The sequence below is a fragment of the Pinus tabuliformis genome, chromosome 6, assembly GCF_031772625.1.
Source record: "Pinus tabuliformis cultivar Carrire ecotype Pingquan chromosome 6, CPIR1, whole genome shotgun sequence".
NCBI lineage: Eukaryota > Viridiplantae > Streptophyta > Pinopsida > Pinales > Pinaceae > Pinus > Pinus tabuliformis.
The window spans coordinates 19,021,568-19,093,656 of record NC_142292.1 but is presented as its reverse complement, the minus strand read 5'-3'; the positions used below and the strand labels follow the sequence as shown (position 1 = coordinate 19,093,656).

At 37.8% G+C, this 72,089-nt stretch overlaps 1 protein-coding gene across 1 annotated transcript; it reads left to right on the top strand.

Annotated features, from left to right (window-relative positions):
- Positions 1-41,203: 41,203 nt before the first annotated feature.
- Positions 41,204-43,644, top strand: LOC149257009 (GDSL esterase/lipase 6-like). Its single transcript, XM_089368874.1, has 5 exons — positions 41,204-41,838; positions 42,018-42,136; positions 42,260-42,490; positions 42,580-42,841; positions 43,091-43,644. Exons 1-5 carry the CDS (start codon positions 41,580-41,582, stop codon positions 43,363-43,365), a joined length of 1,146 nt encoding a protein of 381 aa, XP_089225000.1. The 5' UTR covers positions 41,204-41,579; the 3' UTR covers positions 43,366-43,644.
- Positions 43,645-72,089: the final 28,445 nt, after the last annotated feature.

Below are 72,089 nucleotides of genomic sequence, written 5' to 3'. Positions count from 1 at the left end.
GGTGAAGACAAATAGAATCGCCAATTAAAGAATTCAATGCACACCAAAGATGATATATCATCACATGATTGGATGGGTTGTCTCCAATTTTTCCTTCAAATTTGGGTATGTTGTTAAACATAGACAAGATAGGAAAGGTAAATCATTAATTTCATTTACTATTAGAATATATGTACATTTATAATACATTATTGTGACTGTTGGATTCATCTTCCAACGTCTCTTGGACTCCCTTTGACTGTCCAACATATGTCACTCAGTAACTTGGTAGGAATCACCGACCAATAAGGATAATAATAAATGGGATCGTTCGTTAACCGGGATAAATAAGGTAAATCTAAGGTTGCAATAAACGATACTTGTCAGTTAGGTTATTGCCATAAAGTTTGATGACCTTGTGGGTTAAGACCAACCCCTGGAGGAGGATACCCAGGATATCCTCGAATAGTTGTGCAATTGTAATTGGAATTCCACCGGGGTAACCAAGGTGAACCATACCAGGTTGAGGTTGAACAGGGACTTGATAAGTATGACTGAGGTACGGTTGACTCTGGAAAGGTTGAGCTTGACCCATTTGACCTAAGTAATATTTCCCCTGTACAGGTTGCGCTTGCAAAGGTTGACTTTGAAAAAATTGAATTTGAACATGTTGACTTTGAATAAATGGACCTTGAAAAGGTGGGTTTTGGAAAGTTTGACCTTGGAAAAGTTGACCTTTTAAAACTTTCCCTTTAAAAGGTGGAACCTGATAACCTTGACCTTAAAAAGGCAGGATTTGGAAAGCTTGACCTTGAAAAGGTGTTTGCATTGTTCCTATGATGGGTTTCCGTATAGGAATCTGTGGTATAGATTGGCTCGTAGGGCCGGTTTGATAAGAAGAAAGCCGAGGGATTTCCTGAGTAATTTGAGGAACAAATATTTGAGGGGTAACTAGAATAGTCATTTGTGATACTCATGGGATAGGTGTATGAGGAGAACTTGGAAATAGCTGTGAAACAGGTGTCTATGGTGAACTCTGAACATGTCATTGAATCGGTTGTTGAATATGTGTTTGTGGAATTCCTTGGACAAATTGTTGAACAAATGTTTTAGGAATCCCTTGCACATGTTCCTAGATAGGTACGACAATACTTTGAATAGGTATTTGAGGAATGGGTGTTCCAGTAGGCTGAACATGTTGATAAAGTGGCACTTGTGGAGCAACTGGACCATACTATTGAGTAAAATCAGGGTTCCAAATAGTGTTCATCACAGGCTAAGGAGTACCAAACAAAGTTTCATTTACAACACGTTAACCTAGACTAGGCTGAGGTATCTGACCATAAGTTCCAGTAACAGGTTGACCCCAAATGATAGGTTGTCCTCCGGGTAGAGGATAAGGTGGTTGCTCCCCAGGCTGGTAATAAGCACCAGTTGGGGTTACTTGAGGGTTAATAGCGTTACTGGATATCATATGATTTTTTTGGTCTAATGATGTAAGCGCTTCGGGAATGAAAGTCATGCTCTAAATAGTAGACATAGATAAACTAGATGACCAAGTAGAAGGTTGAAGAGAAGAAGAAGCTCCTAAAAATGTCTCAATAAGTGACTGGTATACAAAAGGAACTGATGGACCACCATACAATAGTGATTTGGGGAGCTAGTAGTCATAGAGGAATCAATGGGTTGTCTCCCAATAGGAATTTCTGACATAGATCTTTCTGGTGAAAAAAAAGGAATGCATGGCGGTGACAAATTCTGATCTAAAAAATTAAAAGTGGTAGAATACCAAGGGTTAGGTCAGAAAGGAGAGAAAGGAACTCTTGGGTCAAAAGATTCACTATCGGTAAATGGAGAATGAGGTGTTTCTGCCTCTTCATTTCCAGTAATATCTTCAATGCTAATTAACCTAGGAGGTAATCCAGTCGTAATTATCATCTTCCTTCGAGGTGAAGGTGGCTTAGGAGTAGGAGCTAAAGCAACTAAAGGTGATTCAGGTTGAGAAACTTTGGACTCAGTTTCTTCTATGTCTAGTTCAGTTAGTTCAATATCTTAAACTTCACTAGTGTCAGATTCAGTTTGAACTACTTTGGTAATCTCTGGGCCAGAGTGAACTAAGCATGATTCTATTTCTTGTGTTGGATTCACTTCAATTTCTACTGTCTTAGATTGTAAAATTGTTGATGTTTCATGTTCTTCTAAGGTTTTAGATCCTATTGACTTTGACCTTTCAGTTTTTATCTTTTCCAATCAGCTAGGTGTGTATTCAGGTCGTTTACCTTGCATTCTATGTGATTGCCTTGGTGATTCATCCAAGATGAAAATTTATCAAAAAATAAAATAATATTCACAATCCAATCCTAAGGTCTCTAAAAATTAAAAACAAATAATTTAACACACGCTAAAAAATATATGGGTTCAAACCATGCAAACAAAATTTTCACGACGAGTTCACTAGTTGGTGATGAAATCCAACATCACAGAGATAAAAGTGAAAAGTGGCTATAGATAGAGTGGGTGGAACCAGTTACGCTGACAACCTACTTAATGTACATGATCTAGTGCAAGTAAACTTCATTTATGCCATCTCGAATGAAGAATACCCTCCATAATTTCAAATATAAAATTACATTTATGAAGACCTAGCCTAGTTACATTTCCTTCAACAACAGGGTCCATATAATAGCTTGTGAAAATAGGGAAAACAAAGGACCTGTAATTCACTTAGACTCTTGGCCATAAGAAACGTATGAAACTTAACTAAACTTATATTGAGTTTAGTGGCTAGAATAGTTGGATATTTTTTTATAAAATGAAATAACCATGCAGTAGTTTTTTATCTTTCCATGTGTCATTCTTTGAGCTTGTCACATGGCATTGTGTAAGCTTCTTGGGGCCTTTTGTTAGTGTCCTTGATATCCTTCCACTTAAAAGTGTCTTTCCTGTGGATTTAAAAGGGTCTTATAATTGTTGTAACTCAAAGGTTAGGTCTGTCATGAGAGGCTTTGCATTTCCAAAAGCACAAGGAGTCTAATTTGTCTAAGTTGGCTTGTCCTACTTACCCAAAATTATATTAAATTGTATCTAATAATTTATTGGCTTCAAATGAGAGGATTTGTAAATCAAGAAACAATCCATATTTGAGAGACTAGAGTCAAAATGCTTATCAAATAATATTTCAATGGTTGAGTCCTTGAATAGAATTATGCAAGGAAAAAACCATGGAGTTTATAATCTCCTTGAGGTAATGTACTTGAACTATTTAATGCACTTTAATATATTTCAAGTCCAACATTGATACTTAGTGTAAGGACCCATCACGGGGTCCTCAAACCATAAATAAATTTCCACATTATTTTACAACATTTTTTTGTAAAAATTAGAAACCAACATATCCAACAACATACCATATTTGACAACAACATATTAAAAATTTGTAATGCAAATTCATTTATGGGAAATTTTATATAAGTTAGCCAAATAATAAGAAGAATACCTAGCTATGGTGGCTCAATTGTGGTGCTCCTTCTAGGACCACCTGACTAAATATGCCACCTTGCGAACTAGGAAAGTCTAACCGACTTCCTAGTCAAGGGAACCTCCACAAGTTTTCTAGCCCTTTGAGCCAAAGTCCAAACTTCAATCATAGTGTGTCTACAATCCTCGTGCTAACACCTCTTTGGTGTCCAACTCCAAAATCAATCCCTCACTCTTTGTCCCACTCCAGAATCTCTCCTCCAAGTTCTTGATCCCAATCTCCCATAAGAGTCCCTCAAGATAAAGTCCTCCTCCTCTCCCCAAGTTATTCATGAAATTATAACCTTTTTCCCAAACTCTTTCCTGCATTTATACTTTCCCCTGAGTCCATTCCACCCACCCCATAATGCCCCTGCCATCCCCCACCTATCCCCTTATCCAAAATTAAATTTGAGGGGCAGGGAAGTCAAGTTAGGCCATAGGGATGCTAACCAATAGAATAATAATAAAAATTAAATATAATATCCCTTTTGTCATTTAATCCTATGGATTCTAATATCCCTTTTGTCATTTAACCCTATGGATTCGTAAGAATCCTATCAATCTAATTATTAAATAATCATGTTAAAATATAATTTATTAATTATAAGTTAGGATTAAGGTTTAATTAAGAACTAATCAAGATTAACTATTAGGCAAGCTTAAGGCTAACCATAAGCTTGATCATTAATCATGCTAAAGGTTAATCATATCTTTTTCATTAATCTAGCTAAATCGTTAATTAATCATTTAGCATAATAAGCGACATAATACTAGTGCATTATTGCAAGGTGTGGATATGTAGCTAATATATGCATACCTCATACATATACTAATAATACTTATCAGAATCGAGCATATAAAACAATCACTCATTTGATAGGTTAATAAAAAAATGTAATATAATAGAATTATGTAGGGGGAATTGCATTAAACAAATTTTGAAACGGCTACATTCAAGTACCAAGTGTGTTAGTACCATGCGGCACACAAAAAGACCTCAATGTGTTTAGATGTCTCTCATCCTTTGCTAAAATAATCATGGATACATGATAGCATATGAATATACTTGATCTCTTATTATTGTCAATGGTGATGTCTCATTAAATGACATGATGCATGAGAAATGTCTATTATAACATCATATTATCAATTCAAGCATCTACTATAACTTGTGGATGCCTTTGCTCAACATTTTAAATATATCCCCAACCTAGACCTAAATTTTTATACAATATAATTTAGTCGTAAGACACATACACAAATTTGTGTGACTGAAGGATACAAAGTACCTAGAATCCACATGGATGGGGGTTTTATAAAACCCAAATAAATTTATTTTGATTCATTTAAAAGTTTTTAGATAAATGAATTAGTCACATAGAATTTTTTAAACCTGCGATGTGTCACTATTTAGCCTCATCATATGGAAACATTTTTAACTTGGAATGGTCTTATGCTAGTATCCTTGTTACCATTGCCACATGAATATTTTTCATTTCCAAGGTGTTTAAAGGATATTATAATTTGTTTTATTCAAAAGCCAAGTCCTTAGGAAAGTCTTCACTTCTTAAAGTAAAAGAATGTAATTCATCTACATCCATAATTCGAGATGACTTTAAAATCAAATGAGTTTTAAGGTCAAATTTGGAAAAGAAATGGTGCAAGTGATGAAATTTAAAGTCCCTAATTATATTGAATTAATGAAACCAAAGTCATATTAAAATTCAATTGATTATAGTTTCCTTTCAAAAATGATTCCTATGCTAATGAGAAAACATAAAGATTAAAATACACATAAGTCCATGAACACTATTTTTTTTATTAAGTTTAGGTTTTGATGCCTATGCTAATGAGAAAACATAAAGATTAAAATGCACATAGCTCCATGAACCTGAGAAGGTTTATTAAGTTTAGTTTAAAGATGTATTGATACTATGCATTAAGGTGCGCTTCCTATAATGCATTAGACATGAAATGCATTCGTGCCTTTGCAATTTCATGGGGACAATGCAATTCTAAGCATATTCTAATGGGACTCAATATATCTGATTTTTATATGATAAAATTTGGTTTTCGTTAAAGAAATATTATTAGAATTATCATATTAACATTCATCTATTGGACCTCAGATGGGATGATTACCAAGACAGGGGTGGGGGGCCAGGATGCCACTTCTCCACTTGAAACCGAATCGGGATACATGTCATCTTTCCCCCGGTAGAGTTAAATGCAACCATCAACCTACAATTAATCTGTTATGGTGAAAAAGAAACAACAAATAGTGGGTATTGAGCTCAATTTTGTCAATTGTGTGATGGCATAAATGTTTAATTTCCTACTCAATCTATTAAACCCATGGCTGAGAAAGGCAGAACCCCTGGTTATAGGAAGTGTGAAGCAGAAGGTGGAGGGGAAGGTTGTTTCATTGACGACGCAGGAAAAGCAACTAGACAGAGGCAAGAATCATGTAATACTAGTTAAGGAAAGACATTTTGTTATGAATATAATTTAAGTAAAAATAATATAAATATAAATAAATAAATAAATAATAAGAATAATAATAGATTAGTTAATGAAGAGGCATGTCCCTAAGTGTTAGAAATTAATTTACAGAGCAATGAAATACAAAATATTGCGGAAACAAAAATATGAAAACACATAAAACATGAGAGACACAAATATACGTGGTTCATCCAATTTGGGCTATGTCCAGAAAGAAATAGTTAGTCCTTCCTTTTATATTATCCAACAAAATGAAGAGATACAACCTAAAACAGATCCGTTGTAAATTTTTCTTCGCTCTCAAACAGTTTCCTCTCTCTTTCTCACTTAGAATAATAATACACATCTACAATACAATTCCCTCATATAAACTGAGGGGTTTTCTTCTAGGGAAAAAAACCCTAAATTAAACATAGCTTCTACTGTCAGATCATCTGTGTAATGAACGATCTAGATTGACTATGAAATTATAATATTTTACAAGGCAATTTTTCATATATTTATAGCTTTAGGGGCGCTGCCCCCAAATCCTTGCCAGGGAGGGGCTTCAAACATGTAGCCCCCCCTTGACCCCCCAGGCAGAAATAGTGGGGGCGAAATCCCCCCCATACCCCCCTGTTGGGGACTGGAATCCAAATGTGGCTGAAACAATATCTCTAAATTAGGAATACAATGAGGCTCCACATCCAACAATCTCCCACTAGGAGATCGATTATATCAACTCAATCGATGCTTCACTTGTTGGACAATGCTTCCACTTTGGACCAGGTTGTTTCTCATCTTCATCATCATTCTTGAAGGCCAATTGAAACTAGGAAGCAACTCAATTTCTCCTTGGTTACAACCTTTGTCAACATATTTGTAGGATTCTGGTTAGTGTGTATCTATTGCAGCTTTAACTGTCCATCTTCCAACATTGATCGTATGAAATGGTACTTGAATTGTATATGTTTAGTCTTGAAATGAAATGTTGATTTCTTTGCAAGATGAATGGCACTATGGTTGTCACTATATAACCTTCCCATCTCCTTCTTCTTGCCCAATTCATCCATAAAACTTTGTAACCAAATCATTTCTTTACTAGCCTATATAGCAGCAATATACTTTGTTTCCGTTGTTGTAAGTGCAACAATGTTTTGCAATTTTGAAACCCAACTGATGATGTTCCACTTATAGTAAACACATACCCTGTGGTGCTCCTCCTATTATCTCTATCACCTACCATATCTACATCAACATATCCATGTAGAGCAATCTTTGAACCATAAAAGCATAATGCTTGATTTGTGGTACCTCTAAAATACCTGAGAAACCACTTTACTGCCATCCAATGCTCCTTTCCTGGATTGTTCATATACCTTCTTACAACTCCCACTACATGTGCAATATCAAGCCTTGTGTAGACCATTGAATAGATTAAGCTTCCAACTGTTGATGCATATGAAACTTTACACATATAATCCATCTCTTCTTGAGTCTTGGGACACATCTCATTACTTAGTTTGAAATGGCTAGCCAAATTTTTACTAATTGGTTTTGCATTCTGCACCTTAAATCTTTCCAACACCTTTTCTATGTACTCACTGTGAGACAATGATAATTTGCAATTTTTCTTGTCTCTAGTTATTATCATACCAAGGATTTGTTTTGCAACATCCAAATCCTTCATTGCAAATGAATTTGTCAATTTTCCTTTGAGCACATTTATTTCTTGCATGTTAGACCCTGCAACAAGCATGTCATCTAAATACAATAACAATATAATACAACTTCCATCATTTTTCTTTTTAAGATAAAAATAATGGTCAGAGTGACATCTAACATAACCTTGTTCAGACATAGACCTGTCAAATTTTAGATACCACTGCCTTGGATCCTATTTTAAGCCATACAAGCTCTCCTTCAATTTAAAGATTAATTTCTCCTTCCCTTTCACCTCATACCCTTGTGGCTACTGCATATATATTTATTCCTCGAAATTCCCATGGAGAATTATATTTACATATAACTGCTAAAGATGCAAATCTTCTGTTGCCACTAGACTTAAAATAGTTCAGATTGAAGTCATTTTAACAATAGGAGAAAAAATTCCATCAAAGTCTATACCTTTAATTTGTGTAAATCCCTTCACCACAAGTCTAGCCTTATACTTCTGTTTACCTCCATCTTCTTCCTTAAACCTGTAAACCCATTTATTCTGCAATGTTTTTTTACCAGTAAGCAACTTAACTAAGTCCCAAGTTTGGTTCTGCATCAAGGAGTCCATCTCTTCTTCCATGGCTTGCTCCCACTTCTTCTTGGTTTCTACCTGCATTACTTCTTAATATCTTTCCGATTCACCAAAATTAGTCAACAATACATAATATAATGAAGGAGAGTATCGTTCAGGGGGTCTACTTATCCTGGTAGATCTTCTGCAACCAATTTTAGGTGTTGTTGTTGTTGTGGCTGTTGATCATTCTGATTTTCAAGCACCTTTACTTTTTCTGTGAACTCATCATGCACTATGTATTCTTTTTTTTCCTTTTCTTGTTGTTGAAATGTGGCAACAAGAATATTCCAATTTTAATTTGTCCTTGAATTAAAATTGAGAATTAAAATTCAAATTTAGTCTCACCAACTGTTTGAAAAATAATTAATTAATTCATATTGAGTTAATTAGTTGGAGAAATTCAAACATGAAGTCTTTGTGAAGTCATGCAACAGTTATCCCTTTGATTGAGGAAGTTATCCCTTAATTAAGGAGATAAGGATGAGATGTATTTGAGTTGTAATTAGTTAGCTCAGTTAACTAAGTTAAGTCCAGTTAAATTAGTTCCAAACAGTTGGAGGAACTAATTGTGAGTTCAGTCAGTTAATGCATGCATGCATGAAACTAGTGTACTCCAGATAATTGAATATTCTCTCATAAATAACTCATGCATGTCAGTTCAGACAAAGGCCCAGTTGAGATTAAAGGCAGGGACAGTGTACTATCAGTTGCAATAATTTTCCTATAAGAAAATCTCTTGCATGCAGAAGGAATTCATTCCTTGAGATTTGCACAGTTTTATAGTGTGTTGGAGCAGTGTGTGAGATCAGTGTCACACAAGGTTACAACTGGAGCACCCAGGGAAAACTGCATAAGGAAATAGGAGGCTTGGAGGACAAAGGAGAAGGCATATGAGTTGTCTATTATGTCTATGAGTAGCAGTGAGGGATTGTACTAAGAGTTGGATAGCTGTGAGAGCTAAAGCTTTGTGTAATCCTGAGATATTCCCACTTGTATGATAATACAGATAGCGAGGTTTTTAGCTGAGGCTTACCCCAGAGTATTCTTCTGTGTTTCATGTGTATTGATTCTTCTTCTTTGTTATATGTGTTATGTTTGATCTTGCTCAAAATTGATTAAGCTTCCGCAAGTTTGATTGTAGAAGTAGATTAAGTATTTTGCTTTAGTACATTGCATAATCAGGTTAATCTACAGTGAGAATTTCTACATGGTATCAGAGCAAAGGTGATCAGAGCTGTGAACAACATACTGAGAAGGGAAAAGTTCGAAGTTTGAAGTTCTTGATTGCAGGTACAAAATCGATTTCTTATCACATCTCAAAGTTCATCAATGGCGTTCAATGGCTTGAGACTCGAGTATGCCCTAGATGGAAACTCGAATTACATAGCATGGAAGGATCGCATGGAAGCGGTATTAGAAGACAATGGTTTGAAGGATTTCATTGATCAAGAAATCCCCAAGCCAACTGCAGCTAATGCACAAGAATTCGCTGAATGGAAGAAGTGTGTGGCGAAAGCGAGAAGGATTCTTCTGGAGGGAGTTCGAGACCATATTTTCTTGAGTCTCCATGGGAAGGAGACTCTGTTTTCAATGTGGAAGACATTGAAGGACCTATATCAGAACAGTAGCGACCAGAGGAAACTAGCACTCAAGGATAAGCTTCATAAAATCAAGTGTGAAAAGGGCGACACTATTTCTACATATCTGAACAAGCTCACCATCGGCAGAGATGCGCTTGGTAGTGTAGGAATAACGACATCCGATGACGACATGGTGAGCCTTGCTCTCCTCGGTCTTCCAAAGAGCTGGAATAGCTACCATGACTCAGTGAATGGAAGAGAGAAACTGTCAGATTGGGAATGACTGTGGTCGGATCTGATGCAGGAGGAGATCAGGAGAAGCACTAGAGATGGTTCTTCATCTAAGCATGATGATGAAGAAAATATAGCCTTAGCAAGTAAGGCAAGGAAAGGGAAAGGGAAGGCTTCCCATTCCAAATCGAGTTCTTCCCATGGAGGGAAGAAGATTGACAAATCTAAAGTGAGATGCTTTAATTGTCATGAGGTGGGCCATTATGCAACTAATTGTCCATTGAAGAAATCCAAGAAGGGATCCTCGAAAGGATCAGAAGGTGAGGCACTGGCCTCTCAGTTCGAATTGGATTTTACCCTCATCGCATGCATGGTTTCATCGATGGTGGGTTGTGTTTGGTATCTGGACAGTGGAGCCTCATTCCACATGACCGGCGATAAGAGTTAATTCAGTACCTTGGAGGAGAAGACCTCAAGATGCGCATAGAGATGGGTGATGATGGAAATTACCATGTTTCAGGGGAAGGCGTGGTTGTTTTTCAGAGGGAGCATGGAGCTCCTCTCACCCTGACTGATGTAAAGTATGTGCCTGGACTGAAGAAGAACTTGGTATTGGTCGCGATGTTGGAAGACAAAGGCTATGATGTAGTCTTCAGTAAAGGAAAGGTGTTCCTGAGACACATAGCCACGGGTCAGACCAAGAGGATTGGGATTCGAGTGAAGAATCTCTACAAGATGGAGGTAGATGACTGTGCTGCATTGAGTTCAAAAGCAAAATTGGTGCAAATCCAAGACATTGGTGAGTTATGGTATAGGTAGTTGGGCCACTTGCATCATGGGGCCTTGAAGATAATGCAGTACATTTATACCGGACTTCCCAAAGGTAAACTTGAGCAAGTAGACACATGCAAAGGTTGTACCTTGGGAAAGTACGCCAAGTCTTCCTTTCATGATCAAGACAATCAAGCTGAAGCAATCTTGGAGAGAGTTCATACAAATGTGTGTGGACCATTCTCGATAGCCTCCATTGCGAAACAAAGGTATTATGTGATTTTCATTGATGATTTTTTTCGTAAATGCTGGATCTATTTCATGCAGAAAAAGGATCAAACCTTCTCAAAGTTTTGTGAGTTCAAAGCTTTGATTGAGAAAGAATCAGGAAAGAAGATTAAAGCCTTAAGAAGTGACAATGGTGGAGAGTATGTCTCTCAAATAAATATATACTAATATATTTATTTTGACAAATTAAATAAATTTTATTTTAATAAATTAAATGAATTTCAAATTTAAATTACAACCCATAATATATTTATTAATCATTAATTAAACCTATAATATTATTATTAATATTATTTATTAATATTGAAATTTGTTAAAAATTTAAATCTATCATATCTATAAGTCCGCGTTGATAAAAATTTCAATGAATTACAAGCCATATAAATTTCAATGAATGGCTTCTTAAATCTATAAATGAACATAAAAGGTGAAGAACATAAAGTTCAAAATCTTTCCAAACGCATAAAGTTTGTCCAATAATTATGAACACGTAAATCATTAGGAAAAAGGTAAAATACAACGGTACCAAAAAAATCCACTAAAATTACAAGTGCTCATACAATTCCACATTCAAATTTATATCATCCTACTTAACGCTAAGTTAACATCGGTTGGGAATTGGACAATTCAACGCTTTCTTTTAATGGCAGTGTAGAAGGATGTCTCTGTTTACTAATACCTGTAGATTTTGGTGTAACGACAATGTGTCTCCAACAAATGGTATCAGAACCAAAGATCTTGAATTCGAAACACACCTGGCTTGCGTTGAAGAGAAATTATTAAGAATTGGATAATCCAACACTCTCAGTAAATGACAATTACTCTCACTAAAAAACAGTGACACCTACCACCAAGTCTGGAATTTGATGTACCACGGCTTTTTCTTTTGTTTTCTGGAAGTACTTGACGGTTATAAATGTGGAATATTATTTTTTATTAAAAATCGGGAATGTAAATTTTAATGTGTAGATATATACACAGATCGGGAAATATCTTTATATATACATGATGTTTTAAATAATTTATATATAATTTTATTTTATAGTTAAAAATATTTTTATTGTTTTTGGTAGATTATATTATTTTTTTTATTGAAAAATATTTCATTTTCAATTAATTTATTTTTATTAAAATTTAAAAAAAAATTAAATATTTTGAAAATTAAGCATAATTTATTATTATTATTATTATGGATAGATATAAACAAAATGACTAATTTATGTCGCTATAAATAGAATTTTTCTAATATAATTTATTTTAAAAATAAAAAATAATTATGAAAATTTTACACTAAATATCATAATAATACACATCAAACCAGTCATTTATTTAAATCCTTACCAATTCTATTAATACTAGTCATAAACAATAGTCATACTGAATACACAAGACACTTCACAATATAAAAAGTAATATGAATCATAATAATAGAAATACAAAAGATTTTTATTTTTATTTATTTTTCAATTCTGATCAAACCAGCAGTGCCGACAACCATCTCTAGCTGCTATCCAACAATGCAGGCGGACTCACCACCTCTATTCAAGGAAAAGCACACCATCTAGAATAACCTCTCTATTTGCTATCCACAAATGCATGTAGACTCATCACCTCTATTCAAGAAAGATCACACCATCTAGAATAACCTGTTGGTGGCCTGTAAGGGGGCAGACTTTCACCTTTCACTCCTACTAGATGACTCTGGGTCTTGGGCCAGGCTTTTACCTTTCACTCCTGCCAGATAACTCTGTGTCTTGGCCCGTTAACTCTTTTCCTTACCTCAAAAAATATAGACTCTTAGCCAAACAAATTTAAAACATAGTCCAAACTCAAAAAATACACAAGATACTTCACCATATAAAAAACTTAAGCCATCATATTTTATATATAATATAGCTTGATTTAATTCATTTTTAATGAAACAATTGATCGCGAATGTTGATGATGATGATGATGGTTAACGTCCGCTGAGACCAAATAATGGTCTATCCGACCCAAAGAAACAAATTATCTATTTTGATTTAAGATTTTATTCCTATGCTCAAAAAGCTTGGAGAGAAGCCTCTCAAGCTCACTATAATTTTGACATTGTAAAAGGCTAAGAAGGTCAGTATTGTAACAAAGATTGTGAAACTGAGATCTAATGTGGTTATACGCGCGGCACTCTAAGAGGAAGTGGTTTTCATCCTCGATGTTCCTATTCTCACATATATGGCAGATCCTTTCCGTCCATGGCGTTTTAGGAACTGCCCAACGACCTGTTTCACTATGGAGCTCATGAGAATTCGTTCTAATCTTTGCTATATTAATTTTCTTCTTTGAGCTAGTTAAAATAGAGAGATACTTTTGATCTTCTAGGGTGGGGTTGATGACCTTCTTATAATAACTTAATTTTCTTTTAGCCGCTAAATCTTTCTCACACCACAGTTTTTCTTTGAACTTAGAAGTAACAATATCTTTAATGTTATTTATGTTTTGCAATGCATCATTTTCGTTGATCTCCCAATAGTTTAACGAGGCCCTTGTGTCTTTATGCCACCCTCGATTGAGCCTTAGGTGGTTTTGGCTAGTATTTAAAGCTAGCTTAGGAAGTCTATGATCGTCTATGTTACTGATTTTGTGCTTGTACAACAGAAACCTAAACATAGCTAGGCTACTTTAATGTCATCAATATATTATTTTAAATAAATGATACGCATTATTTATATTTAATATTATATTAATTGTAATACAATATTTATATAGATAATACATGTATGCGGGTCTTTTGTTTGAAAAAAAAACCAAACTCTTCGATGATGCCAATTTGTAAATTTATATAATCGGGAATGCAATATTTATATTTAAATTTTTTTAGTTGTAATTAAAAAATACAATATTTATATACGTAATATAGGTTTACCATTTTATTTGTTTATGATGATAATGATGATGATGGTGGTTAACGTCCACTAAGACCAAACTTTGGTCTATCGGACCCAAAGAAATAAATTATTTAGTTTGATTTAAGATTTTATTCCTATGCTCGAAAAGCTTGGAGAGAAGCCTCCCAAGCTCACTATAATTTTGACATCGTAAAAGGCTAGGAAGGTCAGTGTTGGGACAGAGATTATAACACTGAGATCTAATGTGGTTGTACACGGGGCACTCTAAGAGGAAGTGGTTTAATTTTGACATCGTAAAAGGCTAGGAAGGTCAGTGTTGGGATAGAGATTATGAAACTGAGATCTAATGTGGTTGTACATGGGGCACTCTAAGAGGAAGTGGTTTTCATCCTCGATGTTCCTATTCTCACAGAAGTGGCAAATCCTTTCCGTCCATGGTGTTTTATCATATCAAAAATGATGTATACTCTTAACAAATTTATGTATTATATTTCATAAATGCAACTCACATTCTATGATGAGACATAATTATCGATGTAAAATTTTAACAGATTTATATTATATAAAGAAATTATTTTAAATCTAATTAGTAATATTTAATGTATTGAAATTGGAATTTAACACTTGATTAGAATATGTGGTGTAAGAGAGATGTTCGGTAAATTACATTTCAATAAAGATTTTGTATAAAAGGGACGATGTGTGTATTTATTTTTATACTATTTATTGGCGTAGTTTAATGGTTTTGTTCACGATATTTTTTTGGTTAATTTTAATCAAAATCTTACAAAGATTTTAAAAAACTTGAGTTTAAATTGTTTAATCAACATAATTTGAGTGCCTCAAGGGTTTTTCATGTGTTGAATCCATTTATGCATACAAAAATGTATTTTAAACAATAACAAAAAATTTGAAATTGCATTGCCTGATTTTGGTGAATTCTTGTGAAAAACACTATTTCATCTATAAGTTAGACTACGTTGTTTCTATCTACTTAAGTTTTTTTTTGTGATTTTCATATTTAATTGTGGAGAAAAATTGAATTTTTTTTAATATAAAAAAATTATATTTTATAAAATTGTTAAATCTTTAAATTGTATAAATTTAATAATTCAAAATTGTAATTTTTTTTATATAAAATACAATATTTATGAAAATAAATTTTATAATTATGGTGTAGTTTATTAACTCATTTCAAAATCAAAATATTTTATAAATATTTTATTTTGTAATATTTTTATAAAGAAGCTTTTGTTATATGTTAGGGTAAGAGGGGAAAATTTTGATATATGAATGGCTTTGAGATGGCAAGCAGTAGAATAAATAATCACTCTAGCAAAACAAACATAATAGTAAGTTTATTCCTCTCGAACATCATTAATAAATCAAATAAGAAATCCTCTTCCACTTATATTGTAATATCATTAATAAATCAAATAAGAAATCCTCTTCCACTTATATTGTAATATCATAATAAATCAAATAAGAAATCCTCTTCCACTTTTATTGTAATCATTGTACAATGTCAATAGGTGACTGATTGACAATTAAAATGAGTTTATGGTGATTGTATACTTGTTTGTAGAACTAAACTATGTGTCAAGCCATAATTGTCAATTGTAAAGAAAACAATCTATCAGTTTAGGATGTATTTTAAGCTTGTCCACTTTCTCATAAGAGTAGTTTTGAAGGTCTTATTAGGAATGTTAAAATCTAATAAGCTAATTATAGAGAGTCATTCTAAGCTATAAAAGTGGATTTTTTTGTTAGATAATTTTGATTTTAATATGAAGCATAAACTTGGAAAGTTAAACTGCTTAGCATATATGTTAACCACAGAGGCAAATTGTACAGATTTGTTTATGCTTTTAAGAGACTAAATGGACAAAGGGAAAAGGCTAATGGAATGGACTAAGACAACATCAAAACCAAAAAAAACACCAAAGCCAAAGGAGAAAATCCAAAGAGAGTCTTGTTAATCTGCAGACCACAGCTTACCAGAGAAGTACTTGAATTGTTCAGTAGATAAAGAGTGGAAAGCCAACTCTCTATGAGCTTAATCAAAGAAATTAAAGCATCACCTCTCCAATTCCAAATATTGAAGAAGTGGGAACAAGTAGAAGTCGAACACAACTCAACAAAGCAGAAGCACAAATGAACAAAGATGTTAGATATATGCACATCGATTATGATAATTGTAGAGTATGTTATTGTGACATTGGCTTAGGACTAGTATCAAGGGAACATTACTCCCTATTATTAGCATTAGTAATGCAAAAGAGGGAAGTAGTCATATGCGTAGACACCAAAAAATTGGTTAAGAGGCCATGGTCAAGATGGACAAAGATCCTAATTGAAAAACTTATGCCGAGGGTAAAGTAGAACTACAAAGGTACACAATTCATTCTAAACATCCAAAATGAACTAATGAGAATTGCATAGTTTAGATTGTCGATCAAATTTAAATTAAAGTTCCTAAGTTGTGAGCTATCTCTGCTAAACTCTCTAGAAACAACAATAGTTGATAAGGAACTAAGAAATCAGCAAAATGAAATAGCAGGTATCACACATGAAAAGTTGTCCTACAAATTCAAAGCCAAAACAACATACCAAGGAGAGTACCCGTTGACAAAAGATCATCCACTCATGACAAGAAAATTGAAAAATCATTGATATGTGAAATTCATCATGGATAAAAAAACTAAGTATGCCAACAAAGAAATAGAAACACTAAAAATCCATTTATTTCTAAAATTCATTATGGATATAGAAAACTATGTTACCCAGTTGGGGTTGTAGAATTAGCCAGTGGCTTTGTAAGAGGTTGCTAGTTATCTCAGGATTTCATTTGATCTCCAGTTACAATGGCATTTGAGAAGGTCCCCATGTCCTTCTCCTAGTCAATAACATTTGGTGTGATGGTGGTAGATCTCTTTTAGTTCCATTTGATCTCTACATGTAATGGGATTTGATGAAGTTCCTATGTCTTTCTCATGATCGATAACATTTGGTTTGAGCTCTCCTACTGTCCTTTGCTTAGACATTATTTTGAACTTGACCTCAAAAACATACCTACTCAAAATCTTTAGTTTTTTATCCATCATTTCATTCTATCGACATTTCATTTTATCGACAAAAGATTCCAATTATTACATTACCTATTATAGTGAAAATTATTTACCTTCAATAATCTATACGAACAAATTTTTAATAATTTAAAATTTCTCAATTATCATGTACAACTTTTTATCCCTAATTCTTAGAGACCTAACATCCTCCACCTAACTAATAAACTCTTACTAAATTTGATCTTAAATCACTACTTTACTTTTATTTATTAATAAGCTTTTAAATTCGTCAATCACTATATAGCTAAATTTTTATTATTTAAACCCTTTCAAACTTATCAACTTCCTTCTCAACACAGGCCATGGAAATCTTACATCTCTCCCACCTTCAAAGTTCAATGTAACCTTACCTTTCTTCCCCAAAGTTATACCGTTCATGAATTACATACTCTTACCTATACTTACATGTGACTCTCATTAATTTGGAAATCTATTATAGTAACATTTTCTCTTTCTCTTTTATATTTCCACACATTAAGGAATCTATTTATGCAAAACTATGTTCCATAATTTTCCACGTGTCCTTTTCAAGCTTTGTTGTCAATAGTTTATGGAAATGCTTTACATTATCGTGTTCATGACTCCCCACGTTATGGAAATGCTTTTTATTATCGTCTTTGTGACTCTCCAAGTTGTAATTATGATGCTTTTTCTTTTTTATCGTGCTCATGGCTCTCAAAGTTCCACGTGCCTTTTTCAAGCTTTATGGAAATACTTTCTATTACCGTGTTCATGACTACTCCTCATGATATATGGAAATGCCTTTTATTATCGGTTACCTCACACAAGTTGTAGTTAAAATTTAATAATAATTTATTTCGCCGAAACATGATTTGCCATTTCAGCGAATTGGGAGTGAAGGATGGCGTAAAGTAGAATTTTCAGACGTTCCGTCAACGTCAATGATTATCCAAAACCTTTTTTAGGCGTTGCCTATGGAGCAACACATTTGCATGGGTGGTAAAAAGGTGTTAGAACATTGTTTGTTTGTTTGTTTGTTTGTTTTTTTTTTTTTTTTAAATTTTTTTTGATAATCCGAGTGTTTGAATTATGTTTTGGATAGTGGAAAAGTTAGAAATAATGGAGAAATGGTTATGTGGTTGTAACTCATCTTCTTAGTTTAGGAGTTGTTCCTAGAATTTAAGAGGTTGTTTACAACTACCTATTTTTCACTGATATATTTAATATGTAATATTCATTCATGTAAGGCAGAGTGAATGTGAGCGAGAGTCTCCTCCTTGTTTGTTGAGTGCAGTCTCCAGGTGGTGTTCTTACCTGTGAGCTGCAACTCCTTCTGATTAATTCAAAGTTTAATTATTTTTATCTTGGTATCAGAGCTTAGGGTAGAGGTAGCCTTAAATTTTTTGGGATGTATTATTAGTTACACATCTGTAGTGGTAGGAGTACATGTAAAGATAGCTGTGTGATCAGGTGGAGCTGCAGTAACACCTGAAGCGAAAAGGCATCAGATGACTGATCATCACTGAGCCGAAGGAAGGGTTGGAGCGGAAATTCGGAGCGGAATTTTTTTTTTGGGAAGATTGCAGCAATTAGCGCGTTTTTTGGAGGAACAGTCGCGCTATTAGCGCAGGTTTGAGGCTGAAAATCGCGCCAGAGAAAAGAACGAACAAATTAGCGCGGATCCGAGCTGGTTAATCGCGCCAATTTTTCCTGCACTTTAAGAAATTTTGATTTCCGCAATTAGCGCGGATTCGGCGTTGACTAGAGCGCCAGCCCTTTCTTTCTGTAAATCTGCAATCTTTGTTGCAGATCGGAGTTGCCCGGTGGAGGCACGTGAAGGTTTCTGCTCGGTGGCAGCAGATTTGATTTGCCCGTTGGTGGCGAATTGAGGATCCTTGATCAGCTCGGAGGTAGCAGATCGGATCTGCCCGGTGGTGGCGAAGTGAGGTTCCGTGATCCGCTCGGTGGTAGCAGATCGGACCTGCCCGGTGGTGGCGAATCAGAGCTCTGTGATCTGTTCAGTGGTGACAGATCGGTTTTGCCCGGTGGTGGCATAGTGAAGTCCCTGATCTGTTTGGAGACAGCAGATTGGACTTGCCCGGTGGTGGCACAGAGAAGTTCCTGATCTGTTCGGTGGTAGCAGATCGGACTTGCCCGGTGGTGGCCGATTCGAGTGTTCAGTAGTGCGAAAATGAACAATAGTCTGGAATCATACCTCCACGAGTCCGGCAAGCTCGATGGAACGAATTTTTCCAACTGGAAGTTCAAAATGCAAACCTTGCTGGAGAGTGCGAACGCATGGGCGATCGTCTTGGGAAATGAACAGAGATCCGGAAGTACAACCCAAGAGCAGGATTGGGATAAAAGAGAAACAAAGGCAAAAGTCATACTGAAGATGTCTGTCAAAGACAACATTATCCCTCATATTCGAGATTGCAAGTTGGCCGCAGATATTTGGAGCACGATCAAGGGTCTGTATGAGACACAGAACACAAATCGTGTTCTCGCACTCAAAGGAAAATTGTATGCACTAAAGATGGACGAGAATGAATCTGTTGATGGATTCACAGCCAGAATCAAGGATCTGAAAGACAAATTGGGATCCATTGGAGAAAAGGTATCAGACTCAGATCTGGTTACCCTCACACTGAACAGGATGACCGATGAATATCAGACATTCATCTCAGGGTTGTCAGCGAGGGAGAAAGCCCCCTCTTTTGATGAGCTGACAGCAATTCTGCTCCAGGAGGAGGAGCGAAGACAAAATTTGAAGACCCAGAGCAATGACCTTGCTCTGATGGCAAAGAAAAGACAGCACAGAGGAAAGCAGCGCCAGCACCAACATCAGCACCAGCAACCACAGCAGCAGCAGAAAGGGGCCAACTCCTTTCAAAGGAGACCATCTAGAGGTATGAATGATAACTATGCTAAGAGATGTTTTTACTGTGGAAAGCCTGGTCACCAGATCAGAGAGTGTTATAAGAGGCAAACAGATGAAAGGAGAGGTAAACAGAAGAAGCATCAGGGCTATTTTGCTGAAGAAGAGGAAGACCACAGCTATGATCTTCGGCTATTTACAGTCGACTGTGCACTTTCAGCATCAAGAGGAGATGAGGACAATACATGGTATGTCGATTCAGGCGCATCCTCGCACATGACTGGTAAGAGAGAATATTTTGAGTTTCTTGAAGATTCTACATGTGGATCCAAAATTTATTTGGGTGATGACAGTGGGTATGAGATCAAAGGTTGTGGGGATATTCCTGTGAAGCTACCTAGTGGCGATATCAAACATCTCAAAAATGTTCTATATGTTCCAGGAATTAAAAAGAATTTGATCTCTGTCTCTATGATAACAGACCAGGACATGCAGGTACAATTCTTCAAGAATGGATGTGTCATTCAGGATAGCAAATTGGAGACAGTTGCAACAGGAGTACGTGTGGGGAATTTGTATAAACTGGATGCAAGGAGCATGCCACGACAGGTGATGGTTGCAGCAACATCAACAGCTGAGAATCTCTGGCATCAGAGATTTGGACATATCAATCTACAAGATCTCATCTTGCTTAAAAATAAAGGTATGGTCGATGGACTTCCTGCTTTACATAATATCAAACTGGAATGTGATGGATGTGCATTAGGGAAGATGCATAGAGATGAATTCCCTGTGCATGTCAACAGAAAACAAAGAGACATCCTAGAACTAGTGCATACAGATATTTGTGGACCTATGCAGACTAGGTCTTTAGGAGGTGCATACTACTTTCTACTGTTTATAGATGATTGCACTAGGTTCTCTTGGGTGTATTTTTTAAGCAAAAAGAGTCAAGCTTTCCAATATTTTAAAGAATTCAAATCTATGATAGAGAACCAAACAGGAAAGAAGATAAAGATTCTCCGCTCGGATCAAGGGGGGAATACAGGTTAAATGAGTTCATGAACTTCTGCAAGCAGCATGGGATTATACAGCAGTTCACAGTGCCACACACTCCACAGCAGAATGGAGTAGCAGAACGCAAGAACAGGACCCTTGTGGAGTGCGCGAGAAGTATGCTTCAAGGTAAGGGCATTTCTAATGGTCTTTGGGCAGAAGCCATTAATACTGCTGTTTATTTAAAGAATAGGAGTCCCACCAAATGTCTAGGCTTCAAAACCCCCTTTGAAGCATTGTTTGGACTCAAACCAGCAGTTGGTCATCTGAGAATATTTGGATCTAAAGCTTTTGCTCATGTACCGAAAGCAGATAGGAAAAAGCTAGATCCCAAAGCCTTGAAATGCATATTTGTAGGATATGGCACAGAATATAAAGCATACAAATTATATAATCCTGTGACTCATAAAGTGTTTGCAAGCAGAGATGTCATTTTTCATGAACAGATAGGAGATGGAAAGGAAGACTCTAACAACGACAGCCACATTCCATTTCTGATAGAACTGAACAGTGAAGAAGAAGAAGAAGAAAAGGAGCAGGAGCAGAAACAGGAAGAAGTAGCAGCAGATAGCTCAATAAGTGAGGATGCAGGCCCAGACAGTGTTGAAACAAGAAGAGTTGAGGTGAGTCCTTTACCGAGAAGATCAGGTAGAAAGACTAGACTACCTGCAAAATTCAGAGACTATGCTTTAATGTCCAAAATTTTAAATATTGTAGAACCCTCAAATTATGAAGAAGCAAGTAGATCAGATGAATGGAGGGCTGCAATGCATGAAGAAATGGAATCCATATATAGAAACCATACTTGGGACTTAGTTGAGCTGCCAGAAGGAAGAACCCCTATAGGTTGTAAGTGGCTGTATAAACCTAAGATAAATGCAAAGGGTATTGTAGAAAAATTCAAAGCAAGACTGGTAGCAAAGGGTTATTCACAACAGGAAGGAATTGATTTTGATGACACCTTTGCACCTGTAGCTAAACTTAATACAATTAGAATGCTAATATGTTTAGCAACAAAGCATAAATGGAAGCTACACCAGTTAGATGTTAAATCTGCATTTCTGAATGGAGAATTAAAAGAAGAAATATATTTAGTACAGCCTCCTGGTTTTGTGAAAAAGGGGAAGGAACATTTAGTGTGTAAACTCCATAAGGCACTCTATGGATTGAAACAAGCACCCAGGTCATGGTATGATAAAATTGATTCATTTTTTGTTCAGCATAGTTTCCATAGGAGCCTCAACGATCCAAATCTGTACACCAAGATGAATAATCAGAGGCAAATCATTTTGATTTCTTTGTATGTGGATGACATGATAATAACAGGAAATGCAAATAGTTTAATCAAAGAAATCAAGCAGCAAATGTCACAGGAATTTGAAATGAAAGACCTTGGTGATCTTCATTATTGCCTAGGATTGGAAGTGTGGAAAGATTCTGGTCAAACTTTTCTAACTCAAGGAAAGTATGCCAGAACCCTGTTGGAAAGATTCAGAATGGAACAGTGCAAAACAGCAGCAACACCATTGCAGCAGAACCTCAAGTTAAGCAGTGACGATGGTACAAAACAGGTGGATGCCACTTTGTATAGACAGCTAGTGGGAAGCCTGATATATCTTACGACAACTAGGCCTGATTTGGCATACTCTGTTAGTGTGCTGAGCCAGTTTATGTCCAGACCACTCGACAGTCACTGGAATGCAGCAAAATGTGTGTTGAGGTACCTTAGTGGTACTTGCAATTATGGTATTTTATACACTGACATTTCTGATGTTACTTTAGCAGGTTATTCAGATTCTGATTGGGCAGGCAACCTGGATGATCGTAGATCTATCACAGGTTATGCATTTAGTATTGGATCCGGGGTTATTTCGTGGAGCAGTAAAAAGCAAAGCACTGTAGCATTATCGTCATGTGAAGCAGAGTACCAGGCGTTGTGTGCAGCTACATGTGAAGCCATTTGGTTGAGGAGATTGCTTACTGATGCAGGCGAAGGACAAAAAGCAGCAACCAGCATCAAAACTGACAATCAAAGCACAATAAAGCTTGCATACAATCCAGTTTTCCATAAGAATACTAAACACATTGATACTCAGTTTCACTTTGTACGAGAAAAGATACAGTCTAAGGAAATTTGTGTGGATTATTGTAATACTTGTGATAATATAGCTGACATTTTTACTAAGCCTCTAGGGCGAGTAAAGTTTGAGTTATTTAGAGGGATGTTAGGTGTGCAAAATAACCCTTTCTCCATTAAGGGGGGGAGTTAGAAATAATGGAGAAATGGTTATGTGGTTGTAACGCATCTTCTTAGTTTAGGAGTTGTTCCTAGAATTTAGGAGGTTGTTTACAACTACCTATTTTTCAGTGATGTATTTAATATGTAATATTCATTCATGTAAGGCAGAGTGAATGTGAGCGAGAGTCTCCTCCTTGTTTGTTGAGTGCAGTCTCCAGGTGGTGTTCTCACCTGTGAGCTGCAACTCCTTCTGATTAATTCAAAGTTTAATTATTTTTATCTGGAAATAGATTCAACCTCATGAAATGTTAAAAACTGGGAAACACATGATATATTCAACAAACTGAGCAGTTCTAAGGTGAGGGCTTCCCTTGGAGACTGCCTCTGGCAAAACGCACGCTTTACACATTCATCATTAATCGCCATGAATAAATAGTTTACAAGCAAATAGGGAGGTTAGAACAACCACCTAGAAAATAGGAACAAATTCATAATCTAAGTCTCATACGTAACTAATGGACTAACTCTCTCCTAAAATACGTTTTTCCATTAACTTTAACACCCCCCCTTAATGGAGAAAGGGTTCACTAGCACTCCTAACATCTCCCTAAATAACTCAAATTTAATTCTTCCAAGAGGCTTAGTAAAAATATCTGCAACATTGTCACAAGTATTACAATATTCAATATGGATTTCCTTTGACTGAACCTTCTCCCTAACAAAGTGAAACTATGTATCAATATGCTTTGTGTTTTTATGAAACACTAGATTATTTGCAAGTTTGATTGAGCTCTGGTTATCACATCTGATAACAGTTGCATCTTTTTGTTCTTCTTCGGCATCCTGGAGAAGTCTCCTCAACCAAACTGCCTCACATGTTGTTGTGCACATTGCTTGATACTCTGCTTCTGCTGAAGACAAGGATACAATGTTCTGCTTCTTGTTGCTCCATGCAATGACCCCGAACCCAATGCTAAATGCATAACCTGTTATGGATTGTCGGTCATCTAGATTTCCGGCCCAATCTGAGTCTGAGAAACCTGTCAATCTAACATCAAACAAATCAGTATATTTAATACCAAAGTCTAAGGTTCCTTGAAGATACCTTAAGACGCCTTTCGCTGCAACCCAATGATTAGGCTTTGACATGAATTGGCTCAACACACTGACTGCAAAAGCCAAATCCGGCCTAGTTGTAGTCAAGTAAATTAGACTCCCAACCAACTGTCTATACAATGTTGCATCGACCTCCTTAGAACCATCATTATTCTGAAGTTTGGTATTCTGTTGTAAAGGCACTGATGCTGCTTTGCACTGATCCATTATGAACTTTTTCAATAAACTCCTGACATACTTTCCTTGAGACAGAAAAGTCTGGCCAAAATCCCTCCAGACTTCAAGACCCAAACAATAGTGTAACTCTCTGAGGTCTTTCATCTCAAAAACCTGTGACATCTTCTCTTTGATTTCTTTAATGAGTTCATCAACATTTCCTGTAATGATAAGATCATCTACATATAAAGAAATCAAAACAATTTGCCCCTTTTCATCAAACACAATATACAGATTAGGGTCATTCTTACTTCTTTTATAACTATGTTGTAGGAAAAATGAATCAATTTTATCATACCACGACCTGGGTGCTTGTTTTAGTCCATACAATGCTTTCTTCAATCTACAGACTAAATGTTCCTCCCCCTGTTTAACAAACCCTTCAGGTTGCATTAAATACACTTCTTCTTTTAATTCCCCATTTAAGAATGCAGATTTCACATCTAGCTGGTGTATCATCCAATGATGTTTGGTAGCTAAGGCAATTAACATTCTGATTGTGTTTAATTTAGCTACAGGGGCAAAGGTTTCCTCATAGTCTATGCCTTCTTTCTGCGAGTACCCCTTTGGACCAGCCTAGCTTTATAGTTGTTTATGCTCCCGTCTGCTTTAAATCTAGGCATGTATAACCATTTGCAACCTATGGGTTGTTTGCATTCAGATAATTCAACTAGATCCCAGGTTTTGTTTTTTAGTATTGATTCATATTCCTCTTCCATGGCTCCCCTCCATTCACTATATTGACTTGCTTCTTTATAATTAGAGGGTTCAAAAACATTTAACATACTAGTTATAAGAGCATGATCCCTAGATCTTGCTGGCAACTAAATTTGCCTCCCTGATCTCCTGAAAGGTAGATTGGCTTCAAATTTGTTCTAGTCATCCCTTGGTGGATTTGACCTGCTACCTGCATCTGTACCATCCATCCTTTTTTTACTGCTGTTGTTGCTCATGGTTGTCCCTTTCATCACTTCCATCTTCCACCAACAAAGGCATGTGCCATTCTTCATTGCTTCTTTCATGGTTTCCATCATCAACCTACTCATGGAATACCACATCTCTACTTGCAAACACTTTATGAGTAGAGAGATTAAACAATTTATAAGCTTTAAACTCTATGCAGTACCAAAAAAAAAATGCATTTAATGGCCTTTGAATCCAGTTTCTTCCTATCCTCTTTTGGAACATGAGAAAAAGATTTGGAGCCAAAAACTCTTAAATGATTAACTGCATGCTTAAAACCTAATAAAGCTTCAAATGGAGTTTTAAAATCAAGGTTTTTTGTTGGACTCCTATTCTTCAAATATACTGCAGTATTTATTGCTTCTGCCCAAAAGCCATTAGATAGGTTCTTACCTTTTAACATGCTTCGAGCACACTCCACAAGGGTTCTGTTCTTCCTCTCTGCAACCCTGTTCTGTTGAGGAGTGTGGGGTATTATGAACTGTTGAACTATCCCATGGTCCTTGCAATATTTGATGAAACCACCCTTCTTGTATTCTCCCCCTTCAAGATCTAAGCGGAGAATTTTGATGAATTTTCTTGTCCGTTTTTCAGTCATGCTTCTGAACTCTTTAAAAAATTCAAAAGTATGACTGTTTTTTCTGAGAAAATATACCCAAGTAAATCTCGTGCAATCATCAACAAATAATAGGAAATAATAGGCACCTCCTAATGACCTTGTTTGCATCGGCCCATACAAATTAGTGTGCACAAGCTCTAGTATATCTCTATTCTTTCTATCTACATTTGCAGGAAACTCATCCTTATGCATCTTCCCAAGATCACATGCTTCACAATCAACTTGGACATTCTTTAAAACAGGAAGACCATTGACCATACCTCGTTTCTGAAGTAGCAGCAAGTCATTGAAATTGATATGACCGAATCTTTGATGCCATAAGTCTTCTGCAGTCATAACTAATAAGGTCAAGGCTTGGTGTGGTGTGCTTCTTACATTCAGCTTATACAATCCTCCCACTTGAATACCTGATGCAATTGGCTTCATATGATCCAGTATATCTTTAATAACACAATAAGACTTAAAAAACTCTACCTTAAGGTTATGATCTGTTATCATAGAAATAAAGATTAGATTCTTTTTTATTCCGAGTACATACATAACATTTTGAATATGTCTAATATTTCCATCAGGCAAAATGACAGGAACATTACCATACCCTTTGATCTGGTACCCTCTATCATCACCAAGGTAGATATTTGCACCATTGTTGGTTTCTTTAAAATTCTCAAACCAATGTCTGTTACCTGTCATGTGAGTGGAAGCTCCTGAGTCCAAAAACCAAGTTTCTGCTTCATCATCCTCAGCAGAGAATGCAGAATCAGATACAAACAATCTGAGATTTTGATTCTGATCTTCATCAGCAAAGTGTCCTGCATGCTTCTTATGTCTATGGCAACCTTCATCAAACTTCTTCTTCTGGAAGTTTTTAGCTATGTGACCAACTCTACCACAATAAAAACATTTGGGTCCTGAATCACTTTTATTTGAGGACATACCTTGAGGTGGTTTTTTGTGTGGTGTACTTCCTTTTTTCTGTCATGCATTTTTTTTTTCCCTTTGAAGGGTTTCTTCTTCGCCATTAGAGCAAGATCTGAACTCCGGGGTTTCAGAGTCATCCGCCTCTCTTCCTCTTGCATCAAGATTCCTGTCAATTCTTTGAAATTGGGGGGTTTCTCCCTTACATTCAAGCCTGTGATAAACATCTGATAGTCATCAGTCATACCATTCGTGGTGATTGTGATGAGCTCAATGTTTGACGCTATCTCTCCTATGTTGCCCAACTTATATCTGAGCTCCTTGATTCGAGAGATGAACGCAACCACTGATCCATTCTCATCCATTTTAATAGAGAGAATCTTGCTTTTCAAGAACAACATGCGATTTATGTTTTTGATCTCGTACAGGTCCTTGAGGGTTTTCCAGATGCCGTTCGTTGATTTACATTCACAAATGTGAGGGATAATACAGTCTTTCACTGGCAATTTTAACAACACTTTTGCTTTGTTCTCCCTCTTTTCCAAGTCTTGAATTGTTGATGTTGTTCCGCCTGTAGTTAGGGTCGGCTTCAAATCATCTCAATTGGTTTACCTCAAAGGAAACTTTGTCCTCCAACAATTGATAATAAAAAAATGGATCTATCTCCAGATCTAGAGAAGGGATATATATATATATATATATATATATATATATATATATATATATATATGGGCAAGCTCTATTAAAAATATATAAAATAATCCATCTCCCTCTTTTCTAAAAAGAAACCCCAAAACTTGTTTTTTTAAATGTACCCCCCTTCTTGAATGCGCTCTAAAAAAATGACCTCTCAAGAAATTATTCTTTGGTCGAAGAAAATAGCGATCACATACCATACCCGTGCTATGCTTCCATGTCGACAGGTTTCAAGCACCTCACATTGGTCACCACATTGGTTTCACGTCGAGTTCAATACACCTTTTCTCTTTGTTGTGGGCTCAGATCCCAACACCCACTCCAACGCCACCGACTTTGTGGCTTCACACACACTCGTATGCAACAATGCCCACGGAGTCTGCCTATGCAGATCAATGAGCCCTCCTCAGCGGCCACACTTCAGATTTGGAATCACACTCGCTGATCAGCAACAACCAATTTTCAGCCACGCCACTGCACCAATAGGAAACTGCACTTATACCATGTTAAAAAGTGGAAGACACATGATATATTCAACAAACTGAGCAACTCTCAGGTGAGGGCTTCTCCTGTAGTCGTTCACCGATGCTCAACTTGATCTGCTCTGCTTCCACTCGACATAACTTCACAAGTTGTATTGATAACAATTCCTCGTTTGCGCAATCAATGCACACAACGCTACACAACTCTCAGGTCGACAGACCTTGCCCACGATTCACTGGGTGATCGAAACCTCCATGCGATCTGACTCCACTGCTGCACCTCCACGCAGATCTGGCTATGATCCACCACTGCAGCACGTGATTGATTTGCTACAGCCTCACCATGCCTCCACTGCACCAGATCCACGCTCATCGACCACGAATTTTGACCCCCATGCAACACACCAACAGATCATTGTGCCAAGCCACCACGATCTCGACGTTCAATGGGTTGGTCAATGGAGCAACGCAACTTCCTCTCCAGGATTCGTGCTGATGTACCGCGCTGAAACACATCTGTATAAGATAATGTCGAAGAATGCAACTTTCACTCAACGAAGGGCTCTAGTCAACACCTAAAAGCACGTTTCTTGAGCCAAAAAGAGTGCTGATCAAGCAGAGAAAGATTTTCTCCAGACTTTATCCATGCTCTGTGATGGGACCAGCCCTTTTAGCTTGCGGATTAACAATACTTAAGCGGTGATTAACAATCGGATAAAGTCAATGCAATTATGATTATCACTAACAGATTATTAACACAGATATTTTGCTTTGGCTTGATGGCGCGGTTAATTGTTGGGTACGGTGGTAGGTATGAGGGGACACTTGTCCTTGCCCTTGGTCTTCACCCTCCTGCGCTTCGACTATACTCCTCCACTCCACATTCACTTGTCACTTTGGCGCTTGGCCTTGCTCTGCTCGTGGTGAGGGTTTGTTGATGGTTTGTCTGTGACTGTGTTGAGGGTTAATGATGGTGTTCGGTCCGCAACTAGGTGTGGGTTCTTCTGTTGGTGACTTGGTAGCTCCGCCTGCCCTCACTGCTATGTTGTCCGGTTGGTCTCACCTGGGCACTGTGTTGATGGCTCTATCGGTTTCGCTAGAGGGTTTTCTCTGTCCTGAAACTCTATGGTTCTCTGTGTTCCTTCACTGTATAATTGTTTGTCTGCTTGCTTATTCGTGCTTTTGGTTAACTGGTTCTTTCTCTGCAATGTTCTCTTGTAGGTTGCGGTCACAAGGGACCGGTTCCTCAGCTCTGCTTAGCAAGGTAAGCTCTCTATCCCTGCTACATTCCTTTTTCACAATTTTTCGTTTTTACTGAGGGTAGCCACTCCTTGTGAGCAGGGGTTCCCTCCTATGGTTGCGACCTGGTTGTGGTTCTTCGTGCCTACACTGTCCACTCCTCTAGTGAGTTTACAAAACCCTCTCTCCTGCTATTGCTCGCTCTTTTATCTTCAGTTTCGTATGCTCAATCTCTAACACACTTCTGTTGGTTGTAACTGCAAGTGGGTGGTGGCTTGGGACGACCGCTTCCACGACTGTCGTTGTCTAGTGAACCCGGTAGGGTCGCTCCTCGTCACTGATATATGTTTCGTTTTTTTTCTAGTTGTAGTTCCAGCACTTTGGTTTCTGGTAGTTGTTTGGTTCTGAGAGCCTCGACTCTTTGGTTGTTGTTGGCCACCTTTGGCTACGCCCTTTTTGTATATTATTTATGTTGTCTCAGCAGTCTTGAATATTTTAAGGGTCTTCAAACCCTGGGTCTGTCATGGGTTGTCTCTAATGAGACTCGTCCCATCTTGGCAATTACTATTCTGGTATTTTTTGTAACTTATCTTCCTGCACAACTATTATTTGAAAGAAAGAAAAGACTTTTGCTTGTATGGCTATGGTTTACCTGAATATGCAATGTGGTTGTTTTTTAAGCTGAGACTCTTGATTCTGTAGAGGCTTCTCCGTGTCGTTTTTCTACTCTATTCCTTGTCAATGCACATAGTATTTGTATGGAAGGGATGAATAGTTAACTGTAAATGAAATTCATTGCTCTGTCTTGATCAATACACAGTAGTTAAATGGAAAGAGATTAATAGAGGCTGTAAATGGATACAGATGTTCTGCACAGAAATGAAATTCTTATTTTTATTTTCTTCTGTTCTGTCTCTCGTAATCGAACCTCTACAAAATATGATATGCTTTCTTTTGTACTATTTCGAGACAGTTTCTCACAACTGCTCGCAGTTACATTGGTAGTTACATAGTTGTGAAAATTGTTTTTTTTGTTTTCTTGCTCTGTTGGAAAATATATATTTTGTACGAAAGATAACTGTTTAATTTAAAAAGAAAAACAAAGAAAAAGGTGGTTGTAACAACCTTCCTCTAATCATGATGTTCCTAAGTGCCATTTACCTAATAAATTAAAATAAAAACAAACAAGTCCCTAAATGTTGTTTTAACCAACAAATGGAAATGAAACTAAACGATGAGTGTGAACCTGTTCTTCCTAGCTGAGACCAAACACCCCAGCCATGATACCCTCAGCTGGATGCTCCTGCATTAGGATCTTGGGGTAAGAAAAATTCATGGTTCTGGTCCATGAGCTCCTCGTCTAAATAACCTGCCCGTTGTATTTGTCCGGCGTCAAGCCAGGAGCTGTCCTCAATGGGACGGTTCTTCCACTTGACAAGATATTATAGGTACTCCTTCGGCCGAGTTCGCCTGGCCACCTGAGTGTCGAGGATCCTCTCGATCTCAAGGGGCTGAGCTGAAGGCATTTGCCTCATCCAAGTGTCTCTTCCTTCCTGTGTGTCCCGTGTAGGCCGTGCTGAACTGTCGTCTTCAGGACTGGCAGTATATGGAAACAAGTCTGCCACGTTGAAGATGGGCGATATGCCTATCCCTGGAGGCAGCTGTAATTCATAAGCATTGGCTGAAAATTTACGCAAAATTTTGCAAGGGCCAATCTTTTTGTATTTCAGTTTGTTGTATTCACCCATAGGAAACCATTCTCTATGCAAATGTGCGAGGGCTTCATCCCCCACGTTAAACTATACCTCTCGTCGTTTCAGGTCTGCCCACTGTTTATACTTTTGACTGCTGTCCTACAACTTTGTCTTTACCTGCTCGTGTAGGTCATTTATTGCTTTGGCGAAATCTTCCCCATCCGCACTCTGTATTTCCTGTTGTCCTAGATCTCGTAACTCATGCACTTTGCGAGGATGCATGCCACATAAGATCTGAAAATCACTGTATCCCGTGCTGCGATTTGGTGAGTCGTTGTAAGCGAACTCCGCCTGGGCAAGTACATGATCCCACATCTGTGAAATTTCTCCAATCAAGCTCCGTAGTAGGTTTCCCAAGCTCCTGTTTACCACCTCTGTTTGCCCGTCGGTTTGTGGGTGATAAGCAGAGCTGAAACTTAACTGTGTGTCCATCTTCTTCCACAAGGTGCGCCAAAAGTGTCCTGTAAATTTCACGTCCCTGTCGGAAACTATGGACTTAGGCAGGCCGTGTAGCCTAACTATCTCCGTGAAAAACAAGTGGGCCACGTGAGTGGCATCGCTGGTTTTTTTGCAAGGGATGAAATGTGCCATTTTTGAGAACCTGTCTACTACCACCATCACAGAATCGTAACCCCGCTGCGTTCTTGGTAGACCCAAGACAAAGTCCAAGCTGACTGAGTCCCACGGTCTACTCGGAATAGGTAGTGGTGTGTAGAGTCCTGTATTCTGACTGTGTCCTTTCGCCAACTGACACACTTTACATCTGGTTACAAATCGCTGCACATCCCTTCGCATCTTTGGCTAGTAATAAAAATGGTTGAGCTGGTCTAAGGTCTTATCAATGTCGAAATGTCCGGCTAGACCTCTGCTGTGCTTCTCCCGGATGATGTTCTCCCTCATCGAATAGTCGGGAATGCATAGCTGTCCCCCTTTAAACAACAACTTCTCCTGTAAGTTATAGTCCAGCCACGGACTATTGTTCCTCAACAAAGGATTTTGGCAGGCTTCATAAGCCTCCTTAAAATCCTCATCTGTCTGATACAAGTCTGTCAGGTGCTCGAAACCCAACACTTGTATCGTACTCTCCTGTAAGAGCAAAGCTCTTCTGCTCAATGCATCTGCTACCTTGTTGGCCTGTCCACTGATATGCTTCAAGACAAACGTGAAACTCTACAAGTACTCAACCCACTTTGCATGCTTGTGGTTCAGCTTATGTTGCTGCATAACGTACTGTAATGCAGAATTATCAGAAAACAAAACAAATTCATTCCCCAACAAATAGTGTCTCCAATGCTTCAATGCTTGGACGACAACATAGAACTCCTTGTCGTAAGATGAGTACTTCTGCCTGCTTTCGTTCAGTTTTTCGCTGAAATAAGCAACAGGTTTGTCTTCCTAGCTGAGTACGGCCCTAATGGCTGTACCACTGGCATCACAACGAACCTGGAAAAGCTTGTTAAAATCTGGCAATCTCAAGATTGGTCTTTCAATAATCTTCTTCTTCAGCATTTGAAAGCTTTTCTCTGCTGCCTCAGTCCAACGGAAAGGCTGACTTTCCTTTTTTATGGTATCCAACATAGGTGCGCAGATCTCACTAAAATTTCTTATAAACTTACGATAAAAACTTTCCAACCCATGGAAACTACGTACCTCAAACAGACTTTTTGGGGATGGCCAGCTAATGATTGCTGCAATTTTCTCTGGGTCCATCTTCAGCTCATTTTATACAATCACAAAAACCCAAATAGACTAATTCCCTCTGAAGAAAAGAACATTTTTTTTTCAGATTTATCAGCAACTTGTTTTTTTGTAACTTCTCCAGCACACTTCGAATGTGTCGAAAATGTTCTCCTCTGGTTTTACTAAAAATCAGTATATCATCAAGATATACAATCACGAACTTTCTAATGAATTCTTTTAACATCTCATTCATTAAGCACATAAAGGTACTAGGGGCATTGCTTAACCCGAATGGCATCACCAGCCACTCTAAACCTTCATTGGTTTTAAAGGCTGTCTTCCATTCGTCTCCTTCCCTAATTCGAATCTGGTGGTATCCACTCTTTAGATCGATTTTTGAGAAATATGCTGCCCCGCTCAAACAGTCCATCATGTCATCCATCTGCGGCAGTGGGAACCTGTACCTGATGGTAATCTTATTGATGGCTCTCGAATCTGTGCACATTCGCCACTCTCTTCCTTTTTTTGGAGCTAAAACTGTTGGAACTACACATGGACTTAAACTCTCCCTTATCAACCCCTTATCCAGCAATTCCTGTACCTGTTTCCTAATCTCCTTGTTGTCCTTAGGACTCATTCGGTACGCTGCCTTGTTTGGTAGACTAGCTCCAGGTATAAAGTCTATGTGATGACTGATACTTCTCTTAGGAGGCAATTTATCCGGCAAATCGTCCACTACAATGTCATTGAACTCCTGCAACATGTTCTGAATTTCTTCAGGAAAATCTGCAATTTCGGTGTGCAACAACATTGTTTTTGGCCTCCTCACAACAACATATTTTATCTCACTGTTTTCGATCTGTTTAAAAAATTCCTTTCCTCCCACTAGTAACACTTTGGTTCTACTAGTTTCTGCTGCTTCCTCCTCCTTGATGGGTACAAGCGTGTGCTTAATCCCATCCTTGACAAACTTGTAACAATTTGTCTTTCCATCATGAACTACCTTCCTGTCATACTGCCATGGCCTTCCTAGCAGTATATGACATACGTCCATAGGCATAATATCACAAATAACCTTGTCCTTATACCTGCCAATATGGAACTCAACTTCACACTGTTCGTCAACCAACAGCTGATGGCCTTTCTGCAACCATGACACCTTATAGGGAGTGGGGTGCTTTAGCCGCTTCAAACCCAACTTCTCCACCATCTCTGTGGCAACCAGATTATCCGTACTCCCACTGTCGATAATCAGCTTGCAACATTTTCCGTGTGACTTACAAACTATCCGGAATAATGCCTTCCTTTGAGTTTGTTCAACTGTCTCCTTAGCTGGCTTCAGCAGTACTTTATTCAAAATTAAGGCTTCTCCTGTTTCCGACACATTCTCCACTTCCTGGGGTGGTGCCTCTGCCTCCTCGGGCTGTGCAACATACGCTCCTCTTGGACCAGCTTGTTCTCCTTCAGGACACTCAAAAGACCTATGCCCCCACTTGTGGCACTTGTAGCACTGGTAGGCAGCTCCTCTGCCTCTGCCATTTCCCCTTCCTCTCTGATATGGCCTTCCTCCTCTAGTGTTGTCTCCTTTTTCTGTTGTCCCTGAAGTCTTGGAACTGCTGCCCTCTTCACTATTGTTGGCAGTTCGTCCTCTGCCATAGGATTGTCCTTTTCCCCTGCCAGTTCCTCATCCTCTCCTGGCATTCTGTTTTCTTGTGATCTTCTCTTCTGCCTTTATGGCACTCTGGTATGCTTCTTCTATGTTCCTTGGAGAGAGAATACTTATCTCATCCAATATCTCCAGCCTTAGGCCGTTCACAAACCTTGTTGTTTTTCCGGGGTGTCCTCTGTGTAACCAGCTCTCAAATTCACCTGGTAGAATTCTTCAGTATATTCTTTCACCGTCATTCCTCTCTGCTTCAAATTCTGCACTTGTCGATGCAGGGCAATCTGGTAATCTTTGGGCAAAAATCTGCCCTTCATCTTGGCTACCATTCTTGGCCATTTCTTAATTGGCAACTTATTCATCCTCCTTCTTTCTGCTTGGACACTGTCCCACCACAAGGCCGCGTGTCCTTTCAGCTTGGTTGCAGCGAATTTAACTCTCCGATCTTCACTGACCTCCTCACATTCGAAATATTTGTCCAACTCGCTAATCCAGTCCAACAGTACTTCTGTGGACAAGTTGCCATCGTAATTTGGAATCTCTGGCTTTGGCTTACTGCTAGCCAACAAGACTGACCTCAATAACCTGATTTCAGGTCCTTCCTCATCCGATCCATCTGTCGCAACTACAACTTCTTCTTCACTGTCATCTCCTACCTCCGGATCCCTTCTCCTTCCTGCTTCGACTGCCGCCAAACGGGCATTAAGGATCCTAATCTCTTCCCGTAATCCTTCCTCTGCTACTCTCCGAACACCTCTCCCACGACCTCGTCTTCCAACTTCCATTTCTTAAGAAAACTCAAAACCTGCTTTGATACCACAATATGATGGGACCAGCCCTTTTAGCTCGCGGATTAACAATACTTAAGCGGTGATTAACAATCGGATAAAGTCAATTCAATTATGATTCTCACTAAACAGATGATTAACACAGATATTTTGTTTTGGCTTGATGGCGCAGTTAATTGCTGGGTATGGTGGTAGGTATGAGGGGACACTTGTCCTTGCCCTCGGTCTTCACCCTCTCGCGCTTCGACTATACTCCTCCACTCTGCATTCACTCTTCACTTTGGCGCTTGGCCTTGCTCTGCTCGCGATGAGGGTTTGTTGATGGTTTGTCTGTGCCTGTGTTGAGGGTTAACGATGGTGTTCGGTTCGCAACTGGGTGTGGTTTCTTCTGCCAGTGACTTGGCAGCTCCGCCTGCCCTTCCTGCTATGCTGTCCGGTTGGTCTCACTTGGGCACTGTGTTGATGGCTCTCTCAGTTTCGTTAGAGGGTTTTCTCTGTCCTGAAACTCTATGGTTCTCTGTGTGCCTTCACTGTATAATTGTTTGTCTGCTTGCTTATTCGTGCTTCTAGTTAACTGGTTCTTTCTCTGCGATGTTCTCTTGTAGGTTGCGGTCACAAGGGACCGGTTCCTCGACTCTGCTTAGCAGGGTAATTTCTCTGCCCCTGCTACATTCCTTTTTTATAAATTTCCGCTTTTACTGAGGGTAGCCGTTCCTCGTGAGCAGGGGTTCCCTCCCGTGGTTGCGACCTGGTTGTGGGTTCTTCATGCCTGCACTGTCCACTCCTCTAGTGAGTTTACAAAACCCTCTCTCCTGTTGTTGCTCACTCTTTTATCTTCAGTTTCGTATGCTCAATTTCTAACACACTTCTATTGGCTGTAACTGCAGGTGGGTGGTGGCTTGGGACGACCGCTTCCACGACTGTTGCTGTCTGGTGAACCCGGTAGGGTCGCTCCTCGTCACTGATATATGTTTCGTTTTTATTTTGGTTGTGGTTCTAGCACTTTGGTTTCTGGTAGTTGTTTGGTTCTGAGAGCCTCGGCTCTTTGGTTGCTGTTGGCCGCCTTTGGCTATGCCCTTTTTGTATATTATTTATGTTATCTTGGTAGTCTTGAATATTTTAAGGGTCTTCAAACCCTGGGTCTGTCGTGGGCTGTCTCTAATGAGACTCGTCCCATCTTGGCCATTACTATTCTGGTATTTTTGTAACTTATCTTCCTGCACAACGATTATTTGAAAGAAAGAAAAGACTTTTGCTTGTATGGCTATGGTTTACCTGAATATGCAATGCGGTCGTTTTTTAAGCTGAGACTCTTGATTCTGTAGAGGCTTCTCCGTGTCGTTTGTCTGCTCTGTTCCTTGTCAATGCACAAAATGTTTGTATGGAAGGGATGAATAGTTAGCTGTAAATGAAATTCATTGCTCTGTCTTAATCAATACACGGTAGTTAAATGGAAAGAGATTAATAGAGGCTGTAAATGGATACATATGTTCTGCATAGAAATGAAATTCTTATTTTTATTTTCTTCTATTTTATCTCTCGTAATCGAACCTCTACAAAATATGATATTCTTTCTTTTGTACTATTTCGAGACAGTTTCTCACAACTGCTCGTAGTTACATTGGTAGTTACATAGTTGTGAAAACTGGTTTTTTGTTTTCTTGCTCTGTTGGAAAATACATATTTTGTATGAAAGATAACTGTTTAATTTAAAAAGAAAAACAAAGAAAAAGGTGGTTGTAACAACCTTCCTCTAATCATGATGTTCCTAAGTGCCATTACCTAATAAATTAAAATAAAAACAAACAAGTTCCTAAATGCTGTTTTAACCAACAAATAGAAATGAAACTAAACGATGAGTGTGAACATGTTCTTCCTAGTTGAGACCAAACACCCCAGCCATGATACCCTCAGCTGGATGCTCCTGCATCACTCTGCCTCCTCACCAGGCCTTCTTTGCACCACTCAAGGCCACAATCTTGCTCCAAGCACTCACCCAATCACCAAATCACTATGGCTTTACCTCACTCAACCCCGAAGGTCTGATACCATGTTAAAAACTAGAAGACACATGATATATTCAACAAATTGAGCAACTCTCAAGTTAGGGCTTCACTTGGAGACTGACTCTGGCATAACACTCTACACATTCATCATTAATCGCCATGAATAAATAGTTTACAAGCAAATAGGGAGGTTAGAACAACCACCTAGAAAATAGGAACAAATTCCTAATCTAAGTCTCACACGTAACTAATGAATTGGCTCTCTCCTAAAATACATTTTTCCATTAAATTTAACATCAAAAACCCTAAATACTCAAAATCTTGAAATGTAATAGTTAGATTTCCCAAAATTTATGCCAAATTTTATCAAAATCTTTTGAAAATTTCAATTATTTTTAAAACAAATTTGAAACCCAGATAAATTTCCGAACATACCCATTAAAAAAAAATAAATGTAATTTTCACAACTAATTTCCCCGGACTTTACATCTCTAAAAGTTGAATGAATAAATCAACGTTGAAATTTTATGTTTTGGTATATTAGATGTGTGGTATAGATCAAATTTTCCAATCAAAATGGATACTAACATAAAGCGTTACTTATAATATATTAATTATAAATCATAATAGATAAGGGGAAGATTGTAATGGAACTTTTGCCCTATAATATAATGACGCTGTGGTGTAATTTGAAAGAGAAACAGTGGTATTAGCATTCAAACTGTTTGTGTATAATAAAATAAAATTGATATTTTGCGAATTTATAAAATGATAAACGGTAAATAAATATAATAGTTATTTATATTTTAAATTATAGGATGTTATTTTATATATAGGTTAGTCTAGATCTATTTTAATTTCAAGATTGTTTGTCACAGTAATTTTTTTAGATGAAAATCTTTTTTAGAATAAAAAGAAATTTGATCTTTCTAGTTGTTTGTAAGATTTAAAGTTAATATAGATATATGGTAGTTTAATTATTAATTATAATCATAATTCTAATTTTAAGTTTATGTTTATGTTTATTTTTTTTATTTTAAACTTTAAATCTCATTATTTACATAATACTTCATAACAGAACAATCCCTAATTGAGTTGTCCCCATATACTAAAAAACTTATTTAAATATTTAATTTATTTTATAAAATTATAATAATCTATAATTAATATTTAATTATAGGATATTTAATTTTATATATGTTAGAATGCATAAAATCATATCTAACATAACTTTAAATATGATACTACACTATTTAACATACTTAACTTTAAATACTGTATAGTACTATACTTATTGCTTAATCTCCATAACATCTCCTAGCTTCTAAATTTCCATTATAAACAAAAATTTACAACCAAAGACAAAAACAAAACCTTAGGGTATCAAAATATCTATGGATAATTATCATTCTACAATCAATCGATGTTCATACTTATCTGCTTCTCAAGTCTACAATCAATAACATTCTCGGTGTGTTATTTCTTTCTATAATCATTGTTAAGGTGGCCATATTTTTAGTAGCTGATATGGTGGAGTCACCTTTGGTTACGTTTTGTGAAAAAGCATATCTACGGTGCTCTATTCTATGGACTTGGTATGACAAACTCATCTTCTTTTGGGTATGCTGAAGTTTTGAAATGTTTCCACTGTAATATTTTATGTAATATTTTCAGTTATCAATGGAAATTTTTGGACATATTTACAAAAAAGGTAAATTTTTGAGGTTAAATTATAGTGATATTTATAGTGATCTATGATAACAAGGAAATAACGAATTTGAGAAATAATTGATTTGTAAAATCCATATATAATACATATGGTGATCTATGCTGACAAAAAAATTGAAAAATCTTGGATTTGTGAAATCATCATGGATAAAAAAAACTAAGTATGCTAACAAAGAAATAGAAACACTAAAAAATCATTTACTTGTGAAATTAATCATGGATAGAAAACTAAGTTACCTAGTCTGGGTTGTAGAAGCAACCATTGTGTTTGTATGAGGGTGATAATTATCTCTCTTGATCTCCAGTTGCGATCTGGTCAATAACAATTTGTTTGGGTTGTTTCATTATCCTTTGCTTAACCATTTTTTTGACCCTAAGACATACATTGAATTGTTCTATTGTCCTTTGCTTGATCACTATTTTGTCCGTATCCTTGAAGGCATACTTACCCAAAGCCTTTAGTTTTTATCTGTTGTTTCATCCATTGCTTGAACATTGTTTTGAACCTAACCTCTAAGACATAACTACCCAAAACCTTTAATTTTACAGTTACTGCATGACCTATTCTTTTAGAAATTCTTTGTCCTCAATAATCTATATTAATAAATTCTTAACAATGTATAAATGTCTAAATTATTTAATTCAAAATATCTAAATTATTTAATAAAACTTTCTATCCCTAATGTGTTGTAAATCATTATTTTTACTTACTAATAAACTATTCAAATTCAACAATCACTTTGGAACTTTCCAAATTGAAATCGATTCTCTAAAACCTTTCAACTTTCTTCTAAAACATTAAGCATGGGATCCTTGCATCTCTCCGACCCTTCAAACAAAACCGCAACCTTTTCTGTCTGCCCCAAAGTTATACCATTCATGAATTACATACTCTTACCTGCACTTCCACGTGACTCTCATTAATGTAGAAATCTATTATAATGGCCACCACACTTCTCAACATTTTTCCCTTTCTCTTTTATATTGACACAATATTCTCCTATTTCAACGAATATTTGTATACAAAACTATATTCTATAATTTTCCACGTGCCTTTTTCAAGCGTTCTTGTCAATACTTCATGGAAATGCTTTTTAGTATAGTGTTCATGACTCTATTTGACCTATAAAACTTAACCGGTGTTTTAAAAAGCTAATTAAAATAAAATTTAATAACAACTTATCTTATTGGAACATAATGTGCCATTTCACCGTTTGGCGTGAAGAAAAAATTTCAGACATTCAGTCAAACTTCAATGATTATCCAAAACTTTTTTATAAGCGTAGTCAATGATTATCCAATTTTTTTAAGAAGCGTAGTCCAAAGAGCCAGCAAAATACTCTGAAAAATAATGAAAATTCTAGTAAACTTATAATAAAATCTGGTAATTTTTTTGAAGATTTAGGTTACCCAAAAATTCTTGACCACGCCGTCTATCTTTATTATACTTTAAAAGCATGGTTACAGAAAATCTGATATGATATAACATCAAATTTTGTGAACACGTTGGCCTGCAAAGCACGCAACCATTCAATGGCATATTTCAACTTTAATCGCAGGCGATTGGTGTTTCGTGCAACCATTAAAGATGCATGAAGCTTTCTTTCGCAATGGGTATTTCGTGCACCCATTGAAACAATCCGTGGACCATAAATGTCAAAGTACAGAAATAGTGTCTACCAAATCTCCAACGGCCACTGGGAATTGCCCAAAAATGTCAACATACGGTAACCAAAAGTCATCTATTTATACTCTAATCCATAAAAAAACGTATACTCGAGTGATTGTTTTACACGTAAAGAATCACAGTCTGGAAACAATCTGTAAGCTAAGCTAGGACGCTATGGTGGCATGCTGGCAGCTGCGCCAAGGCTGCAACTTGGGTTGTCTTTGATGACTTCACATGCCCTTTCACTGTTTGTCAGAGACGGGACGCATTCCGGGGCCTTAGATGTGATGTGACGTGTTTTCTATTTTATTGGCCCTTTTAGTTCAGTTAAGTGACTCAGGACACATTCCGGGGCCTTAGATGTGATGTGACGTGTTTTCTATTTTATTGGGCTTTTTATTTCAGTGAAGGCACTCTAGAATTCTTACTCAAGTTTTAGCCCGTAGCGATTTGGCCGACCATTAAATATATTATGCGAAAATGGAGTTTGAACAGACGGAGCAGAGTTTTATGCGTCAGAACATCGGATGCTTTATGGACTTTTGGAGATTCGGCCTTCTGCACTGTTCAAACTAAACGTTCCGTAACGGAAAGCAGCCCCCTCTTCTTTTCCACACTGCATTTGTAAGTATGTGCACACTGCTTTCTGTGACATATAGCTAAAGTTTGGTTAAAAAACAGTTGTGGGTAGTTCTTCTGAGACACTCGGAACCAGATCCAGGTTTCTGTCGTTGAAGAAATAGTATAAGTTCAATGGCGTTTATGAAGATAAGCTTTTACTGGTTCGTTATTTGTTGGTTCGGAAGATCCATTGCAGCAGCAGATAATGGTAATAAGAAGCCGAATTATCCGCCTGCTCTGTTCGTGTTTGGGGACTCATTGGCAGATGCTGGCAATAACAATTTCATTCCCAAATGTGCTGCTCGTGCAGACTTCCCTCCTTATGGCATGTCCTTCTTCGGCCATCCCACAGGCCGCTTCACAAATGGCCGCACCGCCATTGATTTCATAGGTATATAATTACTAGACTTTTGTTCTTTTACATATTTACAGAGCAGTTAACATCATTTTTATATGTTCAAGTCGTTATGCCCTAGTCTGTGTGAAGGGTTTAGTAAGAATGTTATGGTGAAATCCTGAAGATTATTTCAGAGAATTGATTCATGTTCTCTGCTCTGTCATATCTTTAAGCAACATACTTGGGGTTGCCATTCCCTTCGCCATATTTTGACCCACAAGCAAATTTCTCTACTGGGATTAATTTTGCCTCTGGAGGGAGCGGATTGCTGGATTCCACAGGCCAAGATTTGGTGAGTTGCCTTCCTGTTTTCAATATTTCATTCATGGAATCTGTATTTCATGAACATTAATATATGTTATTCTCTTTTATAATTTGCCAAGTAATGTTTTTGATCCATCTCCTACCCCTGCAGAATATTATTTCATTGAGTCATCAAATATGGCAATTCACACACTTTGCTTCAACTTTAGTGAAAAAGAATGGCGGAATTGCAGTTGAATCTTACCTGTCCAAGTCCTTATACTGTATTTCCATTGGTGGCAACGACATTAGGAACTATATACAGAACGCTACCTTCCAAAATACTACTACTCCTCGGGGCCTAGTTACATTGTTACTCAGCAAATATGACCAATATCTATCAGTAAGTTCCAAATTTTGTTTAGTTTTGCAGATTCATTTGTGTGTGAACACTAGTTTACTGAAGCAACTTATTGGATGGAATTTATTCAGAGGCTTTATCGGTCAGGGGCAAGAAAATTTCTGTTGATCGACATTTCCACGGTGGGATGCACTCCATCTTCGAGGCTTGTTAGCTATATAAATGGAGCCAATGGCCAATGTGTGGATATAGCAAACAAATTGGCCAAGGAATATAATGCTGGTCTCAAACAGCTTCTTAAACGAGCAATGCAGAAGCTTCAAGGAGCAGTAGTCCTGCTGCCCAATTCTTATAGTTTTATTCTCTCTGCAATTTTAAATGGCCAGGCCTACGGTACGTTCAAAAAATAATTGAGATTACAAAAACACTTTTATTTTTTTGACTACATTGGATGGTTCGAAATTTATGGATAAAATTTTGATGATGTGATTTTTAGTATAAATAGGTTCAAAACTCAAAACTGGTAGACAAAAGTCTGATAAAGTCTGATAATGTGATTTTTACCATAAATTGTCTTACTTTTCTTGCTGTGAACGAAGCCTGAATTCAATAATGAAACTGCAAATTGGTTATTGGATGCAGGGTTTGAGGATACGAGGTCTGCGTGCTGCGGTGCAGGGGCGTTTAATGCACAAGTGAGATGTGGGCAATGGAAGGCAAAGGCAGTGGGAGTAGAAAATGAAAAACCGTTTATCTGCAAGGACCCAAATGCGTACCTGTTTTGGGATGGGATTCACCCCACTGAGAAACTGAATGCCATCTTTGCTCAACAAATCTGGATCGGAAATGCTTCAGTTATATCTCCATTTAATCTCTCCTCTCTGGTTCTTGGCAATGGCATACAGACGCTTTCTTAACCCTAAGAATACACTCTGTTAACGTCCTGTACCGGACTGAACATAAAGTTGTGCGCATTGTCATCATTGTTATTCTTTATGCTCTCTTTTTCTAACGTTGATTCCCGTTCCGTTCCGTTTTTTTGTCGATTGGTTGTCGCATATTTTTTTAGTCCAGACGGTGCAATTTCTTTATTATCCTCAAGCTATGACCAAGTAACCAACAAAGTATTCTATGCTGTATATTTTTTTTTTCTAAGAGTAATTCTATGCCGTGTTGGTTAGATAAATTTCAAACTCCATCACTCTTGTCGGCACACGCACATGTTATTTATGTTATGGGTGTAAATTAATAACTGTTGCATTGTTATGGTATAAATAAACAAGTGTGGTAAAAGACAAAAACTCTCTTTTGGATAGAAATATGCGCTCAAAACCTGGAAAGTTGGAAATGGAGTGCCATCAAAAGTTATGTTTCAGCACTTCCAACATAAATTCAGGTTGGAGTAAAACAAATTACATAGTACAACTTCTCACTTTAATTTGTTATGATGGTAAAAGTTGATCAAAACACAATACAACAATATTCTTGAAAATCTGAACATTGTTACCATCCATATTGATCAAACAATAATGAAATACTATGAAGGTAGTGAACTACAAGATAAGAAGACTACAAACTAGTGGATCAATTTATTAGATAAGAAAGTAGTAATAATAGATAATATTTGATTATAAAGACAATTTCTATCCTCATCAAATTGTAGATCCCACAATGATCCCTGGAATGACAAGAACATAAACTTTATGGAGGTTAAAAATTCTAATTAGCAAGTAGCAAAACTTAGAAGATGAACCACCAAAATTAAGTGAATTGTGTTGAACTTTCATGTAGAAGATGTTGTGGAGGCACAAGAAATGGAAACACTGACAATCACCACATAAATATTTCAAAAAGAGAAAATTCCAGTAAAGAATTAAAACAAAAGTTTCAAACAGAAGCAACCAAAATTAACCATCAAATGAACAATGACGCGTATAGACATTGAAAGGTTCAAATAGGAACTATGACAAACTTGTAAAGAAATGATGCATATAGACATTGAAAGGTTCAAATAAGAACTATGACAAACTTGTAAAGAAGTCTAGGTAACCCCAAGTTCTCAGTGCCATAAAAAAATTCGTGTTCCAACACTTAGCTTGAATGAATACAAATTACATGGCACAACTTCCCCCATTGATGTTATTTGTTATTCACGAAATTACAAACATATTAATGTTATTAAAGATATATTGCCAACAATATAAAGTGTAAAATTAAAGTTATATTACTAAGTTGCGAAATATGAAAGTTATATTGAGATGATGCATATTGTTCATTTGTTTGTTGTTTGACTATGGGTGACTATGGTTGTTCATGGTTTACCTTGGTTTGACTATGGTTGACCATTGTTTGAGTATACTTGACCATGGTTTAACTATGGTTGATATGGTTGGTTATGGTTTGACTATCGCTAACCATGATTGATTTTGCTTCAATATGGTTGATCATGGATTGACTATGGTTGTACATGGTTATCCATGATTCACTATGTATGGTTATACATGGTTTACTATTATTAGCCATGGATTAACTATAGTTGAACATAGTTTACCATGCTTGATGATGGTTGACCATGATTTTAAAGTTATATTGTGAACAATATAAATTGTAATATTAAAGTAAATTACTAAGATATGCAATATTAAAGCTATATTGGTACAACGTTTACTATTTGTTTGTTTGCTTTTTTACCATGCTATCCATGATTGTCCATGGGTGATTATGGTTGTTCGTGGTTTACCTTTATTTTACTATGTTTGACTATAGTTGACATTGTTTGAGAATGGTATACCATGGTTTAACTATAGTAGACCATGGTACTATGATTTATCATGGTTAGACTATAGCTAACCATTATTTGACTAGAATTAACCATTGTTTAATTATGGTTGATTGTGGTTGACCATGGTTGATCATAATTTGACTATGTTGCCCATAGTTGACTATCTTTGACTATAGTTATCCATAGTTGACCATGGTTTGGCTATGGTAGATCATAGTTTGATTATGGTTGACCATTGTGTTATCTCCTAGACAAAACCCTAGCAGTGGGAAAAACTCTAAGGTAACCTTAAACCTCTTTGAGGTTGAAAGCTATCCCTTCAATCTGGAGAGAGATCTGTCCCTAAACTCAACTACTCAAGGCCATTGTAATAGAAGGTTTGCAATTGAGTCATGTGGCCAGATTTATTGAGAAAATACTGAAATTTGGTTGCCCTGTGTGAAAGTTCCACCATTGGGCCTAGAGTCTAACCCAATCAGGTTTTATACAAACACAATTTTGATGAGCAAAACAGAAAAGCATGGTAGCAGTAGTTCCTTTGACACTTCAATGATTTAGAGGAATATGAAGGAATTTTTGTGAGGGTTAAATGAACAACAATTATTAATGCCTGAGAAATAAAGAAAAATGAGCATAATATGAATTCCAATTTCAAACTCTGTTTTTCAAACATGAGGAAATATAAAAAAAGAAAAAAAAGAAAGGGAACTACAACACAAGAATTTTTGCAAATTCTCTTAAATATTGTTTTCATTAATGATCTGCCCAAAATACACAACGATGCTAAAAGTAAAATAAACACCAACCCTTTTTCTTTCTATAGTCTTTGCTTATATAAACATTATAATAACTAAAACACGTTTCTAGCTCAAAAAAATAATTACAGTGATTCAATAATAGAAGTATAAATCTTTTAGGTACATGCATACGAAACTTTCCAAGCCTATCTGCATCTAAAGATCATGTTGTTGTTGGAGTCATGGCTGGAGATAAGAATCAACAAGTCGCATTTTGTGAGATGGCATCCAAGTCAACAATTATCCATGAGTTTTTTTTCTCACGGAATCTTGAAAAATAGGGTCTAGTGATCCTTTCGAAAATCCAAAACCATCTATTACACAACCGAGAGAGGTTTTTTTTAATGGGTCTGTTGTGGACAAAAACCTCTTTCGATTTTGAAAAAATAGTTCTCATTTGTTTGGAAAGTGTGCCCGAAATTACTGTGTTGTACATGAAAAACAGAGTTTTAACTAACCATTTTTACATAAAGTAGACAATCAAGGATCACAATACAATATAATAAGGAAATCATCTACTCTTGTTGTCAGCGAATTTTCCTTTTTATTTTTATTTTCAAACACACAATAACACTGACACTCTTGTTTTCAGCGCATTTTTAAATTTACTGAACTCACAAAAGCATTGATAGTCTAGTTATCAACGGATACTCGATAACGTTAACACTAACGTTGTTAGTGTATTCCTCGAATAGTTTTCTGAACTCAAAAAAGCGTTCATAGTCCCATTATCAATATTTCTCCTGTTTATTACAAAAAAATCGCTGACATTGTAATTGTCAGCATTTAAAAAAATTCAAACATTAAATAAATGTGATAACAATTGGCTTCACGGGGATGTTGTCGATCATATGACAACAAGAATCCCATAGACCAAAGGTATGATCCATTGGGCTATTTCCATCTACTTACCTGAAATCTGTATCCTACTCTGTGAACTTCTCTCTAACTTAGTTCAATCATCAACTGAAACTGAACCAAACCAACTGAAAACCATACTGCAATGTGAAAGTTGAAAATTTTGTTTATTACAATTGACTCCACACTCAAACTTTGGGTTCAACTTGAACACCAATTGCTGAAAACTAAAAACTGAAATGCCAAAATGAAAGGTTGCTCTGTCTTGTGAGCTTACTTATATACAATGCCCGTGTTCTAACCAGCTAACTTTATCTTTATTCAAGTTATATGAAACTTCCAATGCAACCAATCTAACATTTTATTTGAAAACCCGACTCCTTGATTATAGTTGATTAAAATAAAAACTTGACAATATAATGATAGCTTAAAGTAAACTTGATCTTCACAGTGAAACCATGGTTGAAAATTTCAAATAAAAAACTCTACAATATAAATGACTATAGGATCAACAAAGTCATAGATGCCATATTTTGCTTGATCTTCAATGTATTATGTAATTTGACTATTATGGTTGAACTTTTCATGCATGTTTTCTATTTCAAATTCATAATCCAAAACATAAAATTCCCCTCTCAATAACATAGGGAGGCAATATGTCTTTTCGTCGTTGTTGAAAAAAATTCTAAAAGATTGATTTTGATATGGAAAAAATTGTTGATCCTTTAAGATTACAAGTTCTATCTTAATTTCCTTGGAATACTCTTCTAAGAAATGAATCTTTTCTTCTAAGCTACATTTACATGACTATAAATAAGAGGACAAAAGCGTAGGATTTTTTTAATCCACTTCACCATCAATATACCCATCATTCCATTATCTAAAACCTTGAATGGAAACATGATTTACCACATCTTTTCTTTTTTCTCCATCCATGTTTCCAAGAAGATAACCCAAAAGCTTGTTATGGATTTCACAAGCAAACATTCAATCCAATTTTTGCACTTCTCTTGGAATGAATCATAAAATAATCTCATGTATACACCTTCACACTTGACTTTAAGAAAATCAGTAAAGTCACAAAAATTTGCGATATGTTCCAAAGTCAAGCTCAAATCATCACCACTAAATTTTAGTCTATTTCTAAAAAAATATTCATCTTTGGGTAGATGATTAGGAAAACTAGAAATAACTGTGAAATATAAATTTGCATTCCTTAAAACAATAGTAGCATCGTCTGAGTTCTTCATTTGCTTAGTGAAATAACCATTGAATCATTTGAGCTATGAATCCTTCTGACAATGGAGTCGCCATGGATGCCTCTAACTCTGGCTTCTTGAAAATGGAGTCGCTAGAGAAAACACCTTGCAGCCAAAACTGATATCCAAATCTATGTTTTCCCTAAGAGATCTAATCTTAAACAATGAAATCGTTTGGGGAAAATATGTCTTTCGCTCCCCGACGACGGTGCCAAAATGTTATCTCTTAGAGAAAACCTTGGCTGCTGGAAAAACTCTAAGGTAACCTCGAACCTTTTTGAGGTTGAAAGCTAGCCCTTCAACCCGGAGAGGGAACTCTCCCTAAACTCAACAACTCAAGGTCACTGTAGAAGGTTTGCAATTGAGTCCTATGGTCAAATTTATTAAAAACTGACTGAAATTTGGTTGGGATGTGTTAAAGTTCCACCATTGGGCATGGAGTCTAACCCAATCAGGGTTTATAAAAACAGAGTTTCGAAGAGAAAAATACAAAAGCAGGGTAGCAGTAGTTCCTTTGACACTTCAATGATTTTTAAGAATATGAAGGAATTTAGGGTGAGGGTTAAATGGATAACAATTATTAATGCCTGAAAAATAAAGAAAAATGAGCATACAATATGAATCCCAATCTCATACTTAGTTTTTCAGACATGAGGAAATATAAAACAAAGCAAAAATAGACAGGGAAATACAACAAAAGAATTTCTGCAAATGCTCATAAAGACTGTTTTCATTAATGAACTGCGCAAAATACACAAGGATGCTAAAACTCCAATAAACACCGACCCTTTTTCCTTTTACAATCTTTGCTTATATAAACATTACAATAACTAAAACATGTTTGTAGCTCAAAAAAATAATTACAGCAATCCAATAATAGAAGTATAAATCTCTTAGGTACATGCATACGAAACTTTCCAAGCCTATCTGCATCTAAATATCATGCTGCTGTTGGAGTCATGGCTGGAGAGAAGGATCAACAAGTCGAATATGGTGAGGTGGCATCCAAGTCAACAATTGTACATGAGCTTTTTCTTCATGAAATCCTAAAAAGTAAGGTCCATCGATCCCTTCGAAAATAAAAAACCGTGATAGTTGTTAGAAAATCGAGAGAGGTTTTTTAAAATGGGGTCTATTGCAGACAAAAACCTCTTTCGGTTTTGAAAACTTCGTTCTCATTTTTTTGTAACAAAGTTTTAACTGACCATTTTTACAGATATGCGCTAGTACTCCCATTGTTAGCGCATTTTCCTTTTTTTATTTTCAAACACACGATAACACGGACACTCTCGTTGTCAGCGCATTTTAAAATTTACTAAACCCACAAAAGCGTTGATAGTCCAATTATCAGCGAAGACTCAATAACGCTAACACTCCCGTTGTCAACATATTCCTTGAATAATTTTATGAACTCAAAAAACGATGATAGTCCCATTATCAACATTTTTCCTGTTTATTATAAAAAAATCGCTGACACTGTAATTGTCAGCGTTTAAAAAATTTCAAACTTAAATAAATGTCATAACACATTTTTTGACTATGGTTGACCATTAACTATGGTTGATGATTGTTAACCATGGTTTGATATGGTTGAACATGGTTGACGATGGTTTGATCATGTTCGACCATGCTTGAACATGTTTTAACTATAGTTGACCATTGTTTGAATATGGATTGACTATGGTTGACCATGGTTTGACTCTAGTTGTTCATGGTTGATTATGGTTGATTGTGGTTGACCATGGTTTGATTATGTTGTCCATGGTTGTACATGGATGACTATGGTTGACTATAAGTGATTATGGTTGTCCATGGTTTACCTTGGTTTGACTATGGTAGACCATGGTTTAAGTATAATTAACCATGGTTTAATTATAGTTGTGTTGTAGTAACTACAGAAACCCTCCTCAATTCCTCTTAGTAGCCTATGCCCTAGAGGGAATTGAGGGGCCCACTATTCAAGATGTTGGGTGTGGAGCTTGATTATCCTCTGTATTTAAAGGTTTCAGCCGGATGTATACCCCAGGAAGATTGTACACCCCTCTACGCAGGGGGGGGGAGCGACTTGTTCCCCCCGCGGGAGTTCAGGGGGGCCGATCCCCCCCTGCTGGGGGGTCCGGGGGCCAGCGGTCCCCCGAAGCTAAAAACAGATGTAAAATTGCCTTGTAAAAACTATAGTAATTTCTAGTCAATCTGGGCCGTTCATTAGGCGGATGATCTGACGGTAGAAGCTATGTTTAGTTTAGGGTTTTTTGCCCTAGAAGGCAACCCCTCTCTATATATGAGGGAATTGTATTGCGTCTATGTATATCTGTATTCTGAGTGAGGAAAAGAGAGGATATTGAGAGCGAAGAGGGAGTTACAACAAATCTGCTCTAGGTTGTATCTCTTCAGTTTGCTGGATAATATAATAAAAGAAGGACTGGATTTTCTCCGTGGACGTAGCCCAAACTGGGTGAACCACGTATATCTGTGTCTCTCTTGTTTTATGTGTTTTCTGTGTTTTATATTTCTGCAATATTTTATGTGTTCCATTGCTCTGTAATATATAATTTTCTAACACAAGATAATGTAAGGATCATCTTGTCAAGTCTTTCAAGCTTTTGTGACCCTTGATTAGCCTTCTTTCCTTGAGGTATTGGAGAAAAACTTGTAGGCCTAATATAACTTGTTTGGCTAGCCCAAAAGCACCAAGTAATCATCCCTTTTCTAGCCTCCTGGGCCAGCTCTTTGAGAGGGATTTCACTTAGTTTTATTCACGATTCTAAGTTTCCCTAACTTTGTGTAGCTCTCCTCTAGGCCTATAGCTTGCACTATAGTGCCCTCTTCAACTTCTCCTTGGTGCTACACCTTAAAATTTGACACTTTACCTCACTTTATGAGCCTCCTCTCTCCTTGTAGCACCCTCTTGGACCTCAGGTAGTAGTATAACACCCTCCCAAGCTCCAACCAAACCTTACACGCTCAAGTTTTCACTTATTCTAACTATCCTTCTCAAGAAGTTGACTCGGTCAAGCCCCCATAGTGCTCTCTTGACCTTTGATACAATTCTACATTGCCTTTTTTGGTCTCTTAAGAAGATTTTTCACTCATTTTGGTCTTCATAGTGCCCTCCTAATGCTCCGAAAACACTATATCATACCATAAACCTCCAATGCAATGCTACACAACTTTCTTTGACCCCTTACATTAAATTGTAAGCCTCCTTCAGGCCTCCTTTAGTGTATTAACACCACATTGAGCACTAAGGGAGTGCTATAACGCTCCACTAGCCCTAAAGGGAGTGCTATAGCGCATGGAGCCCCACTTAACTAACTTTTTCAAACTCCATCTTGCTTTAAAGGTCTTCTCCTGAGCTTCTAATAACTTTAAGTTGAGTTAATAAAATATTACAAAAAGAAAAGCTCAAATAAAGGAGACAAATTGTTCAATTTACTCATGCAACAATTTAGTTAAACCTCTTTAAAAGAATATCAAAACCCATTATTTTACTCACACAATCCTACCTCTCTTGTTTGGAGACTGAATCACCTAAAGTAAAAGGACTTTTCATCTTTCATCACTAGGTTAACTTTAACAACAGCTAGCTAGTCAGCGTCAAGTAATTATTTTCAATGTCATAACAATTGACAGGCCAAAAGCAACCTTAGGTTCCAAACCGTAGCCTAGAAATTCCTTCTGTGCAATGCTCAATTGAAAACCTATAGGCGCTACGAAATAATTTCATAGTGCTTATTTTTAAAAACTGTATGCGTTGCGAAATTATTTCGCAACACTCTAAAAACCTTTTTTTCAAACTTTAGGGAAGGTGAAGTGACTCTGCAAACTCGATTCTCCACGCTCTTAACTCATCTCCCACTCAGGGAATCTTATTTTCCCACCTCTTGTCGTACGGGATTCACCCTCACTTAAGTTAATGGTTCGAGTTCCAATAAAATGAATGATTCATTTCCTGTAAAAAGAACAAAGAGGCACTGTGAAATAGTAGAAGGGTTGCAATAACTATTTCTAAGAGGAGAAGATGGCGCAGAAGGTGAATCCCGTTCTGCAGCAACAACAACGGGAAGTGGCGATTACAGAGAACACTTCTCTGTATGAGGGATATCTGGATCCGACCGTCACTAAAGCGCATCCCTACGACCTCTTCGATCAGATCACCCTTGTTCATTCCATTCGCGTCTGTAGAGATCAGATCAACATATCCTTCTCTTTCTCACATGGGATATCCTGCAATGGGACAACGCCACTTTCAGAATCTGCAAGATCTCCGTCCATTATTCCTCCTACCATTCCCACCTCGCGAAGGCAACTCACTCTCACTTTGGTCGCTGGAGTAGCAACCCTAGCCAACAATGTCTCTCTTGCTGGCATCATCTACAAAACAACAGTGCCCAAATCCGCCACAGATACCACCATAGCACTCTCACTGCAATGCATCGGTCCAATCTAGAGTCCTATGCATTTTTTGGCACATTTTCAGAAGCAGATCACAATCTATTAATTTTCCCCTCCAACAAGTGGATTTTCATCTATATGGGCCGGATCTAGTGATAGGCATACATCCAGACATTTTTCCCAGAAGGGATTCAAGACCCGGCGATGAGGAAACTCCATCGCTCTTCTCACAACCTGAAGACAAGAAGGGGGTAGGGCATCCATATAAATCTAAGAGGTCTGGTCATGGCAACCCAGTAAGGCTTCTTCAAGTAAAGGAGACGGAATCACACTGCCCAGATCTATTAGATCCAACACCCCATTTAGCAGATCAAGCACTGTCAAGGCCAGATCTACCCACCACAGACCCGGATCTGATACAAATATTCATTAAAAATTTGCAAGGAAGGATTTTCTGCATGTGAATCTAGAAGGGGAGGACAATAAAGGCACTAAAGTATGAATCCAAGCTCATACAGATATCTTTTCAAGTATTCAAAGTTTGATATATGCAGGGAAAATTATGTAGGATAATTACACTCTATAGGACTATGGAATTGTCACAGATTCAACCATCAATCTAAATTTGAGATTGAGAGGAGGATGTTCTGGATCTAGCTCAAAGGGAAAGGTTTCTTTTAAAGATGTTGTCAAAGGGAAAGGAGAAGCTAGCACCAAACCAACACCACCACCAGATCTATCTGGACTTTACATAGTGGAGCAAAAATCACAGATCCCAGCCCTTACAGTCTCTCTGCCTGAGGTAAATAAGCTTTGTGTAGATTTCTATACTAAGGTTGCCATATGCATATTCAATGGTTTTTGGCCCAAATCAGATGCATTACATTAATGTATCTATACCACATGGATTACAAATTGTAATATCCATCTATGCTCTAAGGGGTTTTTTATTGTCAAATTCAACATAGTCAAAGACAAGGAATATGCACTCAATGAGGGACCATGGTTCTGGGGCAATGCAAGACTTTTCATGATCCCTTGGTTCCCAGGATTTGATGCCAATACTATGGTGGTATCTAAAATACCTATTTGGGTCAGGTTACACAATCTCCCATTACATTTATGGCATCCCAAAGTATTAGAAGGAATGGGGAATGCACTAGGCAAATTTCTCAAGACAGATGCAAAAAGAGTATCAAGAGGCATATTCACTTTCGCCAGAATATGTGTTGAGGTAGATCTTAGTCAAGGATTACCTGACATCATTATTCTGATCCATAACAATACATAGTGGAATCAACCACTAGATTATGAAAATACGACATTCTGGTGCCGTGGCTACCAACAAACAAGTCACCTTCTCAGCACCTGCCCACATGCTAAAAAAGACACCAAAAGAAACAAGAAACCATCACAAAAACCAAAAGGTTGGCAATGCATAGAGCATCCAGATGAAACAACAAAAGAAGAGGAGACAACAAAGAACACTACAGACAATATGGAGCAGATTGTACAGATTAATCCACAGAAGGATAACACAGAGCACAACTCAGCATTAATACAACGATCCAACAATCCTCCGCAGCAATACGAGCAACACACAACAGAAGCTAGTGGCAGCAAATGATTACATGGTTCAGAAGGATCTGACTCTGACAAAGAAGGACAAGCTAATACCAATGAGAATCAAATGTATATTGTAACATCCACTCCCAACACTAGTGGTTGGCGAAAAGTGGAAAAAAAGAAAGGTAGGAAAGAATAGATTAGTCTTTTATGGATTCTAAGAAATCAGAACCTGCTATTATTGCATATTATCTTTAACATCTACAATGTGTAATATTGATCATTTTTAATGAATAAAATTATGATTTTTCCAAGGGAAAAGAAAAAGTAGAAGGGTCGTAGTAAATGGGACAGTCAGAAATAACCATAGCTCAAAGTTGAGTTTGGAAGACATATAACATTTTAGAAATGGTCACAACGAATTCTAAAATTAAAACAAATATATACGCAGTTCGACTAGAAACTAGAGAAGAGAAAAAAACACAGATTTATGAATATACACATATGTAAAACCTTTCTTTCATTCACTTCAAACTTACATACTTAGAGGTAGGAGAAGTGTTGCCACTCCTCCCATTCGATGCCCCTTTTATTCACAAACTTTAGCAAATGGTTCATTTCCTCTTTTCTCCCAAATGAGGGAAGTCGAAAAAACACTTTGTGATCTAATCATTACAATGATAAATAACTCCTAAATTTCTAGACTCTTTGATTTATTTAGGAATACTCCAATCCTACACCTAAATTAAATATCTAGAACTCTTACCAAAATAATAGAATCATTTGCGAGGCTTATATTAGGGGATTTTTGAGGTCTAAAATGAGCCTCCTAAGGAAATTATAAAATAACAGTGGAAATAATAAAATAATATTAGATTACATCATCAAATTTTAGAGGGAAAAAAAAAAAAAATTCAACTCATATTTTCAACTTATCTTCCTATGGATTTACTCACATTTCGAGCAGAAACACTCGTTGGTTGTAAAATTTGATTCCTCATCCAAGGAGTACCCATGTTGCATACTTTCGATGGACCCTACTACACGAAAAATGAGAAATACATGAAAAACGTGATTGCAACCACATTTTTCATGTATTTCCCATTTTTCGAGTAACAGGGTTCATCTAAAGTATGCAACATGGGTAATCCTTAGAAGACGAATTCAATTTTGCATCCAATGAGTACTCCCTCTCAACATTTGAGTAAAACCTTAGGGAGATAAGTTGAAAATACGAGTTGAAAAATTAATTTTATTATTTTTTAAACTTTTTACTTTTTTACTCCAAAAATAGTGAATCATCCCCCATGGTTAAAATCATCATCTTGAATCCTATTGGTTCTTATAAATTTTATTCTGGTTGTACATTTTATTAGGAGGCCCATTTAAGACCTCAAAGTTCCCCTAATGACATGTGGTCAGTCCACCACATTGTTTAACTCTTCTCCATTTCTTCATCTCTTCAGCTCGGTCTAATGCACCTTCATCAGACTTCCTAGGAAGGAAAAAAATTCACGAGCTCGTGCTCTCTTCCTTCTCCTCCTCTCCAAATTCTCCACATCTCACTATGCAAATGAATTGGATTTGGAGGCATAAATCCCTTTTATAGGAAAAACCCTAGTTTTTGCTGTCACCCTTCACGATCAAACCGTAGCTCCATTTGAAGAACCGTCAGCACCATCGAAAATCCCTCATCAAGTTCTATAATGGGTCTCTCTTTGTTTTTGGTAATTTAAAACTTCACTTGGAAGCCATTTTTTCCATGACATCTCACTTTGCCACCTCTTAAAACCGAATCTCTTCATCTACCCCACCCGTATTATGTGTAGAAATTCTGATTGTAGATTAACCTGATAATGAAATATAACTAAAGAAAAACACTTTAATCTACTTCTACAATCAAACTTGTGGAAGCTTAATATATTTGAGCAAGATCAAGCTAAACACAAATAACCAAAAGAAGAATCAATGCACATGAAACATAGAAGAATACTCAGGGGAAAGCCTCAGCTAAAAACCCCACTATCTGTATTATCATACAAGTTGGAAATATCTCAGAATTACACAAAGATTTATCTCTCAGAGCTAGCCAGCTCTTAATACAATCCTAACAGATGATCACAGGAAAAATAGACTTCTCATAAGTCCTCCACACTGCCCTCCAAGCTCCTATTTCTTAGCGCAATTTTTCCTGGGTGATCCTACTGTTACCAAGTGTAACATTGATCACTCACACTGATCTCACACCCTGTAAAATTGCACAATCCTCAAGGAATGAATTCCTTCTGCATGCATGAGTTTTCCTTATAGGAAAACTCATCCAACTGATAGTACAATGTCCCTGTCTTTAATATCAACTAGGTCTTTCTTAGAATAGACATGCATGAGTTAATGATGAGAGAATCTTCAGTTATTTGGAGTACACTAGTTGGATGCATGCATGCATTCACTGACTGAACTCACAATTAGTTCCTCAAATAGTTTGGAACTAATCTAATTGGACTTAACTCACTAAACTGAGCTAACTAATTACAACTCAAATACAACTCAACCTTATCTCCTTAATTAAGGGATAATATCCTTAATTTAAGGTATAACTGTTGCATGACTTCAGAAAGACTTCTAACTTGAATTTCTCCAACTAATTAACTCAAGATGAATTAATTAATTATTTTTCAAGCAGCTGGTGAGACTAAATTCGAATTTTAATTCTCAATTTTAATTCAAAGACAAATTAAAATTGGAATATTCTTATTGCCACATTTCAACACTCTCTCTCAACAAAAAAGGGATTCTCTGCCACCCTGATCCTGTCTCTATGGAACTTGAATTTACACTTTGACAATGCCTTTGTCAAAATGTCAGAATCTTAATCCTTTATCGAAATATACTGCAACAACATGATCCTCCTTGCTACATAGTCTCTGAGATGATGATACTAGATGTCGATGTGCTTGGACCTATCATGAAATACTGGATTCTAAAAGAGTTTGATACAACTCTGATTATCACAATAGATCACAGTTGGATCCATCCTTTGATCAACCAAACCAATTACGATCTTCTGCATCCAGATGGCCTCACATGATGCCTGACTTGTAGCCATGTATTCAACCTTTTTCAAGCTGAGTGCAACCGACCTCTGTTTCCTGCTGTACCAAGAAACTGCAGCTGACCCAAGGTTGAAAATCCCTCCTGATGTGCTCTTCCGATTTGATGGACTCCCTACCCAATCTGCATCAGTGAAGCCCTGTAGCTTCACTCCCTCTGTCCGTCTGTACCATAATCCATACTGAGATGTGCCTCTGAGGTATCTCAATACATGCTTTGTCACCTTCCAAAACATCTTGGTAGGCTGAACCATTGCTTGACTCAACTGGTTCACCGCATAACACAAATCTCATCGTGCATTCATTAAGTACATCAGTGAACCCACAAGCTGCCTGTACACAGTAGCCTCTACTACTTCTCCTGAAGTAGCATCCTCCAGTTACCTGCTAGAGGAGTCTACATGGGCTTGCACTTATCCATGTGGAATCTCCTGAGTATCTCGTTGGCATACTTGCCCTGAGACACAAACAACTCCCCATCCTTCTGCCACACTTCCATGCCAAGGAAGTAATGCATAAGACCCATGTCTTTCATCTCGAATTCTCTTGCAAGGTCCTCCTTGCAAGACATGATCAACTGATCATCACCTGTCAATATGAGATCATCAACATAAAGTACAATGATCAACTCTTTACCTTTCACCATGATGTGGTACAAGTTCGCATCCACTTCACTCTTTGTGAAGCCCAACCCAGTGAAGTAGTTGTTTATCCTGGTGTATCAAGCACAAGGTGCTTGCTTCAGCCTATACAAAGCTCTCTTGAGACGGCACACGATCGAAGGTCTCAAAACCTTCCTCAATCTTGCCATTGAGGAATGCAGTCTTCACATCCATCTGATGGATCTTCCAACCCATTTGTGCTGATAGTGCCAACATCGATCTAATAGATGAGTACCTTGCGATAGGAGAAAAAGTCTCATCATAGTCAATCCCCTCGACCTGTGAAAAACCACAAGCAACAAATCTTGCTTTATGCTTCTCCACACTACCATCAACAACTTGCTTCACCTTGTAAAGCCAATGGAACTCACAACTGACTTGTTCTCTGGTCTCGAAACCACGTCCCAAACATTGTTACGAACTATGGAGTCATACTCCTCCACCATAGCATCAACCTAAATCGGTTGCTGCACTACTTCCTTAAAGGAAGATGGTTTAGTCTCAACACATTCCCCAACAAGAGCCATGTATCTAGTATACCTCTTAAGTGACCTCCTCTGTCTACGCTGAGAAGATGGTTCTCCCACATTCTCTCTCGCATCTGACAATAATCAGTCAGCTTCTCTTGTGCGCTTCCGTCCATCTCTGGAAGACTCTACTTGAGTGGATGTCTCCACTCTTGGATCCTCTGCATGCGGCTGCTCTGCATCAGTCGGAGGCTCCTCCTCCTTAGGAACCAACAGTTCCTCCACAGCCTATAGTTGGAGCTCCCTCTCAAGGTAAACTCGCATGACCTTCTGCTCATCAAACTTGAGATCTTTGCGAACCACTATCCTCCGATTGGTAGGCAGATACACCCAATAGTTCTGGGGTGTATTAGTGTACCCCACAAGTATCCCTAACTCTGCTATCGGCTCAATCTTCTTCCGTGCATCCTTTGTCACATGGCAATATACTGATGAGCCAAAGATCCTGAAGTGACCGACATTTGGTCTCTTACTAGAGAAGGCTTCCTCTGGTGTCTTCATCCCAAGTATGCGATGCGGGCTTCTATTCTGCAAATAGACTGATGTGTTGCATACCTCGGGCCACAAGTGAAGTGGTATGTCTTGGTCATGCAGCATTGCCCATGCTGCCCCTATAATCATTCCGTTATTCCTCTCGACCACCCCATTCTTCCGTGGGTTATGAGGTGCCATCAACTCTCGTTTAATTCCTTCCACTGCACAAAAGTCCTTAAACTCTTGAGAGACATATTCTCCACCATTGTCGCTTCTCAAGGCCTTGATCTTCTTCCTTGACTCTTTCTCGACCAAAGCTTTGAACTCACAAAACTTTGAGAAGGTTTGATCCTTCTTCTGCATGAAATAAATCCAACATTTACGAGAATAATCATCAATGAAAATCACATAATACCTTTGCTTCATTGTGGATGCCGTCGAGAATGGTCCACACAAATCAGTATGAACTCGCTCTAAGATCACTTCTGCTCGACTGTCTCGATCATGAAAGGAAGACTTGGCATACTTTCCCAAGGTACAACCTTTGCATGTGTCAACTTGCTCAAGTTTACCTTTGGGAAGTCCTGTAGATATCTGTTGCATTATCTTCAAGGCCCCATGATGCAAATGGCCCAACCGCCTATGCCACAACTCGCTAATGTCTTGGATTTGCACCAATTCTTCTTTCGAACTCAATGCTGCACAATCATCTACCTCTAGTTTATAGAGATTCTTCACCCGAATCCCAATCCTCTTGGTCTGACCTGTGGCTATGTGTCTTAGGAACGCCTTTCCTTTACTGAAGACAACATCGTAGCCTTTGTCCTCCAACATCGCGACTGATACCAAGTTCTTCTTCAGTCCAGGGACATACTTCACATCTGTCAAGGTGAGAGGAGCTCCATGCTCCCTCTGAAAAGAAACTGTGCCCACTCCTGAAACACTATACTTTCTGTCGTCACCCATCTCTATGCGCATCTTGAGGTATTTCTCCTCCAAGGTACTGAATAAACTTTTGTTGCTGGTCATGTGGAATGAGGCTCCACTGTCAAGATACCAAACACAACCCATCATCGATGACACCATGCATGTGATGAGGGTAAATTCCATCTCGAACTGAGAGGCTAATGGCTCACCTTCAGATCCTTCCTTGGATCCCTTCTTGGACTTCTTCTATGGGAAATTAATCGCATAATGACCCATTTCATGACAATAAAAGCATCTCAGTTTAGACTTGTCAACTTTCTTCCCTCCATAAGAAGACTTCGATTTGGAATGAGAATTCTTCTCCTTCCCTTTCCTTACCTTACTTGCTAAGGCCAGATTTTCTTCATCATCCTTGGATGAAGAACCATCTCGTGTGCTCCTCCTGATCTACTCCTGCATGAGATCCGACCATAGTCGTTCACAATCCGGCAGTTTCTCCCTTTCATTCACAGAGTCTTGGTAGCTATTCCAGCTCTTTGGAAGGCCAAAGAGAGTGAGGATCACCATATCATCATCAAAAATAATTATTCCCACACTGCTAAGCTCATCTTTGCAAATGGTGAGCTTGTTCAGATATGTGGAAATAGTATCACAGTTCTCCATCTTGATTCTTCGAAGCTTATCCTTGAGTGCCAATTTCCTCTAGTCACTACTATTCTGGGAGAGGTCATTCAATGTCTTCCACATTGAATATGGAGTATCCTTCCCAAGGAGACTTGAGTTAATATGGTCTCAAACTCCCTCAAGGATGATTCGTCTCGCCCTCACTGTTATAGACATTTTTGTGCCTTACAGCTATAAGCATGAAATGTCCATAAACCAAGGGATCCTAAGTCCCTAAAGATGTTGTTCCAGCTCCTAAAGAAACAAGGCCAACAAATTACAGCTTCTCCCAGAAGTTCTCCACCAGAAACTGCTCAAAACTAGTCAAATCAGGATCAATTCAGATGCTCCACTAGCTGGCTGCGTTGCAACGCACTTGGATGCACTACCAGGGTGCGTTGAGCGGGAAATGACAAGTGGCAGAGTCATTCAACGAGGTGGAGAGACAATGGAAGCTTCCAGAATCTTCTCCAATGACACTTGCCTCACTGAATTCGACCAATGATGAGTAAGAGGCTCTCAGTCTCCAAGTGGAAGCAAGAACTGACAGAGAGAAGCCACTAATCAACTCATGGGATGACTCATCCTCTTTGCATACATCTATATATGGATCCCTCACCAAGAGATCCAGAGGCTGGAATTTTGTACATTGCAGAGAATTGCTGTTGGTTTTGTGATTGATATCAGAGTATTGGGTGATTTATGCTTTGTTGGAGGTGAAGAAGGGATTCTATGCTGGGAGGCTGATGCTGGATCAGGACTCATCGGTTGTAACTCCTCCTGGATCTTCTTGTTTTATCAATAAAACTACTTGAGTTTCTCCTACATGCTTGTATATCTGATGTGTTTTATATTTGTATGTTTAGCTTAAATCTGATCCTAAGCTTTTTATGAACATAAATCTATGTCTTTGTGTAGTTTCTCTCTTTTGTGAACTTGCAGGGACTTGGTGACGCTGGGCAAGTGAGGGAGCAGATCGGTGGAAGCTGGCAAAGAGAGGATAGATTGGATCGAACAACTAGCGCAAGACACAGGTCGGTTCATCTTAATCATCTTCGTTTATAGTTCATAAAGGAGAATACAAGAGTAGTTTTCCTTGTTTGTTTCTGAGGTCACTGTCACAACCCTGTGGGATAGGGTCGTTCTGAATAGACACTTTTCCCAAAAACAAAATGGCGACTCCATTGGGGATCGTGTTTAGTTAGTTTATTTGTGATTCTATTGTTGTTCATCTCATAAACTTAGGAGTGGCGAATCGAACTACATTTGCCATTTACAAATGCAAAGTAGACATCTGCTACTCTAGTCCATTCACTGGGCCTGTTTATGATCTGAACAGTTGACTCACAAATGATCTGATTACCCTTTGTGATAGCTCTCAAACCTCTTGTAAATCAACCCTCTGATTGTGCACATTTGATTGCTTTTATCCGGCCAAAAAATATAGATTAAACTGCAAACCGTGACCCAGAACCCAGAGAAAATTCTCGTTTCTGCTTCAGCGCAGGCTCTGTGAAGAGACTCTGCATTTCAGCACAGTTCCCGAGAGGGCTACTTACGTTGCAATTCAGTTCCTCTGTGTAGCAGGTGCGTTGATCAGCCTAGCCCTGCCTAGCTGAGGTTCTTTGCTCATCTTTTCCAGTTTTTCCTCTGATTTTTGCAGCCTGTGATCAGTGTGTTTGTCTGTTGAAAAGCCCCTTTTCTTTGCCTTAATTCCGCCTCAGTTGTATAAAAGAAACTGTATTTGTTTTTATGTATTTGTTACGTCATTTACAGTTTCCCATTGCAAAAGTAAACTGATCATACTGTCGCCCTTAGATCTAGATCTGTCGTAAGTGTCGTTTTTGATCTTAGGAGAAAATTTATTTGCTGTTGACAGTTGATTACGCTTTTATTTTTTCCTTTGGCTTGAATTTGTGAATTTCTAGTGTCGAAACAAGTGTTTACTTCAAAATCATAAAGTGTCGTAATCGTCTCTACCTTTTGATTTCGAAAAGAAGCTTGTTTGTGTTTTTCACTTGAAATCGAATTCAAATTTGTACAACAAATTTCTTTTTAGGCATCAATATTAAGAAAGTGAAAAACAAATACATGCACAAGTGCATTTGCATATTGACAGTTTGTATGGCTTGATTTAGGAAAAGTGCATTTACAGTGTGCTCTTTGCTCTTTGAGAAAAGATTGTGTCTTTCTTTTCCCCTTGTAGCTAGGATTTTCATTGCTGAAAAGAGATAAAAGCTTGCTTATCATCTTTAGACTGCATTTTAGGAATTATATCTACATCTCGTGGTGAACCCAAAAGGCAAAATTCATAAGAAAGATCAACCTAAAATAAATTCAATGAACTTAACAACGCTTTGTAACTTAACGCACAACATCTAGAGGTCTAGGCTAGAGACGTATTCCGGTGTCGTAAAGCCTGGTAACTGTTGTCCTCACTGTTGGTTGGGTGATTCCTCCACTTTGAGACGATAAGTGCCAGTACGGACTTGTGCTCCCACGTACCGTCGAGTATATATTGGGAGACCCCTATAGGCATAAAACCTTTATCCATAGGAAGCTGTGTCGGCCGCCCTACTGATCGCAATGCACTGAACACAACATTCGGGAAGATTGACCGCCCATACCCTAAAAAGTATTCTGCGGTTTTGCGATTGGTTTGGCACTCCCTCTACCTAGACATCCAGAGCAGTCCCTTTCGTTCCTTTTCAGACTCCTTAACGGAAAAGGTCCATCTGAGCACTTGTCACTTCAGGCTCATTAAAAATCGAAGGAGACTAGAGTCATCTTTTGTTTTTTCTCGACTCTTTAAAACTCAAAAAACAAAGTTGTGTCAAAGCGTGTTAAAATTTATTTTAAACGGAACATTCATACCCTTTTTCCTGCGTAGATCTTTAGGTTGAGAAAATGGAGCCTACCAACCAAGGAATTCCCCTTGGTGGAAATCCTAGTCCTTTCTCCTCTTGGGGAGATGTTTGTGCACCCCATATGGCCACATTGTCGCTTCCAGGACTGACAATTGGCTTGCCAGTTTGGCTCTTCTCAACCAATGTCGTTCAGAACACCACTATTCCTGAACAGTCGAATCAGCAGTTAGACGAGTCCAGAGTTACCCACCAACCTTCTACTTCCTCTAATTCTTCCTCTCTTCCTTCCTCTTCGCTTAACGGGACTGGTAAAGCTAAAAACTAGGTTCCTAAGGAGAAGAAGGAAAAGAAGAAGAAAGAGAAAAAGAAGAAGGAGCCAAAGGCAAATAAGGGAAAACGAGTGTCATCTAATGAAAATCCACACACAGCACCGACCAGGCCTAAATCGCCATGTGTCATTTGTAGAGGAGACCACTTTCACAGAGATTGTCCTTGCATCCCCCGGATACTAAGGGACTGGTCTCCTCGTTTGCACAATCCGGTGTCATCAACCTCTGGAGATCATGTTGAAAGCACACCGTCAACTAGTGAAAGTGAAGCCCCAGGACAAAAAGAGAAAGCTAGATTTCCCTGTAGGCTGTGCGAAGGCGACCATGCCCTCCACCGTTGTCCCTTCTTAGATGAGGCTAAAAGAGTTTTGGATGATCGTCCGGTTTCACTGTTACGACTTCCTCCTGGATATAAAAAACTCTTACCGAGTCCGTCACTAGTTGAGAACCCAGCTGGCCCGCTCAAGTGGTCAGCTGAAGCGTCTATCATTGAGGATACACCAATTGAATCCATACCAGACGAAAGTCAAAAGGTCGAGGCGGCAGTTGACCCGGTCTTGCCTTCAGAGGTGTTATCTTCGAATGATACAGTCACTGAAGAGAACAAAGATGACACCATCCAGATTCTCTTCATTAACACAGACTCCGACGAACATGGGGGAAATCCACCCATTCCTTTACCGCAGGAAGGAAGTTCATCAGAGCCATACCCGGCTGTCTACTCGGTCCCACCTCCAAGCAACCTAGTTGTATCCTTCGACTGGAATCAACTAGGCAGACCCCATTTTCCAGCAAGCATACCATTCCGAATTATCGTTCAAATATATAGAATGGTCATGGCTGGCACCATCATAGATGAGGGGGCTTCTGTGAGTATCCTTTCCTCCATTGCTTGGAAAGCGCTTGGTTCGCCATCGTTGTTGCCTGAAATGAGAAATCTGATAGGCTTTGATAAAGGAACCAGTCGACCTTTAGGGATCCTTCCCGATGTGCCCATAACATTGAGAGGGAAGACAGTTCGCCTGAACGTCATGGTCGTTCAAGGACCCTTGGATTATAACCTACTCCTTGGACAAGACTATATTTATTGCATGGGAGCCATTGTCTCCTCACTCTTTAGAGTAATGTGTTTTCCACACGAAGGAAGATTGGTCAAGCTCGTGGACCAGCTTTCATTTTCCGGATCACGCATAGCAAATAGTCATATACCGTCCCTAAATGGTCTCTTCACGCAAGAAATGTCTCAAGTCCCAGTCCGTCCTCTCGATGAGCGCGAGTAATCCGGAAGGATATGACTGAAACCCAGGGGGCATGCGTCCTGGTCTGCTTCGGTAGGAAAACTTCGGGTATAGAGTAGGTTTCCACGGGAGAATATGACTAGTCCGTACCCCGTCCGTGATTGGAAGAGGGGTTGTTCTAGAATAAGATTCTCTTGTCAAAGTTATGAGAGTTGGTTGATCTCGCCACTCACCTTTGTCTATTTCGGTAGACATCGCCGAAGAAGTGTTTTGTTTGCACCGCGAATAGAGCAATCTTTGGGTAACCTGTAAGAGGTAGGCCTCTCCTGATAGAACAAATGTTTTGTCTGCAAATTGAGGGGTAACTTTGAAACTTTGTTTTATACCTGGGGGCATGCAAACCTTTTGGAGTGCAAGCAAAGGGCGACTATTTATTTTTTAAATTTTTAGGTCCTCCCTTTAAACCCGTAGGCTAACCCTTTAAACTTGTAGGATTAGTCATCACCTAGTTTGCATAAAGAAAGGATGCGGGGCAAAGCTTTGTAAGGTGCAAGCTCCATAAAAATGGCATCTTCGGTGAGACATTCTTATCATATGACTGGATTAATCGAGCAGTTTTAGCGCATAGTTCAAGCTCGTTAAAAAATAAACATAAGATCGAGAAAGTGTTTCCACCCGCGTTTAAGCTCGTTAAAAAATGAACTATCCTCCGGTAAATAACCATCGTGAATGAAACATTTTCAGCCATTAAAGCCTTGGTCGTGTTTGCACCGTCACCTCCACTTTTCATTTGGCCGATCATTCACCTCCATTTGATTGTTTACCCATTTTGAGGAACAGCTGCGAAGAGTGATTTCACTAGCCATCCTTGTGACACTGCCGTGATTGGAAAATTCCAAACCTTACCTAGAATCAGCTGCTACCCTTTTATCACTCGTTCCTCAAAAGACGAGTCTTCTTTAAGCTCTTTTCATCTGACTCGTAAAATATGAAAAGATTGCCAAGTTTTGGCCTTCCAGCTCGTTAAAGCGACAGGAAGTGCTATCCCTCCTCTAGATTTTAATCTTTTTGGACCTGAGGGATTATTGCGCAAAAAGATCGAGCGCTTGTTTTGTTCGGCTCGTTAAAATTATCGAAAATTCATCCCTTCTGTATTATTTTATACTTTTTCGGACTTAAGGGATTAGATGACGAAAAAGGAATTCCAGAGTTATCTTTACGTACCTTTTCAGACTCCCTAAAAAGGAAAAGGACCGAGTTATCCTTGTCGTTAGGCTCGTTAAAAAGATTAATAGCGACAAACTTGTCTTTAGACGAGAACGAGTTTCACTATCGCTAGGCTCGTTAAAACATAGCGATGGGTTTGCCCGAAGGGCAAATTATAGAACAAGCATATGTTATCCTCCTCAAGCTTGACAAAAATAAAGAGGTATTGGTCAGAAATGACTGGGGAAAAATTGGGAAGAAAATTCAAAGAAACTTTATTGGTAGCAAGTCGCTCTTGAACATGACACTTCCACTCCGTGCCAAAGTCAGGTTGGGTTGTTTCATTCACCGGTCACATCACCATGGTCACGCCATACCATCCACATTTGGGGTAAATGCTACCGATCCATCACATAAGTGTCGCCGACATGTTCAAGAGAAGTCATCCAGAGAAGTCACCCGTGTCCCATCCACTACCATACATTATACTTCATTCTTTCATGACCGCCACCCTGAACCATATATCACCAGATCGTTTTCACTTCCATCAAAATCATTTGCTCCATTCTGTGTCATTAATGTGGGATTCATTAAGGCCCTCTTTTGACAGATCGCTTCTTGTCGACATCAGCTCATTATCCAAGAAGTTGATCTAGGGACACCCCTTCAGTACTTTGAAGCTTGCATGCCTCAATGGCAAGTTTCTCACTTCCGGCGACAGGTATACATCAATGTCCTTCGACCGAAAGATTTTGCGTGGTGTTCGACGCCAAGTCCTTTATTCACACCACGTGAATTGTACTGCAGTACCTTGAGGGTCATTATCATTATCGCTGATTCCTCTCGCGCTTGTTAACAGTTTACATCATTGACTGGTAATAAAGCGATGTCTTTCCATGTTCGACTTCAAAACATTTCTCACATGGATCGACTTGTACTTCGAGTGAAGATCGGACGAGATTGAAGACCCCGGATCTAGTTTCATCCATCTGGGCTGCGATATATATTCAGGAAAAATAAAGACATTTAAATGTACGGCATTGCAGCACAGATAATCATCCTACCAAAAGGATGATGACTTCACCAGAATCATCAGTCTACCATCAGACGATTGTTTGTCCTATGTACACGAAAATGAATTTATAAAGCTGAGCATGGGAATGCCCGCCTCAGCTAAATCATGAAAACAGTATGAAAATAATGTATTGTATTGTATCTCATTACAGGTCTCCTCTCCAAGCATTAGAAGAACTTCGGATCCTCCTAATAAAGCATTTCACCCGATAAACGACCTCATACTTTAGGGGGCAACTGTTATAGACATTTTTGTGCCTTACAGCTATAAGCATGAAATGTCCATAAACCAAGGGATCCTAAGTCCCTAAAGATGTTGTTCCAGCTCCTAAAGAAACAAGGCCAACAAATTACAGCTTCTCCCAAAAGTTCTCCACCAGAAACTACTCAAAACTAGTCAAATCAGGATCAATTCAGATGCTCCACTAGCTGGCTGCGTTGCAAAGCACCCAAATACACTGGCTAGGTGCGTTGCAACGCACTTGGATGCACTACCAGGGTGCGTTGAGCGGGAAATGACAAGTGGCAGAGTCATTCAATGAGGTGGAGAGACAATGGAAGCTTCCAGAATCTTCTCCAATGACACTTGCCTCACTGAATTCGACCAATGATGAGTAAGAGGCTCTCAGTCTCCAAGTGGATGCAAGAACTGACAGAGAGAAGCCACTAATCAACTCATGGGATGACTCATCCTCTTTGCATACATCTATATATGGATCCCTCACCAAGAGATCCAGAGTCTAGAATTTTGTACATTGCAGAGAATTGCTGTTGGTTTTGTGATTGATATCAGAGTATTGGGTGATTTATGCTTTGTTGGAGGTGAAGAAGGGATTCTATGCTGGGAGGCTGATGCTGGATCAGGACTTATCGGTTGTAACTCCTCCTGGATCTTCTTGTTTTATCAATAAAACTACTTGAGTTTCTCCTACATGCTTGTATATCTGATGTGTGTTATATTTGTATGTTTAGCTTAAATCTGATCCTAAGCTTTTTATGAACATAAATCTATGTCTTTGTGTAGTTCCTCTCTTCTGTGAACTTGCAGGAACTTGGTGACGCTGGGCAAGTGAGGGAGCAGATCGGTGGAAGCTGGCAAAGAGAGGATAGATTGGATCGAACAACTAGCGCAAGACACAGGTCGGTTCATCTTAATCATCTTCGTTTATAGTTCATAAAGGAGAATACAAGAGTAGTTTTCCTTGTTTGTTTCTGAGGTCACTGTCACAACCCTGTGGGATAGGGTCGTTCTGAATAGACACTTTTCCCGAAAACACTCACCACACACTTCTTCGACTCGGCCAACTCTTGTGCATTAGCTGAACCTGGCTTTGGGATTTCTCGATCAATGAAATCCTTCAAGCCGTTGTCTTTTAATATAGCCTCCATGCGATCTTTCCATGCTATGTAATTCAAGCTGCCTTCCAAAGAATACTCGAGTCTTAAGCCATAGAATGCCATTGGCTAACCTTGAAGTATGATAAGAATTCGATTTGACCCTGCAACCTTGAACTTCAAACTTCAAATTGTCTTCTCCGTATACAGTTCACAGCTCCGATAAACTTAGCTCTAATAAACTCAACTCCGATACCATGTAGAAATTCTGATTGTAGATTAACCTGATAATGCAATATAACTAAAGCAAAATACTTTAATCTACTTCTACAATCAAACTTGCGAAAGCTTAATATATTTGAGCAAGATCAAGCTGAACACATATAACCAGAAGAAGAATCAATGCACATGAAACACAGAAGAATACTCAGGGGAAAGCCTCAGCTAAAAACCCCACTATCTATATTATCATACAAGTTGGAAATATCTCAGAATTACACAAAGCTTTAGCTCTCACAGCTAGCTAGCTCTCAATACAATCCTCACAGATTCTCATAGGAAAAATAGACTTCTCATAAGTCCTCCACACTGCCCTCGAATCTCCTATTTCCTAGTGCAGGTTTCTTGGGTGATCCTACTGTTACCAAGTGTAACAATGATCACTCACATTGATCTCACACCCTATAAAATTGCGCAATCCTCAAGGAATGAATTCCTTCTGCATGCATGAGTTTTCCTTATAGAAAAATTCATGCAATTGATAGTATAATGTCCTTGTCTTTAATCTCAACTAGGTCTTTCTCAGAATAAACATGCATGAGTTAATGATGAGATAATCTTCAGTTATTTGGAGTACACTAGTTGGATGCATGCATGCATTAATTGACTGAACTCACAATTAGTTCCTCAAACAATTTGGAACTAATCTAATTGGACTTAACTCAGTAAATTGAGCTAAATAAATACAACTCAACATTATCTCCTTAATTAAGTCATAATCTCCTTAATTTAAGGGATAACTGTTGCATGACTTCATAAAGACTTCTAACTTGAATTTCTCCAACTAATTAACTTAAAATGAATTAATTAATTATTTTTCAAGCAACTGGTGAGACTAAATTCGAATTTTAATTCTCAATTTTAATTCAAGGACAAATTAAAATTGGAATATTCTTGTTGCCACATTTCAACACTATGGTACCACTTTACCTTTGCACTGGTTGACTCATGCGTCGATTTTCTTCATGAGTAACCATCGTTTACTCATGTTTTCATGGTCTTCACTGGGCCTCCCCACGTGGCAGCATCATCGAGGCACCCTTGTTCAGAGCATCTGAGATGTGTCATCCTTGTATTTATGGAGTCTGTTCCGAGTCCCAATTTGAATCCTGTTACAGTGTTTCATTCTTCTTCGTGTCATATTTCTCCCATTTTACTCATATGCCTCCAGTCCTTCTGCCTCGTCCTTTCTGAACCCCTGATTGAGTCATCAACCATCCCCTCTGGAACTGAGTCAGTTGCTGCTAGGTCAACAATTTTTATTATGATATGAAAGGCGAAGTTGCCAGTCTTCCATCCATCTTGTTTCCTTCCATCATTATCCTTGGTGTCAGTCCATTAGTCACTCTATCATATTCCCTCGTGCCTTTGTTGAGGATACCTCATTGCCTTAACAGTGGCGGGTTCTCTTCTGTCGACCTCAGCACATTTATTCCAGAAGAGTGGTCTAGAGAGTGGTGTATCTTGGTTACAACTTCCATTTTTTTTCGGTGCCTTGGATCAAGCAACAGGACTCATTATTTTCCTTTAACTTGGTTGTTTCTCACGTGCTCGACATCAGCTCCTTATCGCACGATTGAGATTCGTACACTTGATGGTTCGGTGATCTAAATGATTTTCCTAGTGATTCCCGGGTATGTGTGAGATGTTCCAGACCTCATGAGGGGGTGGCCCTTCAGGTAGCCCCCCACATGCCTGGATGACCACAAATGTTGATCCAGCCTCTGATGCAGTTCCACATATTTGATGGGTTCAGTTTCCGCCGCTTGCAACCCCCACAGCATGCATATCTCCTCCAGATGATCCATTCAGATCTTCAGAGCACTTTCATATTTAGCATGGCTTCCTTGGTTGTGATACCCCCTCCTCGTGTCAGCTTGAGGGGCATTATATCCCATGTACTTAGATGTTACTGTATTTAGTCTTGGCCTATGTTTCTCTAGGCGCATTATGTATATGGGATCCATTGTATTATTTTTTGGCTCATTGATGACAATGTATCATGTATCCTTTATAGCTCAGTCCCACATTGCTGGGCTCACCATTATTCTTTGTACGCAGTTATCTCGGCAGGTCTGAGTATGCCTCCCCTGCCTCATTTGAGATCATGTACTACCACATAAAAGGAGACTTCTATCAGTTTTATAGGTCTCTCCCCCTCCATCATTTGCCCATCCTTGACTTGCTTCAGTTTTCTCTCTCTCTTTCCGACTCCCCTTCTGGTGTCTTGCGGAAGTGTAGTCTACAATGTATTTCGGACATAGGATTTGCTCCAAAATCTGTTATCACCAAAAAATGATCACCTAGCCATTTCTAACTAGGTGGATCGAAATACATAGTGTAGATTTAATTTTACCATAGTAACATCACTTTTACTGTGGAAAATAATTTAGTAAACCACTTTTATTAAATTATTTCCTGATTTAAATAAAAAAACCTCATGAGAATAATTAGATAAATCATTATTTATTTATTTTTCTCTAGGAGTGATTATTAAATCATTATTTAATAATTATTCTTTGTCACATTTGACAAAATCCCTTAAGAATATTTAAATAAATCACTATTTATTTAAATTTCCTTATTTATGTTATTAGAATAATTATTAAATCACTATTTAATAATTATTTTGATTTCACACATTTCTTATTTTTTGCGAAATAATTAATAAATCATTTTATTTGTTAATTATTTCTAAATAAATACATTTAACCATTTTAAATACATTTTCTCTCTCTAATAAATATAATAAAGTATTTCAAGTAGTTAGATCTAAATTTGGTTAATAATATTTTATTATTCTCCATTTTTGAGAATAAATCCATATTTTGCTATAAAATGAGGGTTTTTCATTCATTCTTCACCATGATCATAATCATCATCAATATTGTCGTCATTTTTCTTGAGCTCCCATTTTGAGTTCTCCACTTTTGTTTGGGTTTTTCACATATTGAGAGAGAGAATCAGTTTCTGAAGCATCAAGGATATCAAAGAACCCATCCCATAGAGGGGGACTTACAGACCAATCTATAAATCTCCATCACCAGGTGTTATCAATAAAAGATTTGTTCATTTAAAATAGCCTTTCCAATTGGGTTATTATACTGGATACTTTATATTGTTTTTTTGTTTTGTTTTGGATTGTATCCTTTTACTATAGGTTTCTTATTTGTGTTTAAGATCTAATAAGACAACAACCATCAACTTGTTGTTAGGGTCACTTGTCACCTAGTGACTTAAGTGAAGTATTTTTGGTACAACTTCCAAGAAATTTCACACTAACAACAACACAA

What these genes read in the sequence shown, in the direction of transcription:
- LOC149257009 (XM_089368874.1), top strand. Translation starts at nt 41,580, where the DNA reads ATGGCGTTTATGAAGATAAGCTTTTACTGGTTCGTTATTTGTTGGTTC. An exon ending in CACCGCCATTGATTTCATAG is followed by an intron (nt 41,839 to 42,017) that starts GTATATAATTAC and finishes CATATCTTTAAG; the next exon opens with CAACATACTTGGGGTTGCCA. An exon ending in ATTCCACAGGCCAAGATTTG is followed by an intron (nt 42,137 to 42,259) that starts GTGAGTTGCCTT and finishes CTACCCCTGCAG; the next exon opens with AATATTATTTCATTGAGTCA.